Source organism: Lissotriton vulgaris, chromosome 2_1 (assembly GCF_964263255.1).
Source record: "Lissotriton vulgaris chromosome 2_1, aLisVul1.2, whole genome shotgun sequence".
NCBI classification, from domain to species: domain Eukaryota; kingdom Metazoa; phylum Chordata; class Amphibia; order Caudata; family Salamandridae; genus Lissotriton; species Lissotriton vulgaris.
Window position 1 is genome coordinate 1,652,844,084 of NC_141687.1, and position 72,089 is coordinate 1,652,916,172.

Sequence of the window (72,089 nt, forward strand, 5' to 3'; positions counted from 1 at the left end):
TATTTGGATATGTGACTGTAGTCCGTGGAGTGGGGAATTGCACATTCCTGTAAACATATAATGTCCCCTTTTTGTACTTTGCAGAGCTCAAACACTGACGCTCTTTTCACTTGTGAGCCCATTCCTCGGGCATTCCATGATATGATGTTAAACATTATATTTGCAATGGTGATTACTTTGCACGATATACGATACATGTTAAACCTGAACATTTTCAAAGCTCAATGGCGACCAGATGCTGTCACATATTTGCTGATTGCTTTCACTATTTTGTGTCTCTTGCCCGCCAATTTCTTCTGCTCCCCCCAAGTATGGGGACTGTAGAAAAAGGTCTTTGTGGGGGGTTACTCCTACCTCTTGTGAGAATAAGCTTTATCCTAGGTCTTCTGAGTCTGAGAGGTCCCCTAGTACACTATACCTGGACCCTGAGCAGTTCTCTCTTGGTAGAGTTTTCTTCCTATTTTCTTTCTGTTCTGTTGCGGCCGGACCACTTGGGTCCGCCGTTTGTTTTTTAATTTTGATTTTATTTCTTTTTTTAACCATCTGCATTTGGCCCTCAGTGGTTTTTGTTTCCTCTTCTGAGGAGGTCTGTTCTTCTCTTTCCCTTTTTTCCTGTGCCCTGTCCTTGGCTTCTTTGATGATGTTATATATATCTGTAGGGATAAGAGTACAATCTGAATCTATTTCCCTGTCTTCCACTTGTGAGTCTATGTCTGACATCCCTTTAACTTTCTTTTCACTTTCCACTATTTCTGTCACTTGAGTCTCCTCTACTACCTGTGTACTTTCCTTGGTTTGTTCCTGTTCTGCCTGTGAGGTAGGGGTAGGTTCAACCTGTATTACTTGTTTTTTTATGTTGGGTGTTTCCCCGGTGCCTCCATCACTAACTGTCTTAAAGATTAATGGCGCCAGTACTGCGGCATAAGGTTTACTATCCCCTGGCTGATGTTTGGCAGCTGCAGATGCCGCATATGAGAATCTTTGCTTTGGGCATGCTCTATAAAGGTGCTCTTTGGATCCACATAGGTTACATGATTTGGGGGCATTACATTCGGTGTGTTTGTGGCCTATGTCCCCACAGAACTTGCAACTCTCATTTTTGCATTCTTCTTTAAGGTGGCCAAAACTTAAACAGTTCCTACAATATTGTGGTTGGCTTGGGTAGTTTAAATAGCCTCTGTTTGGGCCCAATGCAAAGGTTTGTGGGAGGTGGGTCACTCCCCCAGCGGGGTTTGGTTTAAGGATCACAAAAAACTTCCTCTTGCCATTTCAGATTCCAAACTTATTTCTCTGTAATATACCTCCCCTCACCTTTGCGCAAAACCGGTTTAAAAAACATTCAATCTCCCATGTAGACACATGAGCATTATACATATGGACAATTACTGGCACCTCCTTTGCTGCTGCCATAGCAGTAATTTTGACCCCCTTGAGGTTCTCATGTGAACACATGAGTGACACTCCCTGTAAAAAAAATTCATATTTCAGCTCTGTAAAAAACGTGATTTCAAAAAAACCTCTATCTTTGTTTTGCTGTACACATTTTAAATCCTTAGCAGTACATTTGAATACTTTTTCAAGTATTTCCTTCACTACATACTCTAGAATCTAGGGCTATAGAGCGAAGATTTTTGCTAAAGGTGTACTTTGACTAATCAGGGTTGACCGAGATGCAGCTGGGATGAGGACGGACTAAAAAGAAGTGGGCTGAGAGATGAAAAGCAAGGACATGTAGGAAAGGAATAGGGCAGCAGAGGCACAGAAGAAAAAATATCAGTGAAAAAGTTGGCGACTGAGAAAAGTAGATGAAGAAACAAAATGGAAACATAATAGGGAGTGACATGTTATATGCAGAGTGGGGAAATGGGGTAAGAGGAGAGAGAGAGAGAGAGAGAGAGAGGGAAAGGGAGAGTGGGAAGAAGTAAGAAATGGAAAGGGCGGGAGCAAAGGGGAGTGCAAAGAGTCACAATGAGAGGAGAGTGACAGGGATGGAGATGAGAGAGAAGTCCACAGAGGAGAAAGCGACAGATGGGAGGGGAACGAGTGGCAATGAGAGGGTGTGACAGAGATGCAGATGAGAGAGGGTGGCGGAGATGGTGAAGGGTGTAAGACACAAAGACACTGAAACACAGAAATGAGTGGGATGCAGAGAAAGGAAGGTGGTCATTTTTTAACAGAAGTAGACACTCGACTTGCTGGGACAAGCACTCAGTATTTCCTCATCCAGCCCAGTGAGTCTCGTGGAAGCTCCCAGAAAGGGGAAGGTGTGACCAGGGGGGTGCTTGTGAGGTGGCACAGGGCGCAGTATGTCTGGCTTCGGGTTTTGTGTTTGTCACTATGTGAGCAAATCGAGTATTTCAACGTCTGCTTGCAACTGCAGAAGCCTCTGTGTACTTTTTTGAGTACAGGTCTTTAAGCCTAAACAAATGTTCTTGAATCTTGCTTTATGTGTGTACTTGATAGTGTTTAAGTGTGTTTGTACTTGTGTTGGGGTGAAGTTGATGGATATAAAGATGTTGTTACAGATCCTGTTATAACACTTTCGCAAGTGCTTTATCAATCTTCCTGCTTCCTCAAATTTGCTTGAAACTCTTTTTTTTTGCCTCAGTGCAATACCACAATCACTTACGCCTCATCACTTTCAAATGTCACCAGCCGCCCCTGATTACAGCATTATTAAAACTGTCCATGTGGTATTCTTGCCTTTTGTGGATTGAATGTGGACTTCATCAACATTTTTACTCTTGCTACAGAATCAACAGCCAATGATGGGTCAAGAGCCAGGTCACTCCAAAAGGCCGAAGACTTACCACTTCCATCAAGAGTGGGAGAACGAATTTTTATTTACACAAATCAAAGACAACTGTGTGTGTTTAATCTGTGGAGCAAAAGTTGCAGTGGGGAAAAAGGGCAATGTTGAGAGGCATTTTACAACAAAGCACATGAATTTTGAGAGGAAGTTCCCTAAGGGAAGCAGCCTGAGGTCACAAAAAGTAAATGAACTGAAATCTGCATTGCAGACACAGCAATCTTTTTTCACAAAGCCAACGAAGAAAGCCACTGCAGCAACTGAAGCATCCTTGGTAGTTACTCATCACTTGATCAAGCACAAAGCAACATTTTCAGATGGAGCAATTATGAAGGAAGCAATGCTTCTAATGGCCCACTCTTTATTCAAAGACTTTAAATTTAGCCCTGAAGTTATGTCTGGCATTTCAGATGTGCAGTTGGGGGCAAACACTATGGTACGAAGGGTATCTGCATTATCGGGCAACGTGACAGAGCAGTTGGAGCGGGATTTAAAGACATGTAAATATTTTTCTCTGCAATGTGATGAATCTGTTGATGCAAGCGATATTGCACAGTTGGCTATCTTTGTTAGAATGGTTTTTGAAGATTTCACGTATAAAGAAGAATTTTTAACTCTGTTGCCTCTGAAAACCACAACCAGAGGATCTGACATCCACAATGAGGTGAAAAAGTATTTTGCGAAACAAAATGTTCCATTGAAAAAGTTAGTGGCGATAACAACTGATGGTGCACCCGCAATGATAGGGCGTCATTCTGGCTTCATTGCCAATTGTAAAGCAGATCCAGATTTCCCTCCGTTATTAAACTACCATTGCATTATACATCAACAGGCAATATGTGCAAAGGTAATGGGGTTTGATCATGTGATGACTCCTGTTGTTAAAATTATTAATTCAATTCGTGCAAAGGCCAAGCAGCACCGAACCTTCAAATTGTTCCTTGAAGAACTTTCAGCTGAGTATGGTGACCTTTTACTGCACACTCAGATCCGATGGCTTAGCAGAGGAAGAATACTGCGAAGATTCCTTTCCCTATTGCCAGAAGTCAAAGCTTTCATGGAGTCTAGAAATGAAGATACCACACAGCTGTCAAACACTGAATGGTTGCTCGATTTAGCTTTTTTGACAGATGTCACAGAGAAATTAAATTTATTGAACTACGAGTTGCAAGGCAAAAACAAGACAATAGCCAACATGATTAGTTCTGTGAAAACATTCAAAACAAAACTTAATCTTTTCATACAGCATGTACAGAAAAGAAAGTTTCAGCACTTTCCCTCAGTGCTCCAAATCCTGTCAGAAAACAACATTGAGGCTGGGATCCTTGACATACAAAAATACAGTAACCTCCTCGTGAGGCTTAATCAAGAGTTCAGTGACCGGTTTAGTGATTTTGAGCAACTGGAGCCCTGTGTGATGTTCACTTCAAACCCCTTCATGGAAGTGGATCTTAGTGACATTTCAGAGAAAATTAGTGTTCTTCTGAACCTTGACTCTGACACCATGGAAATGGAGATGGTCTCACTTCAAAATGACATTGAATTGAAATCAAGGCAATCTGACATTAATTTCTGGAGTCTTGTGGATGCAGAAAAGTTTAAGAACATCCACACAGCTGCATTGAAACTTTTTTCCCTGTTTGGCTCTACCTATCTTTGTGAATCTGCATTTTCCGATATGAACTTCATAAAATCTAAGTTTCGCACACGTCTGACTGATGAACATTTAAATGACTCCATAAGAGTTGCCCTCTCAAACTACACCCCAGATTACAAGGCATTACTGGACACCATGCAGTGTCAAGTCTCTCACTGAAATTATTTGTATGTAGTCGTAATCAATACTTGTTCAGTCGCACTTCCTGGGGAAATGACAAATCTGTTTAATTATTAAAACCAAGATTAAAGTCGCTGCAGAGAAGAATCTTCAGCCTCCTGCAAAGCTTTTTTAGTATTTGAACAAGAACAATGCAATGTGTACTGCAGGCCTGTATTACAAACACAATAAAACTTAGCTGGAGAGAAGAATCTTGAGCACGTTTCCAAATGATTATTTGCAGCATAAAAACGAATCAGTTCCACATTGAAGTTAAGATCGCTTTCCATGTATGTTTGTTAATTGAGCCGCATTACAATGATTATTTCAATGACCACTATTACTGGAAGGTCTTAATTTTGGACCTTAATTTTGGACCTGGTAATTGAAATGACTTGAAGCGTCACAAATCCAAAGTCATTCCTTTTGGTGTTCTAGGCCTGTCTTGGGTATTTTGTTCAAACCACAGTATTAAAGGCAATGAAACGAGGCGTGGGGGGGTCTCGCGGAAAAATGCACAAGTTGATTCGGGTTCGGTAGCTCACGACTATGTTCACTGGTCAGAAGTAGCTCTCACTACACAAAAGGTTGGAGACCCCTGCTCTAGATCCTTAATACCTCTGTACTCTTCCTCTATTTCGATTTTAATGGCCAGCTCCCCATACTGGAGCGTTTGTTTTGCCATCTTATCTGTGCACTTTCTCCCTGTGCTTAGGGCAACATTTTGGCTCTGTGATCTTAGGCCCTCTGTGGCCGAGCCCCGTTATTGCCCACACACAAGTTTACACCAAGTTCAAAGTCAGAGTCCAAAAGTCTCTCGTTTTCCCAGGGATGCAGTGCCCTTCTGTCTGCCACTCGCTTTAAGTCAGAAGTGAGCCGAGGGGCGCTCTGTGTGGAATGTGGGGCGTGGGCCTGATTAGATGAAGAATCCCAAGTGGGAACCCAGGCTAGCTTGACTCCAGTGGTGTGGAGGCTCTGGGACCCACGTCTGAGCTACCCCAGTACACTCAGGGAGAAAATTACAAAAAACAATTTGATGGACAGAATGTAGATCAATGTCTTACATTCACCCCAGTACAAGGATCTGGGCCTAAATCCATCGTTTTTTGCACTCCACACCACCCTGGGTTAGATAATGGCTTTATGCAAATCAGCTCTGACCCTGTGCCCCATGGGAACAGTCCAGTCCGAACTACACAGCCATATCTTTCCCAGACCGGAATCAAGCATCCCTGGGATGCTTGATTCCGGTCTGGGAAAGATATGGGAAAGATATGGCTGTGTAGTTCGGACTGGACTGTTCCCATGGGGCACAGGGTCAGAGCTGATTTGCATAAAGCCATTATCTAACCCAGGGTGGTGTGGAGTGCAAAAAACGATGGATTTAGGCCCAGATCCTTGTACTGGGGTGAATGTAAGACATTGATCTACATTCTGTCCATCAAATTGTTTTTTGTAATTTTCTCCCTGAGTGTACTGGGGTAGCTCAGACGTGGGTCCCAGAGCCTCCACACCACTGGAGTCAAGCTAGCCGGGCTGATGAGAGGTGTTACCTCGAAACCGGTCCGGTCCTCGGATGCTTGATTCCGGTCTGGGAAAGATATGGCTGTGTAGTTCGGACTGGACTGTTCCCATGGGGCACAGGGTCAGAGCTGATTTGCATAAAGCCATTATCTAACCCAGGGTGGTGTGGAGTGCAAAAAACGATGGATTTAGGCCCAGATCCTTGTACTGGGGTGAATGTAAGATATTGATCTACATTCTGTCCATCAAATTGTTTTTTGTAATTTTCTCCCTGAGTGTACTGGGGTAGCTCAGACGTGGGTCCCAGAGCCTCCACACCACTGGAGTCAAGCTAGCCGGGCTGATGAGAGGTGTTACCTCGAAACCGGTCCGGTCCTCAGAAGCTTGATTCCGGTCTGGGAAAGATATGGCTGTGTAGTTCGGACTGGACTGTTCCCATGGGGCACAGGGTCAGAGCTGATTTGCATAAAGCCATTATCAAACCCAGGGTGGTGTTGAGTGCAAAAAACGATGGATTTAGGCCCAGATCCTTGTACTGGGGTGAATGTAAGACATTGATCTACATTCTGTCCATCAAATTGTTTTTTGTAATTTTCTCCCTGAGTGTACTGGGGTAGCTCAGACGTGGGTCCCAGAGCCTCCACACCACTGGAGTCAAGCTAGCCGGGCTGATGAGAGGTGTTACCTCGAAACCGGTCCGGTCCTCGGATGCTTGATTCCGGTCTGGGAAAGATGTGGCTGTGTAGTTCGGACTGGACTGTTCCCATGGGGCACAGGGTCAGAGCTGATTTGCATAAAGCCATTATCTAACCCAGGGTGGTGTGGAGTGCAAAAAACGATGGATTTAGGCCCAGATCCTTGTACTGGGGTGAATGTAAGACATTGATCTACATTCTGTCCATCAAATTGTTTTTTGTAATTTTCTCCCTGAGTGTACTGGGGTAGCTCAGACGTGGGTCCCAGAGCCTCCACACCATTGGAGTCAAGCTAGCCGGGCTGATGAGAGGTGTTACCTCGAAACCGGTCCGGTTCTCGGATGCTTGATTCCGGTCTGGGAAAGATATGGCTGTGTAGTTCGGACTGGACTGTTCCCATGGGGCACAGGGTAAGAGCTGATTTGCATAAAGCCATTATCTAACCCAGGGTGGTGTGGAGTGCAAAAAACGATGGTTTTAGGCCCAGATCCTTGTACTGGGGTGAATGTAAGACATTGATCTACATTCTGTCTGTCGTGTTCATGCTGTTGGCTGGGCGGCACACCAAAACACTGGACACAGGTTAGTCGGGCATCTCCTTTATTTTCATATTGTACAGCGTCCAGTCAGCACGTCCTTACTCGTCCCTGTCCTAGTCATTGTCTGTCCCCTTTCCTGTGTCGTCACCGGATCTGGTGTCCGGTGGCCTGGTCACTCTGTCTGAGGACCCACAGGGTCCTAACGCCCTACTGTCCGTCGCCCACACTGTCGGAACACGACATCTCCCCCCTTGTTGCAAACAAATGTTCGTGACACATTTACCATAGTCCTCATTCACAGTCATATTGATGGAGGTGAACGAAACGAGAGAGAGAGAGAGAGAGAGAGAGAGAGAGAGAGAGAGAGAGAGAGAGAGAGAGAGAGAGAGAGAGAGAGAGAGAGAGAGAGAGAGAGAGAGAGAGAGAGAGAGAGAGAGAGAGAGAGTGAACTTGTCACTCTACATCTCTTCAATGAGTCTCTGTTATTTACTGAATGTCCTTCGTGATCTAGTGTCTCCATCGCTTCCTTGTCCTCTATCTTTCTCCTTCTATGTGGCTGCAGTTGCCGCTGCCATTTCTTCTTCATCCGCCTTTAGCTCCTTGAAACGCTATCTTTTCCTTGTTGTTTGTTGTCGGTCGGAAACAGCCATTATCATCGATCCTTTCACTTTCGTCACCGCCAGTGAATCTTTGGAGAACCTGTTGTCTGAATATCGATATTGTTTCTTTCTGCCTCACCACCTCTGGTCCTGGCCGTGCAGTGTCTCTTGCCTTGATCTTCCTTGGTGGCGCCTGTCCGCTCTGCTCATTGTTTGTCTTTGTCCTTTCCTGCTGTTTCTCCTGCGCCAAAGTCCTCTCACGTTGCTCCTTTTTACCCATTTTATTTCCTTTGTCTTTGTGTCTTTCCTTTTGTTTTCTTTTCTTCTATGTTCTCCTTTTCTCTTTTCTGTTTCTTTGGTGATCTTTGTCCCTCTTTTCTTTGTTAATTCTCTTTTCTGTCCTTTCCTCTATTTGGCCTTATCTCTGGCTTTTCCTTTATTTATTTATTTATTTATTTTTTGTCCCTTTTTTTTCTTTTCTTATTCGGCCTCTTCTGGGCTTTCCTAGTCTTCTTCTTCTTTATTTCCTTGTTTTCTTATATTTGCATCCTTCCTGCAACTTATTCTTATTTTTATGTCCGTCCTTTTGTTTTCTTTTCTTTTGTCTTTATTCTTCCTTCTTTTCTTCTTCTTTTCTGCTTTCCTTTTGTCCTTTCTCTTTATCCTCTTTTCTCTTTTATCTCTATTTTCCTCTTCTCTTTCTTCCTTTCTCTTTTCTCTTTTCTCTCTATTTTCTTCTTATCTCTATCTTCTCTCTTCTTTTCTTCTTCTTTTCTCTTTATTTTCTTCTTATCTCTTTATCTTCTTTCTGCCTCTTTATTTTCTTCTTTTCCCTTTATCTTCTTTCTTCTTTTCTCTATATTTTCTCTTTATCTTCTTTCTTCTTTTCTCTATATTTTCTCTTTATCTTCTTTCTTCCTCTTTATTTTCTTCTTTACTCTTTATCTTCTTTCTTCTTTTCTACTTTTTCTTTATGTCCTTTCCTTTCTGTGTTATTTCTCTTTTCTGTCTTTTATTTAGCCTTCTCTGGTTTATTTATTTAGCCTTCTTTCTTTATCTGTTCGTTTCTCTTTTATTTCCTCTTTTCTCTTTTCTTCTTTTGTTCTCTTGCTTTATCTTCCTTTCTCTTTTGTCTCTTTTTGCCTTTTTTCCTTTGTGCTCTTTTGTCCCTTTTTCTTCCTTTGTTTTAATTTATTTGTCCTCTTCTGGGCTATCTTTGTCCTTTTCCTTTTGTTCTCTTCTTTTTCCTTGTGCAATTTATTTGTCTCTTTATTTTACTTCTTTGTTTTCTCCTCTTCTTTATATCTCTTTTCTTTTCTTATATATGCCTCTTTCTGGCACTTATTTCTTCTTTCTTTTCACTTTCTTTGTATTCTTGCCTTTTGTATTCTCTTTTGGTGCCCTTTGTTTTTGTCTGTTCTTTGTTTCATCCACTTTTTCCTTTATTTCCTTTATTTCTTCGATCTTTGCGCTGTGCCTGACTCTATAAAATGGCCGCCGACGTTTCCTTTAACTTCATTGGCTCCTGCGCCTGTTCTTAAGATGGCCGCCGGCGTTCTCGCGAGACTTCGCGTCTAATCAATGCGATGCCTGACTCCAAGATGGCCGCCGTCTTTTTCTTCACGGTGATTGGTTCGCGCGCCTGACTTCAAAATGGCCGCCGAGACTCTCGCGAGAGCTCGCGCCAATTTCCTTTCACTTCGCGCTTTCTACACGGCGCTTACCGGAGCCAGCAGTCTTCTTCTCCTCATCAGTCGGGGTGAGCTCCCGCTTTGCTGCATTTCTTCAGGGCACTTTTTCTTCTTTTCTGCACGACGCGATCCAGGGTGGGCTCCTGAATTAAGATCGCCCATTTTCTTCATCCGATGGGCACACGTCCGGTTCACTCCCTTCGTCGCCAGTTGTCGTGTTCATGCTGTTGGCTGGGCGGCACACCAAAACACTGGACACAGGTTAGTCGGGCATCTCCTTTATTTTCATATTGTACAGCGTCCAGTCAGCACGTCCTTACTCGTCCCTGTCCTAGTCATTGTCTGTCCCCTTTCCTGTGTCGTCACCGGATCTGGTGTCCGGTGGCCTGGTCACTCTGTCTGAGGACCCACAGGGTCCTAACGCCCTACTGTCCGTCGCCCACACTGTCGGAACACGACACTGTCCATCAAATTGTTTTTTGTAATTTTCTCCCTGAGTGTACTGGGGTAGCTCAGACGTGGGTCCCAGAGCCTCCACACCACTGGAGTCAAGCTAGCCGGGCTGATGAGAGGTGTTACCTCGAAACCGGTCCGGTCCTCGGATGCTTGATTCCGGTCTGGGAAAGATATGGCTGTGTAGTTCGGACTGGACTGTTCCCATGGGGCACAGGGTCAGAGCTGATTTGCATGAAGCCATTATCTAACCCAGGGTGGTGTGGAGTGCAAAAAACGATGGATTTAGGCCCAGATCCTTGTACTGGGGTGAATGTAAGACATTGATCTACATTCTGTCCATCAAATTGTTTTTTGTAATTTTCTCCCTGAGTGTACTGGGGTAGCTCAGACGTGGGTCCCAGAGCCTCCACACCACTGGAGTCAAGCTAGCCGGGCTGATGAGAGGTGTTACCTTGAAACCGGTCCGCTCCTCGGATGCTTGATTCCGGTCTGGGAAAGATATGGCTGTGTAGTTCGGACTGGACTGTTCCCATGGGGCACAGGGTCAGAGCTGATTTGCATAAAGCCATTATCTAACCCAGGGTGGTGTGGAGTGCAAAAAACGATGGATTTAGGCCCAGATCCTTGTACTGGGGTGAATGTAAGACATTGATCTACATTCTGTCCATCAAATTGTTTTTTGTAATTTTCTCCCTGAGTGTACTGGGGTAGCTCAGACGTGGGTCCCAGAGCCTCCACACCACTGGAGTCAAGCTAGCCGGGCTGATGAGAGGTGTTACCTCGAAACCGGTCCGGTCCTCGGATGCTTGATTCCGGTCTGGGAAAGATATGGCTGTGTAGTTCGGACTGGACTGTTCCCATGGGGCACAGGGTCAGAGCTGATTTGCATAAAGCCATTATCTAACCCAGGGTGGTGTGGAGTGCAAAAAACGATGGATTTAGGCCCGGATCTTTGTACTGGTGTAAATCTAAGACATTGATCTACATTTTGTCCATCAAATTGTTTTTTGTAATTTTCTCCCTGAGTGTACTGGGGTAGCTCAGACGTGGGTCCCAGAGCCTCCACACCACTGGAGTCAAGCTAGCCGGGCTGATGAGAGGTGTTACCTCGAAACCGGTCCGGTCCTCGGATGCTTGATTCCGGTCTGGGAAAGATATGGCTGTGTAGTTCGGACTGGACTGTTCCCATGGGGCACAGGGTCAGAGCTGATTTGCATAAAGCCATTATCTAACCCAGGGTGGTGTGGAGTGCAAAAAACGATGGATTTAGGCCCGGATCCTTGTACTGGGGTGAATGTAAGACATTGATCTACATTCTGTCCATCAAATTGTTTTTTGTAATTTTCTCCCTGAGTGTACTGGGGTAGCTCAGACGTGGGTCCCAGAGCCTCCACACCACTGGAGTCAAGCTAGCCGGGCTGATGAGAGGTGTTACCTCGAAACAGGTCCGGTCCTCGGATGCTTGATTCCGGTCTGGGAAAGATATGGCTGTGTAGTTCGGACTGGACTGTTCCCATGGGGCACAGGGTCAGAGCTGATTTGCATAAAGCCATTATCTAACCCAGGGTGGTGTGGAGTGCAAAAAACGATGGATTTAGGCCCAGATCCTTGTACTGGGGTGAATGTAAGACATTGATCTACATTCTGTCCATCAAATTGTTTTTTGTAATTTTCTCCCTGAGTGTACTGGGGTAGCTCAGACGTGGGTCCCAGAGCCTCCACACCACTGGAGTCAAGCTAGCCGGGCTGATGAGAGGTGTTACCTCGAAACCGGTCCGGTCCTCGGATGCTTGATTCCGGTCTGGGAAAGATATGGCTGTGTAGTTCGGACTGGACTGTTTCCATGGGGCACAGGGTCAGAGCTGATTTGCATAAAGCCATTATCTAACCCAGGGTGGTGTGGAGTGCAAAAAACGATGGATTTAGGCCCAGATCCTTGTACTGGGGTGAATGTAAGACATTGATCTACATTCTGTCCATCAAATTGTTTTTTGTAATTTTCTCCCTGAGTGTACTCGGGTAGCTCAGACGTGGGTCCCAGAGCCTCCACACCACTGGAGTCAAGCTAGCCGGGCTGATGAGAGGTGTTACCTCGAAACCGGTCCGGTCCTCGGATGCTTGATTCCGGTCTGGGAAAGATATGGCTGTGTAGTTCGGACTGGACTGTTCCCATGGGGCACAGGGTCAGAGCTGATTTGCATAAAGCCATTATCTAACCCAGGGTGGTGTGGAGTGCAAAAAACAATGGATTTAGGCCCAGATCCTTGTACTGGGGTGAATGTAAGACATTGATCTACATTCTGTCCATCAAATTGTTTTTTGTAAGTTTCTCCCTGAGTGTACTGGGGTAGCTCAGACGTGGGTCCCAGAGCCTCCACACCACTGGAGTCAAGCTAGCGGGGCTGATGAGAGGTGTTACCTCGAAACCGGTCCGGTCCTCGGATGCTTGATTCCGGTCTGGGAAAGATATGGCTGTGTAGTTCGGACTGGACTGTTCCCATGGGGCACAGGGTCAGAGCTGATTTGCATAAAGCCATTATCTAACCCAGGGTGGTGTGGAGTGCAAAAAATGATGGATTTAGGCCCAGATCCTTGTACTGGGGTGAATGTAAGACATTGATCTACATTCTGTCCATCAAATTGTTTTTTGTAATTTTCTCCCTGAGTGTACTGGGGTAGCTCAGACGTGGGTCCCAGAGCCTCCACACCACTGGAGTCAAGCTAGCCGGGCTGATGAGAGGTGTTACCTCGAAACCGGTCCGGTCCTCGGATGCTTGATTCCGGTCTGGGAAAGATATGGCTGTGTAGTTCGGACTGGACTGTTCCCATGGGGCACAGGGTCAGAGCTGATTTGCATGAAGCCATTATCTAACCCAGGGTGGTGTGGAGTGCAAAAAACGATGGATTTAGGCCCAGATCCTTGTACTGGGGTGAATGTAAGACATTGATCTACATTCTGTCCATCAAATTGTTTTTTGTAATTTTCTCCCTGAGTGTACTGGGGTAGCTCAGACGTGGGTCCCAGAGCCTCCACACCACTGGAGTCAAGCTAGCCGGGCTGATGAGAGGTGTTACCTTGAAACCGGTCCGCTCCTCGGATGCTTGATTCCGGTCTGGGAAAGATATGGCTGTGTAGTTCGGACTGGACTGTTCCCATGGGGCACAGGGTCAGAGCTGATTTGCATAAAGCCATTATCTAACCCAGGGTGGTGTGGAGTGCAAAAAACGATGGATTTAGGCCCAGATCCTTGTACTGGGGTGAATGTAAGACATTGATCTACATTCTGTCCATCAAATTGTTTTTTGTAATTTTCTCCCTGAGTGTACTGGGGTAGCTCAGACGTGGGTCCCAGAGCCTCCACACCACTGGAGTCAAGCTAGCCGGGCTGATGAGAGGTGTTACCTCGAAACCGGTCCGGTCCTCGGATGCTTGATTCCGGTCTGGGAAAGATATGGCTGTGTAGTTCGGACTGGACTGTTCCCATGGGGCACAGGGTCAGAGCTGATTTGCATAAAGCCATTATCTAACCCAGGGTGGTGTGGAGTGCAAAAAACGATGGATTTAGGCCCGGATCTTTGTACTGGTGTAAATCTAAGACATTGATCTACATTCTGTCCATCAAATTGTTTTTTGTAATTTTCTCCCTGAGTGTACTGGGGTAGCTCAGACGTGGGTCCCAGAGCCTCCACACCACTGGAGTCAAGCTAGCCGGGCTGATGAGAGGTGTTACCTCGAAACCGGTCCGGTCTTCGGATGCTTGATTCCGGTCTGGGAAAGATATGGCTGTGTAGTTCGGACTGGACTGTTCCCATGGGGCACAGGGTCAGAGCTGATTTGCATAAAGCCATTATCTAACCCAGGGTGGTGTGGAGTGCAAAAAACGATGGATTTAGGCCCGGATCCTTGTACTGGGGTGAATGTAAGACATTGATCTACATTCTGTCCATCAAATTGTTTTTTGTAATTTTCTCCCTGAGTGTACTGGGGTAGCTCAGACGTGGGTCCCAGAGCCTCCACACCACTGGAGTCAAGCTAGCCGGGCTGATGAGAGGTGTTACCTCGAAACCGGTCCGGTCCTCGGATGCTTGATTCCGGTCTGGGAAAGATATGGCTGTGTAGTTCGGACTGGACTGTTCCCATGGGGCACAGGGTCAGAGCTGATTTGCATAAAGCCATTATCTAACCCAGGGTGGTGTGGAGTGCAAAAAACGATGGATTTAGGCCCAGATCCTTGTACTGGGGTGAATGTAAGACATTGATCTACATTCTGTCCATCAAATTGTTTTTTGTAATTTTCTCCCTGAGTGTACTGGGGTAGCTCAGACGTGGGTCCCAGAGCCTCCACACCACTGGAGTCAAGCTAGCCGGGCTGATGAGAGGTGTTACCTCGAAACCGGTCCGGTCCTCGGATGCTTGATTCCGGTCTGGGAAAGATATGGCTGTGTAGTTCGGACTGGACTGTTTCCATGGGGCACAGGGTCAGAGCTGATTTGCATAAAGCCATTATCTAACCCAGGGTGGTGTGGAGTGCAAAAAACGATGGATTTAGGCCCAGATCCTTGTACTGGGGTGAATGTAAGACATTGATCTACATTCTGTCCATCAAATTGTTTTTTGTAATTTTCTCCCTGAGTGTACTCGGGTAGCTCAGACGTGGGTCCCAGAGCCTCCACACCACTGGAGTCAAGCTAGCCGGGCTGATGAGAGGTGTTACCTCGAAACCGGTCCGGTCCTCGGATGCTTGATTCCGGTCTGGGAAAGATATGGCTGTGTAGTTCGGACTGGACTGTTCCCATAGGGCACAGGGTCAGAGCTGATTTGCATAAAGCCATTATCTAACCCAGGGTGGTGTGGAGTGCAAAAAACAATGGATTTAGGCCCAGATCCTTGTACTGGGGTGAATGTAAGACATTGATCTACATTCTGTCCATCAAATTGTTTTTTGTAATTTTCTCCCTGAGTGTACTGGGGTAGCTCAGACGTGGGTCCCAGAGCCTCCACACCACTGGAGTCAAGCTAGCGGGGCTGATGAGAGGTGTTACCTCGAAACCGGTCCGGTCCTCGGATGCTTGATTCCGGTCTGGGAAAGATATGGCTGTGTAGTTCGGACTGGACTGTTCCCATGGGGCACAGGGTCAGAGCTGATTTGCATAAAGCCATTATCTAACCCAGGGTGGTGTGGAGTGCAAAAAACGATGGATTTAGGCCCAGATCCTTGTACTGGGGTGAATGTAAGACATTGATCTACATTCTGTCCATCAAATTGTTTTTTGTAATTTTCTCCCTGAGTGTACTGGGGTAGCTCAGACGTGGGTCCCAGAGCCTCCACACCACTGGAGTCAAGCTAGCCGGGCTGATGAGAGGTGTTACCTCGAAACCGGTCCGGTCCTCGGATGCTTGATTCCGGTCTGGGAAAGATATGGCTGTGTAGTTCGGACTGGACTGTTCCCATGGGGCACAGGGTCAGAGCTGATTTGCATAAAGCCATTATCTAACCCAGGGTGGTGTTGAGTGCAAAAAACGATGGATTTAGGCCCAGATCCTTGTACTGGGGTGAATGTAAGACATTGATCTACATTCTGTCCATCAAATTGTTTTTTGTAATTTTCTCCCTGAGTGTACTGGGGTAGCTCAGACGTGGGTCCCAGAGCCTCCACACCACTGGAGTCAAGCTAGCCGGGCTGATGAGAGGTGTTACCTCGAAACCGGTCCGGTCCTCGGATGCTTGATTCCGGTCTGGGAAAGATATGGCTGTGTAGTTCGGACTGGACTGTTCCCATGGGGCACAGGGTCAGAGCTGATTTGCATAAAGCCATTATCTAACCCAGGGTGGTGTGGAGTGCAAAAAACGATGGATTTAGGCCCAGATCCTTGTACTGGGGTGAATGTAAGACATTGATCTACATTCTGTCCATCAAATTGTTTTTTGTAATTTTCTCCCTGAGTGTACTGGGGTAGCTCAGACGTGGGTCCCAGAGCCTCCACACCACTGGAGTCAAGCTAGCCGGGCTGATGAGAGGTGTTACCTCGAAACCGGTCCGGTTCTCGGATGCTTGATTCCGGTCTGGGAAAGAGAGCTGATTTGCATAAAGCCATTATCTAACCCAGGGTGGTGTGGAGTGCAAAAAACGATGGATTTAGGCCCAGATCCTTGTACTGGGGTGAATGTAAGACATTGATCTACATTCTGGCCATCAAATTGTTTTTTGTAATTTTCTCCCTGAGTGTACTGGGGTAGCTCAGACGTGGGTCCCAGAGCCTCCACACCACTGGAGTCAAGCTAGCCGGGCTGATGAGAGGTGTTACCTCGAAACCGGTCCGGTCCTCGGATGCTTGATTCCGGTCTGGGAAAGATATGGCTGTGTAGTTCGGACTGGACTGTTCCCATGGGGCACAGGGTCAGAGCTGATTTGCATAAAGCCATTATCTAACCCAGGGTGGTGTGGAGTGCAAAAAACGATGGATTTAGGCCCAGATCCTTGTACTGGGGTGAATGTAAGACATTGATCTACATTCTGTCCATCAAATTGTTTTTTGTAATTTTCTCCCTGAGTGTACTGGGGTAGCTCAGACGTGGGTCCCAGAGCCTCCACACCACTGGAGTCAAGCTAGCCGGGCTGATGAGAGGTGTTACCTCGAAACCGGTCCAGTCCTCGGATGCTTGATTCCGGTCTGGGAAAGATATGGCTGTGTAGTTCGGACTGGACTGTTCCCATGGGGCACAGGGTCAGAGCTGATTTGCATTAAGCCATTATCTAACCCAGGGTGGTGTGGAGTGCAAAAAACGATGGATTTAGGCCCAGATCTTTGTACTGGTGTGAATGTAAGACATTGATCTACATTCTGTCCATCAAATTGTTTTTTGTAATTTTCTCCCTGAGTGTACTGGGGTAGCTCAGACGTGGGTCCCAGAGCCTCCACACCACTGGAGTCAAGCTAGCCGGGCTGATGAGAGGTGTTACCTCAAAACCGGTCCAGTCCTCGGATGCTTGATTCCGGTCTGGGAAAGATATGGCTGTGTAGTTCGGACTGGACTGTTCCCATGGGGCACAGGGTCAGAGCTGATTTGCATAAAGCCATTATCTAACCCAGGGTAGTGTGGAGTGCAAAAAACGATGGATTTAGGCCCGGATCCTTGTACTGGGGTGAATGTAAGACATTGATCTACATTCTGTCCATCAAATTGTTTTTTGTAATTTTCTCCCTGAGTGTACTGGGGTAGCTCAGACGTGGGTCCCAGAGCCTCCACACCACTGGAGTCAAGCTAGCCGGGCTGATGAGAGGTGTTACCTCGAAACCGGTCCGGTCCTCGGATGCTTGATTCCGGTCTGGGAAAGATATGGCTGTGTAGTTCGGACTGGACTGTTCCCATGGGGCACAGGGTCAGAGCTGATTTGCATAAAGCCATTATCTAACCCAGGGTGGTGTGGAGTGCAAAAAACGATGGATTTAAGCCCAGATCCTTGTACTAGGGTGAATGTAAGACATTGATCTACATTCTGTCCATCAAATTGTTTTTTGTAATTTTCTCCCTGAGTGTACTGGGGTAGCTCAGACGTGGGTCCCAGAGCCTCCACACCACTGGAGTCAAGCTAGCCGGGCTGATGAGAGGTGTTACCTCGAAACCGGTCCGGTCCTCGGATGCTTGATTCCGGTCTGGGAAAGATATGGCTGTGTAGTTCGGACTGGACTGTTCCCATGGGGCACAGGGTCAGAGCTGATTTGCATAAAGCCATTATCTAACCCAGGGTGGTGTGGAGTGCAAAAAACGATGGATTTAGGCCCAGATCCTTGTACTGGGGTGAATGTAAGACATTGATCTACATTCTGTCCATCAAATTGTTTTTTGTAATTTTCTCCCTGAGTGTACTGGGGTAGCTCAGACGTGGGTCCCAGAGCCTCCACACCACTGGAGTCAAGCTAGCCGGGCTGATGAGAGGTGTTACCTCGAAACCGGTCCGGTCCTCGGATGCTTGATTCCGGTCTGGGAAAGATATGGCTGTGTAGTTCGGACTGGACTGTTCCCATGGGGCACAGGGTCAGCGCAGATTTTCATAAAGCCATTATCTAACCCAGGGTGGTGTGGAGTGCAAGAAACGATGGATTTAGGCCCAGATCCTTGTACTGGGGTGAATGTAAGACATTGATCTACATTCTGTCCATCAAATTGTTTTTTGTAATTTTCTCCCCGTTGATGGCTTATGTGCATGACTGGCCCAGGTTCCCACAGTAAGTTGTGCTGTTGTGTCTGGTGGGTGGGCATGTTGTTTGGCATGTTGTATGTGATTTTGTCACATGTGCATTCCCAGTGTTTTGATTTGCATGATTGTGGAGTTGAGGTGTGTGGTGTGTTCATTTGATACTTGCCAAAGAGCAGAGCATTGCCGTAGGCACCATCTTAGTAGCACTAGTTGATGATGGACTGTCGGAAGATGTAGGATTCCTGCACACTGCCTTGGTGTTTGGCGTCGACGTTGGTGGATATTTCCTGGGGTCTACTGTTGCCTACACATTGATGGAATACATGTGCTTCCTGTTGTGGTTATTGTGTGCAGTGTTGCCAGGGGGCACAAGTGGGACATATCTGCAGTCAATTGCCTCCAACACGTGCCTTGCTTGGTCTCCAGCTGTTCCTGCGCAGTGTGGGATAAGTATAGATAGTGGGGTACCAAGGTGATGATGTCATCCACGACTGTTGTGAGGAATTTGGAGTGGGCTGGCTGTGAGACTCCTCCCTCTCTGGCAGTTGTTAGTTGTACCAGAGGCAAACACGTGCAGCATGGCCAGCTGCTTTGTCTGAGATGCGATGTTGGTTGTCCGCTGTGTTGGTACCGTCAGCCTGTGGGCAATGGTGGTCAGGATGCGGAGGATGGTTGTCCCTTTGAGCCTGTAGGGGGCGATGTCATTCTCTGGTGCTGGGTCTGTGAGGTTGGTCCATTTTCAGGGGGTCGCTGTCTTTGTCTGCACTGCTCTGTGTTGGTCTGGTGGGGGGTCCAGGGGGATAGGAGGGTCCTGGGGGTGGTGGCAGTGGGTGTTGTGGCCCTCTTGGGTGTCCGGCTTGCATGATCAGCAGCTCCATGGCATCAGTTGCCCTTCAGGTATAGATGTGGGCTGGGCTCCCTTTTCTGGTGCAGGCTGTAATTCGACTTTACACCACGTCATGGTAGGTCTTAATTTCCTGCTGCTAACGTGCCTTATTGCCCATTTTGGGTTCTGAACGCGGATCTGGCTGGTCATTGAGAAAGTTGCGGAGTTGTATTGTCGCAGCTTTTTTCACGGGAATGCCTACTCTGCTTCTTAATAGCGATAGTTGCCAGGGTCATCTGTGACAATGTTTTTTTGTGGCTGCTATCACAGGTAAACTTGTAATATGGGCTGTTAGCACCAGCTAGTGAATGGGGCGATACATTTATCACCACTTTGGCTGTAATAAAGTCCCAATAACTCGGCAATAGCTCCTTGAGAATATGTCCCATTGTGTATGAGAGATAGTGAGGCTCATGAGGAGTACTTTTGGCAAGGACTGGAAGACCTAAAGAATGAAGAGAGGACTACTGTCCATAAAGAAATGGAACAGGAGGAATACAAGAACTTTTCAATGACAGGACCAGAGGAAAGGAGTTTCTAGTGTAGTTGCCAAGATTTACTGTGTGAAAGGGAAAAGTAATGAGATACGTGATGTTAGATTCTAAAATGTTCTTTTGTGGGTTTCATTAGGGGAATCACACTTCTACTTTGGTCAAATTCTCTTTAGACTCAGAGGGGTACAGACCTCTTTGCTTTTTCTCTGTTGTGTGGTTTCATGCTATGCCGTACTACTTATTTCGAAGAACTTCGGGATCCTTATTGTGCCCTAAGCAAATCAGAGTGCACACTGAAGCTACTCTCTGAAGGTGGGGTGGATCTTGCAACAATAGCTGTTTGTCCTACTAACATGGAAAAATACAAACAGAAGCCCTTAAATAATGGGATCGGAGTAGAAGCACTGAGAGATACATGTGCAAGTGTCACCATGGTGACTGAAAAACAGATATCTCTAGGACAGTGTCTGGCTGAACAGACATATCCAGTCACCAATACTGATAATGCTACTAAGGTTCATTCCATAGCTATGGTGTCCTTAGAGTGGGGAGGACTTACTGGTCTGAAACAGGTGGTGTTCTCTTCCGCAATTCCAGTTGAATGTTTGCTAGTAAGTGATCTGGAGTCCTCAGCTTGGGCTGGGGTCGAGCTTAGGTCCCATGCAACCATGCTGGGACCTCCTGAATAGGAGTGCATACAAACCTGCGCACAGTGCAAGGCCCAGAGTGAAAAAGAGCCACTGGGTCCTAAAAAGATGGACCAACCATCCAAGAGAAAGGGTAGGAAGTCTGGTCCATACCAGGAACACGGCAACCCGCCTGGCAACCCGCAGGACTTCAACGTTACGGACTCCCCACACCGGGGTTACCAAACACACAGGAGTTTACTCACTTCCCCAACATTCGACTATCAACCTGCGGGACTACTCGATAGACACTGACCTACCGGCTTACTACATCTTTGTTGAGGGCAAACCAGGCTCTGACATTGTTTTCACATCCACACTGAATTAGACGACCAAGAACTCATACCCGAGTTCCTCCATTCCGAGACGTGGCTCCATACCACGGACCACCACACTCAACCTGGCCTTGAGCCCAGCCGGGTCGGAAGTGTCACCGGCTAAGCAACTGTACATTCTGCATTTTCAACCCTACAGCCCTGAGGAGTCGCAGAAATTACTTTCTGATGCAACGAAACACATGTCGGCTGGCTACAAAGACAATTAAATGAAGATTCTTTATTTCCAAAGAAATTGTGGTTCTTTCTCACAGCTGTGATTTGGATGCTGAAGTGTCCGCCAGGATACAAATCTTGCTATACTTTTATGTTGTGTGCAGTGGGCATTTTGCTGTTCAGCTACAAGCTCATGTCCTTTCTCCTCAGGGGGAAGACTTGCCAGCCCCAGAGGAAAATGAGCCCCAGGATCTTGGGCTTCACGCCTATGCACAGGGGAACCCCCTAGGTAAGAGCTGTGCCAAGGTCAGAGGACCTGCCCTACTCTTGAACGCATGTGACACCAATCTGTTGCACAGGAAAAGGGAGATATCAGTGGCTCCCACAGGATCTATTGGGCGAAAGGGCTCCTTTACACTGAGGCCAGAGACGCCAAACCTGGTGCCACCAGGAGAGTGATAGTGCCTCAGCAGTTCATAGAGATTATCCTCATATTGGCACATGATATCCATCTAGCTGGGCATCTTGGCTAGAGTAAGATTTGGAGTAGACTAATCAAGCACTTCTACTGGCCAAACATGTCCCAGAAGGTGAAGGAGTTTTGCAACTCCTGTGCCACCTGTCAAACCAGTGGCAAAGCAGATGGCAGCCCAAAGGCCCTCTTAATTTCACTTTCAGTAGCTGGGGTACCCTTTGAAAGAGGAGGGATTTGCATTCTTGGTCTCCTTGACCCTCCAACTGCATCAGGCTACAGTTTTTATGCTGGTAATAGTGGAACATGCTATTGGGTACTCTGAATCAATTCCTCTTAGGACTACACACTGCTCCTGCAGTGGCTAGGGCCCTCATTTATATCATTACCAGAGTGGGTTTACCTAAGGAGGTGGTGTCAGACACAGGTTCAAACACCAAGTTTGGTTACTTGAAACACACGGGGCCTGAATGTGGGGTGACTTATAAGGTCAATACCTCATATCAGCCACACAGCAATGGACTTGTTGAGAGATTCAGCAAGACCTTCAGAGGCATGATCATGGCACTCCCTGAAAAACTCAGAAGGAGATGGGATGTCCCTTTGCCATGCCTGCTTTTTGCTTTCGGAGAAGTGCCACAGAAGGGAGTAGGTTTTTTCCCCTTTGAACTTCTGTTTTGCTATGCTGTAAGGAGACCACTCTGCTTGGTTAAGGAAGGCTGGGAGAAACCTCTGCAAAAGCCTAAACAGGAAATTGTGGACTACGTGCTAGGCCTACATTCCAAGATTGCAGAGTACATGGGTAAGGCAACTAAAAACCTAGGGGCAGATTTATGATAACTGGTGCATCCCCAGGGATGCGCCAGTTATTTTGCGCCGCTCCTCCGCCACCCATGGTGCGCCACATTTACAATGCGGCGCACCATGGGGCAAAAACGGCACAGATGCGTGACGCATCTGTTCGGTAAAGGTGGCGCATTGCTGGAGTTGCGTCACAAGCGCGACGCAGCTCCAGCAAGGCTCGGGGGTGCCCCATCTTTACAATGCTGCGCCAAGACCTACGCCTGCTTCAAGCAGGCGCAGGGTTTTGGCGCAGCATTGGCCTGAAAGTGACTGAGTGAAATCTTATAGATTTCACTCAGCCACTTTTGCGAGGCGCACCTGCCCCGGAACGCCCACCCTGCGCCGGAACGCCCACAAGTGGCGCAGGGCTTTACAACGTGACGCATCTGCTTAGATGCGTCACGTTGTAAATGGGTCGTAGGGATGCGACACGTTTACGCCGCAGTTGCGTGACGCAAACCTGGCGCATTCCCAACATAAATCTGCCCCATAGAGACCAGCCAAGAGCTTCAAAAACTCTGGTATGACCAAAAGGTTGAAATGGTGGAGTTCCAACCCAGGCAGAAGGTATGGGTATTGGAGCCTGTGGAACCTGGGACCTTCCAGGACCAGTGGAATGGTCCCTAACCTATCCTTTAAAGGAAAAGTGAGGTGAGATCACCTATCTGGTAGACTTTGGAATTAAAAGGAACCCCAAAAGGGTCATCCATGTTAATCGCCTGAAACTTTCCATGAAAGGTCTGAAGTGACTATGCTGATGTTCACTAATGAGGATCAGAAATAAGAGAGTGAACCTCTCCCTGACCTCCTGTATAGCAGCCCAAAAGATGGGTCAGTGGATGGAGTTGTCTACTCAGACACCCTCTCTGCCCAAGAGCAGTATGCTGGGCTCTTCTCCTTAATGCAAATACAAGGAGATGATGGACAGAGTGCTTAAACTTTTCAGACACTCACCCCCAGTCATAGATCTGGGTTGAATCGATCCTCGTTCTTTAGCTCAATTTACCACCCCAGAGTGCACCCAGCCCTGTGCAAATCAGCCTTGACCATGTACCTCATGGGAACAATCCAGCTCGAACTGCCAGGCCAGGTCCTGGACCGGAAACAAGCATCATGGGACCAGTTTCAGGGTAACACCCCTCATCAGCCGGGTTAGCTTGAAACCAGTGGCAAAGGGAGCAAGAGACACACGTCTTGGCATACCTTGCCAACTTAGGGTGAACAAAGCAAACACAAGGAAAGGATGGATGGAGTACTGAAACTTTTCAGACACTCATCCCCAGTCATAGATCTGGGTTGAATCCATCATCGTTCTTTGGCTCACTTCATCACCCCAGATTGGACCTAGTCATATGCAAATCAGTCCCTCGGAATAGTTCAGCCCGAACTGCCAGGCCAGACCCTCACTGGACCAGAAACAAGCATCCTAGAACCGGTTTCACCCCTCATCAGCCAGGCTTGCTTGATTTCTATTACAGGACCGGAGGCTTCGTATTATGCTTTCTCTTTCATTTATTGCTACACACAGCAGCCAATGAAATCTTAGTATTGTAAATAAACTACATTTCCCATGATGCAAATGTAACATCACATCCTGTCAGACCCCATAAGAGCCACTCACAACCGGATATCCTCCTCTTTCCTTGCTGCTCACGCAGCCAGTTAAGTGAAAATTACTTATTGGCGTTTTGTATGCACCTGATTAACATAATTTGGCTTGCGCCGCTTTGTTCATGTAAATGCGACTATCGCATTATATGCCGCTCGCTTTGTCTATGCTGTGTTCAGGGCTTTGTTTTCGTAATGTCTGTGCATTATTAATTGGTACTGTTTCAGCGCCGAAGTCGCGCTTGTAGCCGGCGCGTTTCCGCCTCCGCTACCATCGCCTAGCGCTCTGGGGTCTCCGCTCGCTCTGCGAGCTGCCTGAGCTTCCCATGTCATCGGGACAAATAGCGCTGTGCCTGGCCGTGTCTCCGTCCCTTTTTCCCCAGCCCCGCCGGGCAATTAACTGCACCGCACCGCCGACGGCGGTGTTTTCATTACTATCTGTATGCACTGTGACCCCCCTCATAGGCCGATCGCGCTTGGAGCCGGTCACTCTCGTTTTTATATAGTTTTGACATGGGTAGCCCAATTAGGCTGGTTTTTGGTAGCATTGGGCTACACACGTCGCTACTGCCCCGTTTTTCATAGGAATTAGTTCATTCTAGGGAAGTTTTTGTCCCCTAAGCAGTGCCTTACGCCTGGCTGGCAGAAATGTAATGACCTGGGCCTGGAGGGTGCACACCTTCTAAAAATCTACTGCTTTTGACTCCACTACGCCCTGAAGGGCTGTAAGAACTGGGATTCAGCTACTGCTGAGGAGCTAGGTGCCTGAACATTTTGTGATGTGGGGTTGGCTCCCCCCTTTACTCCTCTGGCTGAGAATCTCCATGAGCAAGTATATTTACAAGTTTGGTGCTAACATAGAGGATTGGGTGTACCATGAAGAGGATGATGCTTTATATGAAGAGGATGTGGAAAATCCTTCTGTTGAAGATAATATTGTTGAGGTCCTGGACGCTTCGGTTCAGGAGTCGGTCAACAAGGCCCTAGAGAAGGCAGTCCCTGGGAAGGTCCAACAAGCAATGGCTACTGCGCTGAAGCCCATAACGAAGCAGTTGGAGAGGTTTGCAAAACGTCATGTTTTCAATGCTTCTGCAGGATCTCATAAGGACGCTGCTGCTTCAGAGCCTCACTCTGCTCCCTGGCCCCATTCTTCTGCACTGCCCTCTTTGTCTGACGCTGGCAAGTCCAAAGTCCCAGACACGGACACAGATACCACTACCACAGACACCCCTGATGAGTCCCCCCCAGGAAAAGAGCTAAGAAAACAAAGAATGTGGAAGCTCCTCAACAGCTTTCCACTCCCTTTAATTTTAACCCTGCAGATATAGTCCACCCTCGTTCGTCAGATTGGCTCCCGGCACCCGAGTTAGCCGCGTACCTGCATGACAATCTTCGGAAAAGTTTCGATAAAGAGGTACAGAATAGACTCTGGTCTGAGTGTCCCCACCCTGGCCTTGCAGACAAGGTTGCGGAAACTCCTGACATAGACTCTAGCCTTCTGACCTTTTTGAAAAAATTTGCCAAGGACCCGAAGAAGGGTATTGACAGGGCTTGGCGTGAGTGCCAAGACAAGCTCCTGGATGTGGTGGGGCCCCTGGCCAAGATCTTGGAGATGGCCTTGGAGGCCCAAGAATCTGGCACTGCAATTGACTCTCATGTCCTGGCAGGGTGGACACAGAGGGCCATTTGCCTTCTAGGTAACGCCAACTGCGCCATATCCACAGAACGGTGCAAATCGCTTCTTATGTGGATGGATTCTAACCTCACGGAGTTAGCGGGAGCAGAACCAGGTCCACTAGCGGACGGCAACCTATTTGGGGAACGTTTTGTAAAGGATGTGGCAAAGTATATAGGTACCTTTACCACTCTGGACAAGGCACAATCCGGTATCAAGAGATTGTTCCATGCCGGTGTTTTCAATAGGGCTGGACAAGGCCGGGGACGCCCGTTTGGACCTCACTTCACACAAGGTCCCCAGAGAGGTGACTTCGGTAGAGGCAGAGGTGATTGGGACTGCACTCATGGGGGTACCTTCTACCCTACCAGGCAGCGTTCCAATAAAAGACGTTTCAACAGGGAACGTAACGTGGAGACTTTCAAGCCCAGAATCTTCAGGTGAGTGCTCCGGACTCATTTCCACTTCCCTTGGGGGGTTGTACTCAGTTTTTCTTACACAATTGGGTTAAACTATCGCAGGGTGCTTGGATATTGCATACGGTTCAGGGTTTTCAGCTAGATTTCTTTCAGGTTCCTAGTCAGGACAGGCAGCCCAGGTAGCTGTCTTTTTCAAAAACCTAATGTGCTTTTGTAGATTCAGAAATTGAAGAATTGCTGCGGAAACACGTGATAGCGTGTTGTAACGAGGGCCCTCGCGGTTTCTGCAGCAATATTTTTCTGGTCCAGAAGAAAGGCAGAGGTTACAGGTTGGTACACAATTTAAAAGAATTCAATCATTACATGACCTACAAGCATTTCAAGATGGAGGGTATCCATCTGTTGGCGGATCTCCTGAAAGAAGGGGATTGGATGGTCTGGCTGGACCTGAAGGACGCCTATCTATCCATTCCGATTTGTCCTCCACATCGCCGGTTCCTACAGTTTCAATGGCGGAACCGATGGTATGGATGGTCCTTCCTTTCAGACTTTCTTCAGCACCATGGTGCTTAACCAAGGTGTTAAAGCCAGTGATAGCTTACCTCAGTAAACAAGGGGTGCGCATGATAGAGTATTTAGACGACATACTGATCATGGCGCAATCGCCGACGGTGGCGGCTCAGCACTTACGCATGACCATTGCTATGTTGCAAAACTTGGGGTTTGTGGTCAACAAAGCCAACTCAGTACTCTATCCCTCCCAGACGATAGACTTCCTCGGCTTCGTCATAAATTCCCACACGGCTCAGTTGAGCCTTCCCTGTGCCAAACTTCTGGATGTCAAGAAGTAATTGTGTTCCCTGCTATGCAAGCAGACGGTCTCCTTGAGAGTAATTGCCAGGATAGTGGGCCTGTTGGCATCTTCCATACAAGGGATATTTCCAGGCCACCTTCACTATCGAGCTCTTCAAAGGTTGAAAATTCAACACCTGCAGAAGGGTCTCTCATAAACAGACCTGGTCCCTCTTTTCATTGGAGGTCTGGGAGGAAATTCAGTGGTGGCAAGCCGGCGTTGACGCATGGAATGGCGGGGCCATCTTCGGCTCCCTTCCAGAGGTCATCATAGAGTCCGACGCCAGCCGCTGGGGTTGGGAGGCTCGCTGCGGAAATATTTCCACAGGAGGGCGATGGTTCCTTCGCGAATTAGATCTCCAAATCAACTGTCTAGAACTTCTCGCAGGATCGTCCGCTATCTCACAAGAAAGTCTTGTGTTGCATACTTCTACAGATGGACAATATATCGGCAGTTTGCTACATCAACAAACTGGGAGGCACGAGGTCCTCCATGTTAGTAGAGATAGCGAAGGACTTTTGGCACTATTGCCTAACTCACCAGATATATGTCATAGCTGAATATATTCTGGACCAATCGAATGTGGTAGCGGACTGGAATTCCAGACATCTCAAGGACTACAGCGATTGGCAACCCCAACCACAGGTGGTATGCTGGCTGCAGGCGATCTGAGGCACATGTCAGATTGACCTGTTTGCATCCAGGTTGAATCATCAAATGACCAAATTCTTGAGCTGGAGACCGGATCCGTTATCCTTGGCGATGGACGCCTTCACTCAGGACTGGTCTCAGTCTCTGAATTATGCTTTCCCCCGTTCATATAGATTCCCCGGGTGTGCATGCACATATCGAGGCAGACGGCGGAAGTGATCCTAATGACTCCCCTGTGGAAGGTGCAGCCTTGGTTCCCGAGTCTCTGGGAGTTGAGCTGCGACTACCCCAGGAGAATTCCGGAGTCCCCAACCATGCTCCAGGGCCCTCATGGAGAGACGCACCCGATGGTGATGTCGGGCCGGTATTCCTGATGGCCTGGAGACTTTCCGGCAACGTTGGCAAATGCCTGGATTTTCGGAACATGCTTCGGCCTTTATCAACCAAGCTTGGGCTCCTTCATCCAGAAAGAGATACACTTCAGCCTGGAAGGGCTGGGTTTGTTGGTGCATGGAACAACACATGGATCCCGTGGGGGCAGCTTTACGCTGCATTGTAAATTTTCTTTCCCAAAAAGCGTTGGAGGGCTTAGCATACTGTTCCGCTATTTTGGCGGGTCATTCCCAGATTCAGGGCAAACTGTTAGGAATGCATCCTTTGCTATGTAAGCTATCAAAGGGTATTTGAGTAGAGAATCCACCCAAACCCAAGTATATTTCATTATGGGACGTCTCTTTGGTTCTTTCCTTATTCAATCAGTGGCCACAGAATGACATGTTAACCAGAAAACAACTTCCATCTAAGTTAGCCATTCTCTTATGTCTCGCGGCTTGTAGACGGTCATCTGACGTCAAGGCTTTGGACATTACAGGTAGAGTATTTACTCCTGAGGGAGTCTCCTTTAACATTACTTCCAGAAATAAGACAATGTCTCGGAGTATGGATTATCATGCCTTTCCTAGTAATGCTAAACTCTGTGTTGTGCAATGTCTTAAGGCCTATGAGTGCAATTAGTGAATTCTTTACAGAAACCGTATAAACCGTATAAACCGTATAAACCGGTCACTGCGGCTACCATAGCCAGATGGATGAAATCTGTTATGCAAGAGGCGGGTATTGATAGCCAAGTGTTTGGGGCGTATTCTGTTTGTGGCGCCATGGCCTCTAAGAGTTTTATGTTGGGTTCTACTGTTCAAGACATTATGCATTCTGCTGATTGGTCTTCCGAATCTACTTTTAAACAGTTTCATTACAAACTGGTGGGTGATATTTCCTTTGTGGTATTTCATAAGCGGTAAACTAGCATAATACGAAGCCTCCAGTCCTGTAATAGAAAAAAAAATTAGCTAGCTATCGCGCCAAGAATTTTTAATTCTATTAAAGATACGGAGGCGAGGATTATCCCACCCGGTTATATTACAGTATTGTAATGTTTACCCACCCGTGTATTTATAGTCTGTTTAGCCAGAAATTACGGGTTTTCTGTCTCTCATTCTTCCAGGGACTAGGAAGAAGATGGACTAAATATGCTTCCTGTTAAGAAAATGTTCTTTCCAGTTGGATTGTTCTTCCACGTTGGAGGATGCTTTTATTATAGACTTGAGTTATGTTCATGGACTGTTACTGTTCGAGGCAAAGAAAGAGGAGGATATCCGGTCGTGAGTGGCTCTTATGGGGTCTGACAGGATGGGATGTTACATTTGCATCATGGGAAATGTAGTTTAATTACACAATACTAAGATTTAATTGGCTGCTGTGTATCAATTAATGAAAGAGAAAGCATAATCCTCGCCTCAGTGTCCTTAATAGAATTGAAAATTCTTGGTGCGATAGCTAGCTAATTTTTTATCCAGTGCCAAAGTGAGCAAGGGACCTACGTCTGGTCAGAAATTAAACCAACAACAACGGGGCTATGAACTCCAGCTGAGAAGCATAGACTCCCAGTTGGGAGTGCTTAAAAAAATATAATAAGCTTTTCTGGGGTCATGGAGTTAATGGCCTAGGAAATTAGCTTTTTTTTAAATGTTGCTGGAGAGCTGCTGCACTCTCTGTAGGCCCTCACAACATAAAAAACAATGTTATGGAGTCCTTGCTTCTCCTAGGGGCACCACCAGAAAGAAAGTATGTAGATCTACTAAGCACTAGAGCATTATGTAACGATCCTTACTTGGAACAGGGAATAATAATGGCTCTGGCCGCTCATTTATTACTCACTTTTTTCTTTTCTAATTTGTTGTAGGTGTCCCAGCCCCTAGAGCCCCACTGGCCTCTCTGCCAGCACTCATCGTGCATTCCGTGGGTACCAGCATAGTTCCGACCCTGAGAGCAGTTTTCTTTGGCCCTCACCAGGTGGGAACAATTCATATTTGCCTGCCCGCAAGAGCACTTGCAGGGAAACATATGCTCTTTGGGGGTGGTGTCCCAGGGACACTGCAATGAAATTGGCACTGGGGGATAGCATCACAGGGACTATAAAACGGGTCACGAGTGAGGTCACTCTACTCCCTCCCATTCATTTGAAGGATGGATCCAAGGGATGGCGTCCCCTGGGCCTCTTAGAAGCTCAGCAAGGAACACTATGTACTCCCTCTCCTTCAATTAAAAGATAGCCCCAGGGGAGGGAGTCCTCAGGGCCTTGGAGAGGCTCAGAGAGGGGGGAAATTGTGCCCTCCCCATTTTTTTAAAGATGGCTCCAGAGATTGGGCCCCCAGTTCTCAGAGAGGCTTGGTGAAAGGGGCTGTGTGACCCTTCCTTTAATTTAATATGACCACAGAGGATGGGGTCCTTGGGGCCTCAGGGAGGTTCGGGAGGAGGGCTGCATGCCCCCTCCCCATTATAAGCAAATGCACCACCCTGGGGCCCTAACCAACCCCGGGGGTTATTTAATTTTTTTCCTGTGTGTTCCCACACATTTGTGGTGAAATTTCAAATACATATATGATTTTAGCCCCAGGGAGAGGGACTCCCCCACCAGTATGTTTATATCCAGGACAATGGGCTGAGCAGTGAGTCCTAAGATGGCTGTCGCCACATCGTTGTTGATGTAGTGGAAGCCAATCAGATCCTATCTCAAGATCTGCCGTCCAGCACAGGGCGAAATATACAAAGTTTGAGAAATAATTTCTCAATAAGTATTCAATCAATTTCAGCCAAATCACAAAAAGAATGCTTTCTGGACCAAGATGTAGCTTTCTGCCAAATTTGGTGTAAACCCGTTCAACTGTTTGGGCTGTAGTTGTTTCTACATTTTCTATGGAAAAATTATTAGGACCCCTCTGTTTTTTTAAACCCTGCTTCAGTAATCACCTCGAAACTTTCCGTGGAGGAGCTGATGTGGATGAAACTAAGCTAAAGTTATAAGCAAACGATAAAATACATTTTCAATTTAAACTTGTGTGATCCTAACTAAAACTATCACCCAGTGGCAGTCACCACTTGGATAGCTTAAGTTAGGACCATGTTTCCCTAAGAAATGCATGCTTTGGTTTGCTAAGAACATTGGTGTCATTTGACAAAAAAGCATTGCATGGTAAAGGCTGTGTGGCAAAGGCTTTCCCCTTACCAGCTTCCCATGTGAAGAGTTAAACTCTACTGTCCCTTCGTTATACTCTATGGATGATTTTTTCAAAAGGAAATCAGTTTGTCTTTTTCTTGGGGGTCACCATACCTTGGTACATTCATACACTGCTGAACTAGGGCGTGGGAGTGAGGTCAAGATTGAGCTAAATACTTAGAGGTCAAGGTCTGAGGTGGGATTAGGCTTTATCAGAGATGACAACATTATTTGTTTAGAAAAATTAGTTTGTTTATATATCAAATATTCACTAAAAGGCATATAGATATTGCATGTATATGCAATATCTACTGTCCTGATGATGGTCTGATGGACTGACGCCACAGAGACCGAAATGTCCACTTAAATATCTAATTCTGAGATATTTGTTGATCCTCAGTGACTATTATTTTCACCAGGAAATATGTGAGTATTGATTTCATTGGAATAAATGTTCTTCATGATTTGTTGGATTAATTTGTTTTTGCCTCTTTTCATGATTCTTTGCTGATTTAATTTTGAACTCTATACTCCTTTTAATGAATATTTGATGTATAAACAAACTCATTTTTCCAAACAAATAAGATACTCCCGTGTTTTGTGGTCCGGAATTGAATTCATTAATGTTGTCGTAGGACACTTGGGCGGGTGTTCTTATGAGACTCACCTTTAAAAACATTTTTGAGAACAGTCACTCATTTGAACTTTCCTGAAACAAAATCCCTTGTAGGCGCTTTTTACTCAAAATAGTTTCCTGGCATTGTGGCGGGTGGTGCTGAGTGCACCGCCCACCACAATGTTAGGAATGCAGGATGCGCCCGCCACTGTGGCGGGAGCATCCTAATGGCACCCATGGGATCCCCGCCCTTATGGCAGGCGGTCGCTTTTTACAACCGGATGGCCATCCTAATGTGCCCCTAAGTATGAGTTACTATCTATATGAATAAATAAAGTGGTGTTTGTATAAGTGTGTAGCTTAGTAAATGTAAGTATGATCAATTGTTTGCATAAGTAAGTAGGATGACTGCATAAGTGAATAGGATGTGTGCAGGTGTGTAATGTTGATGTAGGTGTATATGTATATTTGATAATGTTCTATTGATCTATGTTAGCATGTATGAGTGAATCTATAGGTAAGTGTTTAGATGTGTGCGTAGATGTAGGAATCACTAAGTGGGTTTTTAGAAACTTGTATTGGTGTGTCAATTGTTTCAAATATGGTACTCCATATTTTATAATGAGTGTTGAAAGGTTATACTAGTGTATAATGAGATGTATCACATTGTCATGTGGATGATGTCATCAGTGATGTCATTTGAGATGTCATCAGTGATGTCATCAGTAATGTCACTGACCATGTCATGAATGATGTAATATGTGACATCATCAGCAGTGGTTTGCGGGTGCGTGTTATACTTAGTACAACTAACTATAACGGAGGAATTTCAATGGTTTCGTACAAGTGAAATGTCCAGCTAACTATAACACCCCTAAAACCTTTGCCGCTTTCAGTGAATTTCTAAGGTTTTTAAAATGCTAATTCCTAACTATAACATGCCTCAAACCTTTGTTTTTTTCAGTGAATTTCAAAGGTTTTGTAAATGACAATATTTAAATGTATTAATTGTTATATTTATTTTTTTGATACTGATTTACTACATTTTGTAAACTATTTAATTTTAGATATTTTATTTTTTAAATTGCATTATAATTACATTATACATTACATTACAAAATACACTTTCTCAGAATGAATTACTTTAGTTTAAATAATTTGCTAATAGGCAATAGACTTTTAAGTACTGTAGTTACAGTTGTTGCAATGGGCAACACAATTTCAAACACAATGCAACATTGAGCTCAATGTGAATTTCTAGTTAAATGCAATTAGGTACTTTATGGATTACTTTTCTAACCACTGGACTGGATCCTAGATTCATTCCTGTGACATCTCATGTAAACAGTTGAGTAAAAGCGTTTTGGTGACAGTAGTGATTTTTAAGGAATATTATTGTATTTTAAAAATTGACACTTAGAAACTTTTTCACTTAGAATCACCAATGGTATACTAAGGGAGGAAATTCACGTAGGCACGTAGCAGGTAAGTAGTGTTATCGTTACTTTTTCTTATTCAGTGGTGGATCCTGGATCCAGCACTGGTGCATCTCCTGTAAACAGTTGAAAGAATGTGTTTAACAATTTTTAAGGAATATTTGTAGTTTGTGAAAATAGACACTTCGAAACTTTTCTGGTGAAAACCAGACAATGGAATCCTATGGAAGGAAATACAAGTTACTGGTAAGTATGGTTAGAATTACTTTTCAGGGTCAGTGCTGGTCTTAAAGATGCAGCACTGGGTTCTTTTCTGATAACAGTTGAGTAAATCGGAATTCGTTGTTCGGATGATTTTAGGTGAATATTTTAAAGTTCCAAAACTCAAAGGAATTTCCAAGTGAACCCAATCAATGTTAACTTATGGAAGGAAATTCAATTTACTGGTAAGTATGGTTAGAATTACTTTTCAGGATCAGTACTGGGCTCAAAGATGCAGCACTGAGATCTCTCCTGATAACAGGTGAGTAAATCGGAATTCGTAGTTCAGCTGATTTTAGAGGAATATTTCTAAGTTTCAAAAATCAACACTTGGAAACCTTTTCAGCAAAAAGCAGGCAATGATATCCTATGTAAAGAAATTCAAGTTACTGGTAAGTACGGTTAGAATTACTTTTCAGGATCAGTACTGGGCTCAAAGATGCAGCACTGAGGTCTCTCCTGATAACTGATGAGTAAATCGAAATTCGTAGTTCGGCTGACTTTAGAGGAATATTTTAAAGTTCCAAAACTGCACACAGAATTTCCAAGTGAAACCTGTCAATGTTAGCCAATGGAAGGAAATTCAATTAGCAGGTAAGTAGTGTTATCATTACTTTTTCTTACTCAGAGGTGGATCCTGGATCCAGCACTGGTGCATCTCCTGTGAACAGTTACAAGAATGCGTTTCAGTCATACAGACGATTTTTAAGGAATATTTGTAGTTTGCTAAAATAGACACTTCAAAACTTTTCTTGTGAAAACCAGACAATGGATTCCTATGAAAGGAAATACAAGTTACTGGTAAGTACGGTTAGAATTACTTTTCAGGGTCAGTGCTGGGCTAAAAGATGCAGCACTGGGTTCTCTCCTCATAACAGGTGAGTAAATTGGAATTCGTAGTTCAGCTGATTTTAGAGTAATATTTTAAAGTTCCAAAACTCCACACTTACAAGAATTTCCGAGTGAAACCAGTCAATGTTAGCCTATGGAAGGAAATTTGAATTACTGGTAAGTACGGTTAGAATTACTTTTCCGGATCAGTACTGGGCTCAAAGATGCAGCACTGAGGTCTCTCCTGATAACAGGTGTGTAAATCAGAATTCATAGTTAGGCTGATTTTACTTTGGTCTAGTATATATAGAGCCACTTTCTTACACCATCCCCTCCATTCACCACTGTGCAAACACGCCCTGTGGCGCGTTTTAAGTTGGGTGATTAAGTCCCATTGAATCCTGGGGGTCCCTAGGGTCAAACTAGCCACTAGGTACCTCCAATAAGCGCCACAGAGCTGCGTTGCAGAGAGGTGTAAAAAGGGGCTTAGCCTCTAAACACCTGTCTGAAACGCAGATCCATTGCGCATACTGGGGATACCTGTTGGGCTATTTGGCCCTCATGGACCCTCAGTATTAAACGAGAATTAATTCCCCAACTTAAAACATGCCACAGGGTGTGTTTATACAGTGGTGAAGGAAGGGGGCGTGGCCTGAGGTGATATGTCTGCAAACACGCTCTGCGGCACATTTTAAGTTAGAGAATTAATTCCTCCTCAATCTTGTGGGTCCGTGGGAGCAAACTAGCCCACCAGGTACCTCCAATATGTGCCAGGGGGCTGCATTGCACAGAGGTGTTCAGAGGACATGCCTCTTTTTACAACACTCTGCAACGTAGCGCTGTGACGCTTACTGGAGGTACCTGGTTGGCTAGTTGGCCCCTAGGGGCCCATAGGATTGAGGAGGAATTAATTCTCTAATTTAAATAATGCCACAGAGTGTTCACATTGGCTGTGAACGGTTGAAACTAGGAAGTGTTGGCAGTCATTTTGTGACTCAGTTGAAAGGAGTAGGGGGAAAAAAGAGGAAAATTGTATAAGAGGGTATAGTAGGAACACTGTGGAGTTACTTTAAGCAGTCTGTAAGGTGCAGAGGCAGGGAGTTTGAATGTAGCGTTGGCCGTGGAAATCACGTCCTCAGAACAACGGTGCGTGGTATTGCGGCAAGGTTACTTAGGCTCTGGAAAGCCCGTTGGGAAAACAATGCGCCGCATTGCGACAAGCAGCTTGTAGGGTGCACACACAGGTAGTGTGAATGTTTCGTAGGCCATGGAAATCGGGTCCGCAAAACAACGATGCGCAGTATTGCGACAATGTTCAGTAGGCTGTGGAAATCATATGGGGAAAACAACAATGCGCCCTATTGTGGCCTTCCTTTAATATAATGCGGAGTAATGTTTACTTATAATGCGGTGTTCCCTTTTGTCACGGATAGTGTCACTTTGTTAGAGGAAATTTAATATTATGTGGGAGGGCATGTTCTCTCCCTGTGCGCGAACCAAAATTAATGTTTAATTGGCTGAGGTGTTCCAACAACAAGCTTAATGTTCATTAGCTGTCAACCATTGAAAGTAGAAGTGTTGCCAGCCATTCCCTTCCCCCTCCGTGAAGTATCAGGGACATCTCATTGGGCAACGTGTTCCAAACAGGACCTTCCCAAGCTTAATGTTCATTGGCTGTGAAGCATTAAAAGTAGAATTGATAGCAGCCATTCCCTCCCCTTCTGCAGAACACCATGGGCAATTTATTGACTAAAGTATTCTGAGTACAAGTTTGCTCCTTATTGGGTGGGAATGGTTCACTGTTGTCAGCCATTTTGCAACACTCTTTAAAGGAGTATGGGAAACAAAGTAGTAGAGGGGAGGGTAGGAACACTATTAACTCTGTACAGTGGGCACAAGTTGGTAGACAGGGACTGTGAAGATAAAAATAGTTTTTTATATGTTTTCAGGGCCTTTTATATAATTTGCGTGGGGCCTACACATCATGTTGGGAAAATAACAGTGTGTTGCGTCTTCTTCTTATGAAGTCAGCGGGTAGGATACTTCACAGGAGCAGTATTTATTTATAATGTGGTGGTTACTTTTTTGATGGGAAGTGCTACATCTTTGGAGAAAATTTTATGATATGGAGGAGGGGGTTGAAAAAGAAAGCGCGCTGTTGCGGTCTTCATTTAAATAAGGTTCTGAGTAACCTACTTCTTGGTAGCAATGTTCACTTATAATGTATAGTTATAGTGCGGTGTTTACTTCTGTTGCGGGTAGTGCTATATCCTTGCAACAAAATATAAGGCTTGGTTGCGCTGCAGAAAAATTAAGTCTAGGTTTGAAACACTTTTTATTAACCAATCACAAATATACTTTCTTAGAAAAGAGTAGCTGTACATATAAGAGGGGTGACAAATAAAAACACAATTCATAAAATATCCCTTAAGCGTGGCCACACCATCCTTTTTTTTTGTCACCCATGGTTTGTAAAAGTGTTGCCCCATATTTTTGTTAATATAAGAGGGCATCAGTTACTTTTAGATAAAGAAGTGCTACAAGAAACAATCCGGCACTACATCATCTCAGGTCACAACAACAATAACAAGTAAAAAACAATTAAACATAAATGACGTCATATTACCTAGAAATGTACGCTTCATCAAAACATTAAATAAAGCACTATGTACACAGTTTTTTTTAGGGACTAAATATAGCAGTGTCACAAACTATGTGGTAGTAAGTAATCAATGGAAATAACTGTATTAAATGTTTGTACTATCTTGTAGCTATAGATCTCTAACCCCTCTGAAGCACTATAAGTTCACAGTATTAAAATATACACGGTGACTTTATAGTATTCCACTAAAAAACTAAATTTTTACAATCTCTATTCTGTAGCAGTCTGGAAAGTTTTGTCGTAGTGCTTAGAGGTCGCTCACTGCTCTGCTAACAGATCACGTACTCCGTTATGGATATATAAAAAAGTAGTAACATATACAATACTATTCCTATGTATTCTAAATGAAGAATGAGAATGGGAACCACAACAAAGAAAAAGAGAAATACGAAAATATCAATTAAGAAATGTAGGGTTTACCAAATGCATTCAGTAAAAAAGTATCTATATAAATATTTCTTTTTTAAACTGCAATTTCGAAAAATATTCTCATTGTAAAAATAACTGATCAAGTAAGTTATAAAGGTCAGTACGCTGTATTTCAGATGGTTTACTCCTGCGGCCACAAATCTCCAATTCCTCTTGTGTGAAAATATGACACAACACTCCACTACAATTTAGAGAGTTTCATTGATGCCACACAAAAAAGTAATTCCTCTTGTGTGAAAATATGACACAACACTCCACTACAATTTAGAGAGTTTCATTGATGCCACACAAAAAAGTAAGCATGGGCGGAAAATCTGTTCCGCTCGCGGATTTTGCGGATTTTCTGTAAATTCGGAATCCGCGAGATTCGCGAATTTCCCGCAAAATCCGCGAGCGGATCGGATTGGGTCAAAAGTTCAAGCTGACTTTTTGTAACTATTTTAGAATGGCGCCCGCAAGCTGCCAGAGCCTCTAAAATAGTTACAAAAAGTCAGCTTCAACAGGAAGCACTAATAGATAAAGTAAAGCAGGTGCTAGAGTTGAATCTCAAATTCAGTTACACAATTATTAATCACCCCAAACTTGGGGTGATTAATGATGACTGTGTAACTTAATTTGATCTTCACCTCAAGCACCTGCTATACTTTATCTATTAGTGCTTCCTGTTGAAGCTGACTTATGGCTGAGGGCAGAAGGGCACAAAGTGGGACAGAGGGCATGAGTTAGGCAGAGGGCAGAAGGGCACAGAAACTAGTGGGGCAGAGGGCAAAAGGGCACAAACAAGAGTGGGGCAGAGGGCAGAAAGGCACAAAAACAAGTGGTACAGAGGGCAGCAGGGCATAAAAAACGAGAGGGTGGCAGTGATGAACCAGGCAAAAAAAAAAACGCGAACACGCAAAGCGCCCCGCGAATATGCAAAGTTCCCCGCGAACACCCGCGAACACGCAAAAATAAAAAATCCACAAATACACGCGAATTTGCGAATTTTGCGGATTGCGAATTTGCAAATCAGCAAATTCGCGGATTGCGAATTCGCAAAATTCGCCCATGCTTACAAAAAAGGAAAAGGAAAATAAAGGCATAAACACAAAACAAGATCATTAACAAAATATTTTTCAGCAGTGAATATTTTCAAAGCTTTTTTTTCCAGAACTTCAAAATGTTTCGTCTTCACGCCGACAGAGCATAAACTCCTCTCAGATCATAATGACTGTGAATCTTATAATATAAATATTCACAGTATATGATCAAAGGGGGGAAACAGAGTAAGAAGGAGAAGCTGTTCTTGTTACATATGAATCTTTAGTCTTTGCGGCGACGGGTCACCAACACCTCTGAAGTTCACTATACTCTGATTATTACAATGTACATGGTCACAGTATATAACCTCAAAGGAGCCAGAAAAGGAACAGTGTTTCCTCAATTCTGGGAGTTTCTCAATACAAGCCGCTGACATTACATATAAATGGCTACTCAGTGTTTGGGGCTGTTGCTGACCTGACTGGGCGCTTCTTCTCCTGGAACTTCGTTGGATTTTGCTCTCCTGTTCCCCCGGTCGCGGCACCCGCTCCTCGGCTGCTGCTGGACCCCGGACCCGCCCACACCGCCTACACCGCTGCGGGACTGCGAGGCGATCTTCCACACCTGCAGCCTCTTCCCGCAGCGGCAACGCCCCCCCGCCTGGCTCCCGAATAAACTTTCGCAGCACCCGCTGCGCGGGTGCTACTCAGTGTTTGGGGCTGTTGCTGACCTGACTGGGCACTTCTTCTCCTGGAACTTCGTTGGATTTTGCCCTCCTGTTCCCCGGTCGCGGCACCCGCTCCTCGGCTGCTGCTGGACCCCGGACCCGCCCACACCGCCTACACCGCTGCGGGACTGCGAGGCGATCTTCCACACCTGCAGCCTCTTCCCGCAGCGGCAACGCCCCCTCGACTGGGAGGATAAAACCAGTCTATCCGTCTCGCGCAGCGGGACGTGCGCGGGACGGAGCTCGGGGCGAAGACCGGGCAAAAAGCGGGCCGTTTGAGGCTGTTCGAGCCCGGTGGAGACTGGACTGGGCTACTCCCCTTGGCCTCAACTTTGTCACTATAAATTCACCTGTTTGAGGCACTTGCAGAACATAAGGTGTTATGTCCACGCGTGAGTATAGAAGTAGGGCAGCCAAAGGGAAGTTGCAAAACGGGACACTCGATGATTTTATTACCAGGACTAATACCGCCATAGACATGGAGATTAATAAAATGCAGCATAGGGTCTCCATTGAACTTGACGCAGCTAGAAGGCTATCCCAGGAGCTGGCTATGGCCAAAAAATCCTCTTTAGGCCATTTTGCTCTTGCTAAAACACCTGAACGATTAGCGGGTCCAGCTCCTATTCTGACGCAGGCAGTTGTCCATCAGCCAGCAGCCTCATCCCTCCCAGCTCCAGCATCGATGGTGGGTTCTCCCCGTTCATCCCCCCCATCCTTAGTCCATCATTGGGTGGGGTGGCTAGGGTTGAGGGGGCCCCTCCGGAGACGGTACCCACTGTTAAGGGTAAGGTAGTGTGCGGGAGGATCTCCCTTACCCCTCAAAAGGGCGCCATCCACAAACGAAAGCGTAATAACACATCTGCCTATTCAAGGAAAAAGGCCAAGGTTGCAAAGGCTCAGTTCTTTACGGGGACAAAGCTTAATGACAAGGGGGAGGGTTGTTTCCCTCCCCAGTTACCCTCTCATGCACCCCCTCATGTATCCCACGCATCCCTTTCTATGGGAAATAATTGCCCCTCTGCATTAGAACCTAGTCTAGCAAAATCGGTGGGGGAATATGATAACCTTGTAATAGAAAGTGAGAATGGTGGGGTACCACTCTGTACGATAGAAGGGAAGGATGTGGAATTTTTAACGATTGTTTGGGAAACATTAAAAAAACTCTTAACCCCCTTGGAATTTAGACTGTCACGAATAGAAAACCTGCTGCTTGAGACAGAAAAAAGCATTCTAACTTTAGCAACCCTGAGCATACCCGAAAATAAACCGACTAGCTCACTAGTCGCTACTCATACTCCATCAGTACCTGCTGTCATTCCACCAGCAGTTCCTGTGATTAAACCCATTCCGAAACCTCGGCATAAGGTCATTGCAAGCACTTCCGTTAACATAGTAGCGGAGGGTGGAAATCAGTTGCCAGCTCATCCTGCACCAGCCCCGAAAGCCACGGCAGTCCCGAGGGCCAAAGATCATAACACTTATAACTCCACTCCACAGAGAGCAAAATTTAATAAAAATCATTATAGGGGCTATGTTGATCTCCCCCCAGATGTAAGACCTTATGTAGTTGTGTTAACGGGGGTGCCGGAAATTCCATATCAACAGCAGGAAGACTTTGGGTCATTAAAAAACAAGGTAATCCATTGGCTTAATGTAAATAGGCCGTTACCCAATCACCTGAGAAGTAAAATTCTTATGGTACGACGGGTCCCTTGGATAGGTACCTCGCACAAATCTATCACAGGTGATTGCCTTATTGTTTCCTTTGAAGACCCCAATACTGCACACCACATTCACTCATGGAATAATTATGGAGGAAACTCGCCCATAACACCTAGACCCCTAACCTATTTTTATCTCCCGCGCTCATACCCTAATACTGGGGGAAACTGGAACTGGATTCCGGTGAGAAACTGTGCACAGGGTGGGTCATCCAACTACTGACAAGATACACATGGCGGGTGGAATGGGGCACCCACTTATAATAGATTTGGGTGCCTTGAGGATGTGGATTGACTTTCCCATAGGGATTCTGACACACCGTCCTCAGCTGACTCATACTGTTCTTTGTCTTGCCCTTCATCCTGCTCTGTCTCTCCACCATCGCAATGTTTCCCTGAAAACTGTAAACTATTTATAAGTGAGACCATGCACACAGAGGGGGATGTTGTTGAATATCGTGCTGGTGGTACATTCCCTGAGCCTATAAATGATAAAATTACCCACCTAGCTCTAGCTGGTCAAACCACTAAGGGTAACCCCCTTCTTAGGGAGCCATATGTAACATGCTCGCTGCCAACAGAGGGATTGCCCTGAACTAAGTCACTTTTACTCGAACTAGCCACTTGAGGTGAGAGATCTGCAACCAACAGTCACCCTGCGCTGCCGTCATTGCCCATAGGGGGGGAGCTTCCTAGGCGACTCGTGGAAGCCGCGGGGAGGGAACAGCTGGTTTTGCCCGTGGCTAATGCCCCTAATATTGTTTTAGTTCCCTCTACCGTTGATTGTGCGCTGGGTGCTGAGGGAGTTGGTGGCGTAGGCCTAAAGTTGCTTAGCTGGAACATAGCTGGCCTTGCACGGAATATAGACCTACCCGATTGGAACACATTTGTTGAATCCTTCGGGCTGTGTCTTTTTCAAGAAACTTGGACCGTGGAACCACATTATAAGGTGGGCTTTACCACCTATTTTGTCCCTGCCATCCCAGCACCCGGAGGGAAAGGCCGTACTTCTGGCGGCCTTTTAATTTGGGCAAGTATTTCGCTAGGTCTCTCTTTTAGGTCGATAGTTAATAAATCTCCAGACTTACAGAGAATCACAGTCAGAGGGCCACGTGGGGGGAGGAGGCTTGAAATCTTTAACATTTATGTTAGAGGTTCGAGGGGCGGGTCTTCCACACTTTCTCTTACGGGCATAGAGGAGGGCCTTAGTTCCTGTGCATCGGACTCCCTAGTTATATTAGCTGGCGATTTTAATTGCACTTTTGAACCTCTTGCTAGGGAGGATATACTGGGCACTGGGGAGGATGACGCCAGAAGAGGTATTCCTTCCCTCTCACTGGCCCCCATCAGAAGCTGGTCCCAAACTGCTATCGATCTTAATGCCCTCTGCCTGGAACATGGCCTTAGGGCCACTAATGGTAGATCGGTTTCAGACCCGGCAGGTGCTCATACGTATAATAGAGTAGGACACTGCTCACGTATTGATTTTATCCTATTGAATTATAGCCTTTGGCCCCACTTAATAGATATGGAGGTCCTCCAGACTTCTGTTAGTGACCATAATCCTCTATCTTTGTCACTGTCCACTTTATGGGCGGATTCCTCCTTAGCCCAAAGCCTCCATGCTAGGAAAACAACGCACGAAGTAATCCCTACTAATTGTGGTAGACGACTAAAATGGAATACCTTTGCGGCTAATGAATATAAGATCCAGAGTGCCAAGTTAATTATGTCTAATACCGCCTTAGGGTTAGTCGTCCTTGAAGCCGCCCACCCTGAGGTCTCCAAGTTGTTCTCCGAAACAACTAAAGCACTAGGCGATCTGTTTGTGGTTCACCCCTCAGGTGCGAGGAATAATCCTTATGGTAATCACATGTGCAACATGGGTTGGTTTTCCCAGGCCTGTAGTGTTGCCAAAAGGGAGCTGGTAAGGGCGGTGAAAGCCAAGGATGGTCCCCAGATCAGCTCCGCTAGGCACACTTATCGAAAGACTCTAGCAAAGGCGAAGGCCGAGCACGAGAACCGGTTTTGGCAAGATCTACTGGTGGCTAGCTCGAGGAAAGATTCTAAGGGCTTTTGGGACCTAATAAGAATGAGGGACAAACCTACGGACTCCCTCATAACATGTAATATAACGGAGGACGTATGGTTTGACCATTTCTCAAAGCTCTACTCAGTGGCCGTGGATCCGGGGTCTATTGAGGTGGTACAGTACTCCCCGAGTATCACCGAGACCAGTGATGAACATTTATTCACGCATAAGGAAGTAGAAGGGGCGATCAAGTGCTTGGTCCCCAACAAGGCAGCGGGCCCGATGGCCTTCCGGGGGATTTGCTTTGTGTTAATTTGGGTGAATGAGGGAAGCTTATTGCCTCCGTGCTGAACGGTGGCTTGACTGGGTTGAATCTACCAGATTCATGGAGGGGTGCAGAGGTTGTACCAATTTTTAAGAGAGGGAGTCGGGATGACCCTTCTAATTATCGTCCCATAAGCCTCCTGGATTCCACACAAAAGGTGGCAGGCAAAGTGGTCCTAGGCAGGCTCTTACAGTGGGTTGAAGAGAACAATATTTTGTCAGACTTCCAAGCCGGAATTAGATCTGGTATGGGAACGATTGAGCAAGCACTCAGGTTGTTGATGTTGTTCTGGAAAGTGGTTGTACTGGGCAAAGGCAGTTTATACCTTGCGTTCATAGATCTAAGGACTGCCTTTGACCTGGTCCCACGCAACGACCTCTGGAGCGCTCTCCATGCATTAGGTATCCCCCCATACTTGCTGGATATGCTGATAAGATTTCACACAAATAACTTTGCACAGATTAGGTGGGGCAAACAGGGCCAGAGAACAGCACGAATACCCGTAAGTAGGGGTGTCCGCCAGGGCTGTGTGCTAGCTCCCACTCTATTTTCATTATACGTCAATGGAGTGGTTGAGCATCTACTACAACAACCAGCAGATGCACCATCCCCGGCGGTTTAAGAAAATCCCTACACTCCTATTTGCCGATGACACCCTCCTCATCTCCAAGTCACCAGCGGGCTTGCAGTGTCTCTTAAACAATTTTAAAATCTTTTGCGATGCAAGGGGATTAGTAATCAATATGGGAAGACGAAGTTTCTGGTCCTAAACCCCCCCCAAAAAAAAATCAGTTAACCCACCTATCCTCGACTCAGTCCAACTCGAGAGGGTCAAAGAGTTTGATTATCTTGGCATCCGTCTCTGCGACTCTCTGAGTTGGAAATCCCATCACCATAAAATGCTGCTGACACATAAGAGGGTGACGGGGGCTCTCTTAAAGGAACATCGGGGCTCCTCTCTTAACCCCTTCAGTGCTCATGACGAGCCCAGGCTCGTCATGCAGCACGGCGCTCGTGTGCTCATGACGAGCCTGGGCTCGTCATGAGCCGTGGAACGCTCACACGCGGGGCTAATTTCCCCGCTGTGCTGAGCGTTCCATTGCGCGGGCAGGTTCATGACGAGCCCAGGATCGTCATGAGCACATGAGCACCGTGCTGCATGACGAGCCTGGGCTCGTCATGAGCACAGCGGCGCCGTGCGCGGCCCCCCTCCCCCCCGCACCGCGGGGAAATTAGCCCCGCAGTGAAGGGGTTAAACCCATTGCACCGGTTCTTGATATTTATATAGCACGAGCCGTCAGTGCAGCTCTCTATGGGGCCGAATTATGGGGGGTGCAAAACGTGGATCACCTAACTCGTTCTGAAAATAAATTCCACAAAGATCTAATGGCCCTCCCTTGTAGTACCCCAACCCTACCTCTTCTTATTGACATGGGCACACGTCCTATCAGTGACCAGGCAAAGCTGCGCCCACTTCTCTTATGGGCTCGTATCTGGAGAGTTCCTGAACTCTCCAGCTACGCAGAGGGGCTGAAAGAGATCCTCCTTATGCCTGGCTGGGCTAAGATCCAGTGGCTAAGGGAAGTTAAGCGCCTCCTAATAGATATGGGCCTTGAGGATGCCTGGTTCACTCGATCGTCCCCGCCCAAGTCAACCTTGAAACAACTATATTGGGCATGGGTGATTGAGGGCAGAAAAAGTGATGTTAAATTGTGTAGGGCTTCGGCTGAATTTCTCCAGGTAAAGGAGGTGCACTTTCGTGAGCCTTATTTGGATTGTATTCGAACCCCGTGGGACAGGGCATTCTACTTCAAATTTAGGGTAGGGGTCCTCCCTCTAGGAAGTATGACTGCTAGCTGGAGGGTCCCGATGCAGACAACCCCTCTTTGTCCCTGCTGTGTGGAGAGGTTAGAGTCAGTCCCGCATTTATTGTTTGAGTGCCTGGCTTACGCAGCCCCTCGTAAAAGATGGCTGAAGCCACTGTGCAGAGAACTCAAAACTAGATCCCACAAGGAGGCCCTAAGAATTTTGCAAACTGACCCCCGGCCATTGTTTGCTACTGGCATGGCTAAATTCTTAGGCTGGGCCTGGTGCATTAGACTGAATAGACTTTCCCATCTTGTCTGAGAGCATCCTAGGCCATAAAGTTTTAGAACTCTTGTAAATTGTTTTTATCAATGATGCTTCTACTGCTTCTATGTAAATGTCTTGCTTTTTATGATATGAATTATATATCGAAATAAAGCTATTTTACTACTACTACATATAAATGGCAAAAAAACAAATAACACTTTTTTCGTAATACAAATCTTTAAATATTCACAAATAGCTACGTATTATAAATATCTACTATGCCATAATCAAACAACTTACAACTCGGTAATATGTTTTGTTGTCGTAAAAGAAGAATCCGATGCTAGAAAAGCTAACCTGCATCACAGAATGGACACGCTTATTTAACTCACAAAAACAAAACTAATTGAGCAGCGGGTGTGGTTTATATACTTTTTGGTTATTGAGTAGTCTATGGAAGGAAGATGCGGCTCCGTCCATTTAGATGTCATGTTTTACAGTTAACATGTTGTCCCGTGTTTACTGTTTTACTTGTGCACGTGTTGGGAAAAGTTACAAAATGTGAAGCTGTAAAGGTTTCACTTTCGATCCTCATAAGTATAAGTTCCTTAATATGTACATATGTTGGAGAGCCTAAAAACTGTTACCCGGCAAACCGTAATTCTAAATAAAAGATATCAAAAAAATATTGGTCAGAATAGAAGAAAAAAAAGTATCACTATGGTTTTAAATTTAAAAAAACAGCATTTGTAAAGCGTACAGGTACCCCTGGAAAGGTGTGCCGGCACTCGGGCGTTGGGAAGATTAAGCAAGGTGTTGCCCACAGTGATATAGTGGTGGGCTAACGTGCCGCTGGAGCCGGGAATCAAACTGTGAACGTTGTTGTTGGAAGTCAGGTAGCATAGCTGCTGCGTCACACTTTTTCCACACTTATATGTTATATGCACATGACGTAACATATTACATTATTTATGGCATGGTCAGTGACATCACTGATGACATTTCAAATGACATCACTGATGATATCATCCACATGAAAATCTGATGCACCTCCTCACGGTCTAATATAAACTTTGAAACACCCACTGTAAAATACAGACTACCATTTTCGAAACCATCAAGACACCAATACAGTTACTACATATGCACTCACTGATTCCTAGGTCTACACACACATCCACACATTCACCCGTACAATCACTTATACATGCAGTCACTCATCAATACAAAACTGTCATATGCACTCATACCTCTATTCAGACACTCACACACCCCCACTCATCCATGGAGTTACTCACACACCTAGTCAGTCATGTAAAGAATCAATCACACCCTGATTTACTCACTTATACAGTTATACACACACCACCTCACTAATTCATACAGGTAGTAATGCTTACTTACTCTCTCATATAATCACTGATACAAGTACACACTCATCCATACAGCCACTCTCACATTCACTCACTCTCACATATAGTTATTTATTTACACCATCACTCACATATACTGCCTTTTACATATGTAGTTACTCACATGTACCACTGAGACATCCATTCACTTACCAACACACCCATACACACACTCACCTCCAAATAGGGCTGTTTCCACATGAACTCTTTAACCCATATACCCAGTGAATCAACTACTCACTCATCTATGCACAGAGTCACACACCTCCAACCCACCCACACATACACTCAGGCACCCATACAAATACTCAGGCAAACAATCATTAACCCATATAGACACTAATGTAGCTACTGACCAACCCATGTAGCAGCTTACAGAACAACAGACAGACTGACACAGACATTCACACAGTTTAGTCACTAACCCATGCATTCAGTAAGACACATTTAATCAGTCACTTATACAATCAGTCACACACCTCCTAAATCCTCCACCCAGACACTTATACACCCGCTCATTCTTCAATACATCTTGCCATTATATATAAAACTTACTTAAACTTTACAGAAACACACAGTCACTGGAAGATGTCATTAGTGATGTAATAGGTGATGTAATTTGAGATGTCATCAGTGATGTCATCAGTGATGTCATCAGTAATGTCACTGACCATGCCATGAATGATGTAATAGGTGACGTCATGAGCAGTGCATTGCGGGGGTGCAAGTTATAGTTAGATGAACTAACTATAGCAGTGGAATTTCTATGGTTTTGTATGAGTGAAATGTCCAGGTAACTATAACGTCCCTGAAACCTATGTTTTTTTCAGTGAATATATATATATATATATATATATATATATATATATCTGAGTCGGCGACTAAGGGCCTGTTTGTCTGTGTGAGTGGCTGTATAAATAGGTGTTTGAGTAGCTGTATGCATCAATGAGTGGCTTTCTCAATGACAGTATTGGTGAGTGAGTGGGTGTGTCAGTGGCTGTATGGATGAGTGAGTGGCTGTATGGGTGGGTTAGTGGGAATGTAAGTGACTATATGGGTGAGTGAGTGGGTGTCTGAATGGCTGTATTAGTGAGTGACTGGCTGCGTAAGTGGCTGTATGGGTGAGTGTGTGGTTGTATGGATAACTGAGTGGTTGTATGAGTAGCTGTATGAGTGAGTGGTTGTATGAGTGGCTATATAAATGAGTTGGTGGGTGTGTGGTTCTATAGATGAGTGAGTGGTTGTTTGAGTGATTATAGGGGTCTGTGAATGGTCTGTGAGGGGTTGTGTGGTCATGTGAGTGGGTGTATAAAAGGATGTATACACGTGTGAGTGAGTATGTGAGTGGTTCTGTGGATGATTTATCAGTGATGTAATTTGAGATGTCATCAGTGATATCACTGACCATCTCATGAGTGATGTAATATGTAATATGTGAGGTAATAAGCAGTGCATTGGTAGGGTGTAAGTTATAGTTACCTCAGCTAACTATAACTTTTGATTTTCACTGGTTTGGTACGAGTGAAATCTAAGCCTAGCTATGATGTCTCCAAACCTTTGGTTATTTTTAGTGAATTTCTAAGTTTAAGAAAAAATCTATTTCCTAACTATAGTCTTCCTGTAACCTTTGTTTTTTAAGGGATTTGGAAGGTTTTTCAAATTTTATTTCCTAACTGTAACACATAACCTTTAAGAGTGAGTGTGTGAGTGAGTGCATGAGTGTCTCAGTGAGTCTGTGACTGGGAGCAGGAGTGTCTAAGTGGGCCTGCAAGTGGGTGCATGAGTGTCACAGTGGGTCTGTGGCTGGGTGCATGAGTCTCTGAGAGGGTCTTGAGTGAGTCAATTTCTTTCTCAGTGGGTCTGTGAGTGAGTGCATGAGTCTATGAGTAGGTCTGTGAGTGGGTGCATGAGTCTCTGAGTGGGTCTCTGAGTGAGTACGTGAGTATAGTTAAGTGGGCCTGTGAGTAGGTGCATGAGCATCTGAGAGGGTCTGTGAGTGGGAACATGAGTCTTTGAGTGGGTTTATGAGTGGGTGTATGAGTGTCTTATTGGGTCTGTGAGTGGGTGCGGTAATCTCTGAGTGAGTGTGTGAGTGTCTGAGAGGTCTCTGCTTTGCCCTCTTCTGCTCTATTTTGCCTTTACTGCTTGTTTTTCAGCCCTCTATTCTGCCTTTCCTGCTGGCTATTCTACCCTCCGTTTGGTGCTGTTCTGTTTTGCCTTTCCTGGTCATTTTTCTGCCCTCTATTTTGCCTTCCCTGCTTCTATTTCTGCCCTTTGTTTTGCCTTTTCTCCTCATTTTTCTGTCCTCCGATTTGCCTGTTCTACTTGATTTTCTGCTCTCTGTTTAGTCACTTGTGTAATTGGAAGGGGGCATGCCTCCCTGGGTCTATTTTGCCTCAGGGACCCCATCACTCGGGGCCAGGCCAAAACTTATGGGGGAAGGGGGGTTGCACAGCCCCCCTACTGGGGCTGATTTTGGCCCTCGGACCCCATCCCCTAGGCCCGACCATGTCTTCTGGTTGCCCTGGAGCTCACCCAGGTCACACAGTTTGTAGCCTGGGGACCGTGGGTGGAGCCCCAAGGCCCCTGCGGTCCCACCTGGCTCCCCACCTCCTGTGGGAGCCAGCATTGCTGCTGCATGCAGAGAGTTGCTGGAAAAGCATGTGCCTCTGTGCAGGAACAATTGTTTTGTCTGCATGCAGGGAAAGAGATGAAACCACCGCTTCCAGCGGGTGGGAGCTCCTTTACAACTCCTGCCCGCTGGAAGCAGACTGTTTGCTTTTGCTTGGCTGGAGCTTTCTGCTACCACCAAGCAAAAACAAAGACCTATGTCCCAGGGGTGGGCACCCCAGATCATAGCAGGAACTGGCCTAGGGGTTGGGCGTCTCCAGAGCCACAATTGGCTCAAGAAGAGGGTTTGGGCCCCCTCCTTTCTTGTTTTGGGCCCAAGGGATGGTGGTCCCCAGAGCTGGGGGGTCTGAGCAACCACCAAAATAAATGTAATAAAAGCCCTGGGGAGGTGGTGGTCCCCACAGTTCGGGGGCGTGTCTGTACACCATCCCATTTATTTTATTTATAGCAACAGGGGTGGTGGTCCCCAGGACCCAGAGAGACCTGCATGCCTGTATTAAATTTAACAAAAGCCCCAAGGAGGTAGTGGTTTTGGGGCTCGGGGGAGTCCATGCGCCCCCCTATTCATTTTATTTGTAGCCCTGAAGAGGTGGTGGCTGCCAGGGGGGTCCGCGTGGCACCACCACTTTTATATTAACTTGAGCCCCAGGGAGGTGGTGGTCTCCGGGGCATAAAAAGGCTGACGGAGAGGGGCCACATGAGTCTTTGTCCTTTATTTTAATAAAGGAGGCATGCCACAGATACCTGGGCCACCCGATGCCTTAACTAAAAACAACCAAGCAAGATGGTGCTTTTTGGGGGGGTTGCAGTCAATTTGTGAATTTTCAAAGCACTTCTTTGCCCTGGTGGGGTCCCTCTGGGACCACACAACAAGAGCTAGAGGGTTAGGGTGTTCGTACCCTAACCCCTTTCCTTTTTTTTGTATTGGCAGCCAATAAGAACTCACCAGATTTCTGCACAAGCTTATCATTATTCACACATTTTTCGAGGTCAAAGATATATAAATTTGTATTTTGTTAAATTTCTCAACAACTAATGAATGGATTTTCAGTAAATAACCAAAAGCATAATCTCCATAGCAAAATCTACATATCTGTTAAATTCTGTGTCATTTCTTCCAGCAGTTCAGGCTGTAGTTGTGTTCAAAGCTGCAACAGGTTTTAACATGGGAAACACACTTTTTTTGACCCCCTCTCTTTTTCAATGCCCCTTCTTGATGGACTGCCTGGAAACTTACATGCACAGCAAGACCCACCCTGACACTTTATGATAACATTCTGTGGAGATTCATCGCCAGTAGGTAGTTATAGTTAGGACCCCATATCTTTTCAAAAAGCGTTTTTTCTTTTGCCAATATCTTTGGTACCGTTTGACGAATCTTCACGAAATTTTCAAAACTTATTTTTATTCAAGTCAGCTCCTGTCTTGAACGTTTCGGGGAGATTCGTCAAGCGGATGCCGAAAAAAAAGTGGGGTCCCAAAACATGTTTTCCCCATGTTAATTTCCATAGGAACTTTGAAACAGATTACAGCCCGAATTGCTGAACTGAATTACACCAAATTTAGCAAAAATGTAGCCCTTGGTTCAGAAAGCGACCCTTTTTTTAATGGTGTAAATCTGTTCAGTAGTTCCTGAGAAATTAAACAAAGAAAGATATCGATATCTGAGCACCAAGGAGGAGTTGTGACTCCTCCCGATCATGAGCTGACTTCTGATTGGCTGCCAAAACTCCAAACCAGGACGTGTTGGCAGCCATCTTGTGACTCGGTTACTGAGTCACAAGAAATCAGTAGAAAAAAAGGTGAAAAACAAGAAAAGGGGGCAGGGTAGAAACACCCTGACCCCCTAGGCCTGCTCAGGGGGTTCCACAGGGACCCCCAGGCCCCAAAAAAGCATTTAAAAAAAAGAAATAGGCAGAATTCGCATGGGGTGCACGAATCCTGCTGAGAAAATTAAAAAACAAAGCGCGGTCTCCGAGATTCCTTATCTGTAAAGCCCCTGGGTGGGCCAGGTCCCAGGGGCAATGCCAAAATACATAGCAGGGGTTGCAGGGGCCCCTAGAGCCCTGGACGCCACCACCTCCTCGGGGCTACACTAATTATTTCCAGGGGGCTGCAGCCACGGGGAACGCCACCTCCCTGTGGCTTGTCGATAAGATGCCGGGGCCCCCAGTCGCCCCAAGCCCCGGGGACCACCACCTCCCCAGGTCTTGACGTAAATAGGCACAGGGCATGCGGCCCCCCACTTCCCCGGGGCTGCCACCTCCCCGGAGCCTAAATAATTTTTTTATACAAATATGGATGGGGTGGCGCTTCACAGAGCCCCCCAAGTCCCGGGGACGCCACCTCCTTGGGCTTTCTTCAATTATTTGCTGGGGCCTCGTGGACCCCCTCAAGCCCTGGGTACCACCACCTCCCTGGGGCTTTGTTAAATGCTGGGAGGGGGGCCATGCGGCCCCCCTCCAAGAACCCTCCTTGGCCCCGGGGACCGCCACCCCCCTGGGCCGGCTCCTGCAATGTCCCAGGGTGCCCACCCCAGGACATTGTTGTTTGCTATGGCAGTGCGGGAGCACATCTTCCGCACTGTCATAGCAAATTTTGCTTTGCTTCGTAGAAGCGTGAGCAGGAAACCTGCTCTTGCTTCAACAAAGCAAAGCAAGATTGCTTTTGAGCAAGGGGAGCTGCATGTTAACAGCTCCCCTTGCTTAAAAGAAATTCCGGCTCCCGAAGGAGTCAGGAAGCCGGCAGGACCATGGGGGCATTGAGGCACCCCCCACGGTCCCCAACTTGAGGGCGGGCCCCGGGGGGATGGGGTCCCCGTGACCAGAATTGGACCAGGAGGGAGCCATTCAGCCCCATTCCAATTTAATAATTTTTAAAAAAACAGCAGCCGGCCCCAGGGGATGGGGTCCCCGGGGCCAATAGTGGCCTAGGGAAGGGGGGGGGGGCAGGCGGCCTCCCTTCCAAATAAATACATTTTAAAAAGGAGGCCATGCCCGAGGGATGGAGTACCTGGCCGAAATTGTTCTTGGGAGGGGGGGGGGGGCAAGCAGGCCCCTTTCCCATTTTTATTTTAAATTTAAAAAATGGGGTCAGGCCCTGGGGGATGGCGTCTGAGGCCACGCTCCTTTGTACACCACTCTGCAAACGCGCCTCTTTGCGCACTGCTGGTGGGGCGATGAGGCCCTCTTGTGTCCCGAGGACCACAGGACACAAGTGGACTTCATCCCCCAAGCAGCAGTGTGCCAGGAGCTGTGTTTGCAGAGTGGTGTAAAAAGGGGGCATGGCCTCAGACCACTCTCAGAAATCCAGGTGTGTGGCACTTCCTGGAGGTTCCTGGTGAGCTAGTTGTCCCCCAGGGACCCCCAGGAATGAATGGGGCTTAATACCTCAACTTAGAACACACCAGGAGGTGCGTTTGCAGAGTGGTGGGAAAGGGGGTGTGGCCTTCGTCCACCTATCAGCAATCCTACTGTGTGGGGCTTTCTGGATGGTAAGAGAAAGGCTAGTTGACCCCCGCAAAAACAACAGATGATAGACAGAATGTAAAGCAATGTCATACATTCACCCCAGTACAGAGATCTGGGCCTAAATCCATCGTTTTTTGCTCACCATGCCATTCCAGTTTGAGCCCAGCCATATGCAAATCAGTCTTGACCCTTTGCCTCATGGGAACAGTCCAGCCCGAACTGCCAGGCCATGTCCTCCCTGGACTGGAAACATGCATCCTAGGACCGGTTTCGGGGTTTCACCCCTCTTCAGTCAGGATAGCTTGATTCCAGCGACATGAAGAGCACAGGACCCACGTCTGGGCATACCCGTCCCACTCGGGGTGACATTTATTTATTTATATATTAAACTTGTAGAGCGCGGCAGTTACACAAAAAGGGTTTCCCGGCGCTGGACGGACAAGTGCAGGAAACAGCTTATTTATACCGATAGACAGAGCTACTGGTGAAATAGACAGGCCTTAAGGGATCTGCGTAAGCGTGTGTAGATGGTTTCTTTGTGGATGTCGGGGGGGGGGGGGGCAGAGTTCCATAGCAATGGACCGAGGTATGAAAAAGATCTCCCACCCATCCTGGACAGTTTTACTCTGGGTACAGTGACATTTCCATGAGTTGTAGACCGTAGATGGCGAGTGGGAGTATAGGGATGGACAAGGGATTGTACGTACTGTGGAGCCGTGCCCATTTTGATTTTAAACATATAGCTCAGAGTTTTGAATTTGATACGACTGTCAACCCTGAGTCAATGTAGGTCACGAAAGTAGCCGAAGATGGGAATGGCTTTGGGAATCCTACACAGTAGTCTTGCGGCAGAGTTCTGTGCCAGCTGCAGTCATCTAATCACTGCCTTGTTTGAGCCCAGATAGAGGATATTACCATAATACAGCCGAGATGTTGTAAGGGCATGGACCACTGATCTCTGGGTTTCGCCTGGCAACATCCAGATTCTTCTCCTAAGCCATTTTAAGATGGTGAAACAGACGGCTGACACCTTGACTGCCTGTTGGTGCATAGTTAGGGAATCGTCGATAGTAACTCCCAGATTGCGGACGTGTCTGGAGGGCAGCAGGAGGGCTCCCATCTCGGCAGGCCAGTGTGACGGGTCCCACAGGTCTTTCTTTTTACCAAGAATCAGGACTTTAGTCTTTTTGCCATTCAATTTAGGAAGGTTGCAGTTCATCCATTTAGCAATTTTCCCTAAGCCTGACTGAAGGAGAGATGTTGAGCCGGGGTCAGTGCTTGAAAGAGAAAAGGTGATCTGGGAGTCATCGGCGTAAGTAAATAGGGTCAGGCCGGCTTGTTCGGCAATGTGTGCTAGAGGCCTGACGTATAAATTAAAAAGCAGAGGACTAAGAATAGATCCTTGGGGTACCCCATAAGGTGAAGAGTGAAAATTAGAATTGGCCGTGGCAGAAAAGATTTGAAAGGTGCGGTTGGCTAGAAAAGAGATCTAGTTCAATGCTGGGCCATAAATGCCTAGCAAGCTTAGTGTGTTGATGAGTATGGCATGGGAGATTGTGTCGAACGCTGTGCTGAGGTCAAGCAGTATAAGCGCAGCTGTGTCTCCTCTATCAAAGTGGTGTCGCACCTTCTCCGTGACCGCCAGCAGTGTGGTTTCAGTGGAAAATCCTGTTCTTAAGCCGGATTGAGATGGGTGAAGGATTTTATTAGATTCGATGAATTGGGAGAGATGGGAATGAATATGTCTCTCAAGAATTTTGGAGAAGGCTGGCCGAAGAGAAATTGGACAGTAGTTGGAGAGAATACTCGGGTCGGCTGTGGGCTTTTTCAGGAGAGGGATCACAATGGCGTGCTTCCAATGTGCAGGGACTGTGGATTCGAGCAGGGAGGCGTTTAGAGCTTTTTGAATAATGGACACGGAGGGCGATGGTTCATGAGTTTTTTTGTGAGTAGGAGGGGGACAAGAGTTTATAGCATCTGAAAGCCAGTTATCTACATTTCCTGACAGCAATTTAACGCTAGAACCGGATGAGGGTGGATTGGCGCATAGGAGCTTGTTTAAAGCGTTCACATCCAATTTTTTCCAATCTCTTTTGGGACTTTTAAGAGACGAGGGGGAAAGGGTAGGGGCGGCAGGGGGAGCAAAACTGAATTTAGATAAAAGTGGTCAGACCAGTCCAAGGGCACTGCAGGGGCACAATAGATGTGCGGAAGGCTCGAAAATATAGGGTCAAGAAGATGGCCAGCTATGTGAGTAGGGCCCATGTTTAAGAGGTTAATGTTCATGGCAGCTAGGTCAGAAATGAAATTGTTGCATGTAGAGTTACGGGGGTCATCTAGATGGAGATTTAGATCACCCAGGACAGAGAAATATTTGGAGTTCATAAGAAAAGGGGTTACTTGGTTGGGAAAGGATGAAGCCCAGGGGGAGGAGGGTCCTGGCGGGCGGTACACCAAAAGGCCAGAGAATGTGAAATTCGAATTTAGGGATAGTTTAAATAGGGCAGCTTCACAGTTTGTAAAGTCTAAGGGATCAAATTTACATTGGAGATGATTTTTAAAAATAATGGCTATACCACCCCCCGTTTTATTGGCTCTGTCCTTCCTGACAATAGCGTAGTTGAAGTGTAAAGCTGCAGCAAAGTCTGGACCAGCACTCTCATGGAGCCAAGTCTCCGTAAGGAACAGGGTGTATGGTTGTTCGTCTGAAAGAAGGTCAAAAATATCCCTTCTGTGCTTGGGTAGTGAGCGGCAGTGAAGACTGAGGAAGATGAACTCTTTAGTGGACTGGGTTGACAAAAAGGGGTTAGGTCTGGTCAGTGGCGGGAAAGGGAGATGAGGTAGTGAGGTGACGGGGGGAAATTGCAGTGGGGGCATACTATAATGGTTGCACTGTCAGTTTGGAGCCAAGTGCAATTTTGCTCAGTTGGGGGGCGAAGAGCTAGAAGTTTGTTGGAAGAAAAAACAATCCATTTAGAGTGTTTTTGAGCAGGGGTTTCACTCCTCTCCAGCCAGGATAGCTTGATTCCATTGGCATGGAGAGCACGGCACCCACGTCTGGGCATACCCGTCCCACTCGGGGTGACAAATGCAAAACAACAGTTGATGGACAGAATGTAGAGCAATGTCACACATTCACCCCAGTACAGAGATCTGGACCTAAATCCATCGTTTTTTTACTCACCATGCCATTCCAGTTTGAACCCAGCCATATGCAAATCAGTCTTGACCCTGTGCCTCATGGGAACAGTCCAGCCCAAACTGCCAAACGAGGTCCTGCTTGGACTGGAAACAAGCATCCTAGGACCGGTTTTGGGGTTTCACCCCTCTTCAGCCAGGATAGCTTGATTCCAGTGGCATGGAGAGCACAGGACCTACGTCTGGGCATACCCATCCCACTTTGGGTGACAAATGCAAAAACAACAGTTGATGGACAGAATGTAGAACAATTTCATACATTCACCCCAGTACAGAAATCGGGGCCTAAATCCATCGTTTTTTTGATCACCATGCCATTCCAGTTTGAACCTAGCCATATGCAAATCAGTCTTGACCCTGTGCCTCATGGGAACAGTCCTGCCCGAACTGCCAAGCCAGGTCCTCCCTGGACTGGGAACAAGCATCCTAGGACCTGTTTTGGGGTTTCACCCCTCTTCAGCCAGGATAGCTTGATTCCAGTGGCATGGAGAACACGGGAGAACATGGGCAAGAAATTGTCCAAAACTTTATTTGTCTGGCGTGCAAGGATCCACCTGGATCCTCATGGATTTGGGTGGATCTCCAGATTCAGATCCCAATTAAAGAAAACAAATTCACCCACTCACAGCCCCACATTCACACACCCACATACATACCCATGCAACCACTCAGATACCCACACAACCACTCTCACACCCACTGACAGACCATAACCTCTCACACAGCCACTCTCACATCCAGTTACACAGCCACACAACTACTCAAACGCATACAGCCACTCACACACCCACTTACACACCCACAACTCCACTTACACACACATGTAGCCACTCACACACCCACAGGGTCACTCACACAGCCACTCACACACTCATATACAGGCAGTGATACACTTATGGAAACTAAATTGAAATAGCATATGTTTGTATTTAATGTGCTGTTGTTTTAGTATGAGTGCAATATAACCAGCAGACCCCTTAATTTTATGAGGATTCGGGAACAAATGTGCAGATCCCTAAAATGAATTAAAAAAAGGAAACACGTGGTGCATTGCATTTATAAAAAGACTACATAAGTTACGTTACCTTCATTTAGATTTTTTTGTTTTAAAATATTTAATAAGAATGAATGTGAAAATAGAATGTATTCATAATCTTTTGAAATGTTAAAACAAAATATTGAAATTCCTTAAAAAACAAAGGTTACAGGGACACTTTAGTTAGGAAATAGAATTTAAAAAAACATTAGAAATTCACCGAAAAAGCCAAAGGTTACAGGGATGTTAGAGTTAGGTTCAGATTTTATTCACACAAAACCATTGAAATTCAGCAGTTATAGTTATCTTAATCAACTATAACTTGTGCACTAAAGTAACTACAACTCAAGCCCTAAAGTAACTTCAAATCACGCCCTCGCCATGCTCTGCTAATTACCCCACACACTACATCCCTCATGACATCGTTTATGACATCATTGATAATGTCACTGCAACATTTACATTTAAAATATTGATGAGAAAACTGTGCATGGCGGGGCACGAGATATAGTTACCTTAGGGCATGAGTTATAGTTATTTGACATAAATATTATGAAAACTGCTGAATTTGTACGATTAAGTGTGAGTAAAATCTGAGTGTGTGGGTTATAATAAGCCGCCCATCGGGATAAAAACACCATCCTTTTAAAAGTTAGCTGCTCTAAAGACCTTACTGCCGGGCAAACAAATAATTTTCCACTTGCTAACTGAAAGACTGGAAGACAATTCATACTTTGTTTTCTCGAGAAAATTGGTAACGAGAGGGCGATCCCCTTGATTTCGAAAAGCTCGGTACCTCGCAATTTTGTTTTAAACACTGCAGCAAGGACTGATGATGTATCTGTATGTCCTAGAGGTATATAGTTGTTTATCAATAATCTGACCTGGAGGAAGCTAAAGAAGAGCAATCTGCTCTGCATGCAACATCTAGCTTGGACCGCTTCCCAGTTAATGCACCTACCTCCTATTATAAAATGATTCATCTCTTTGAAGCATTTTGATTCCCAAAGTTTAATTTGACTCTTCCGAATGTAGAGGCCCAAACTTCTGGCCTCAGTTAAACTCAGATATCCAAATCCTCGGCCTTTTGAGAATAACATTTCTGAAGTCTGTTGGAGAATGCTAGAAGTGTCTTATATCATACTTTTTTGGGAGATTTTAATGTTTTTAAAAAGACCGGCAGCTGAGTTCCGGCTTCATGAACCATTTTATTAAGAAAAAAACTATTGAAAGATCCCCTATTATCAAGCAGCCGCACTTCTATATCCATGAATGCAGCTTCGTAATAGGTACGAATATGGGGGAGTGCCAATCCACCCCAACTAGTATCCAGTTGAAGTATTGATAATTTTAACCTTGACGCTTTTTTATTCCAAATAAATTTGCAAAATAATTTTTCCAATTCACTAAAGAAAACTGCGTTTATTTTAATTGGAATATTTGAGAACAATAAAAAAATAAATAAGGGTAGTATTGACATCTTTATTAAAGCAACACGCACCACCAGAGTAAGAGGGAGAAGTATCCACTTTCCCAATAGATCTTCAATTTTCCTCAATGTTACTTGATAGTTTAACCTGAATAAATCCGCATAATGGTTGGAAAGATATGTTCCCAAATACTGAAATGGCTCAGTAGAATATGCTTGTAGTCTTAAGTTGTCCGGGAGAAAATTACAGCAGGCATTAAACACCAATACTTCAGTTTTCTTATTAATTATCTTATATCCTCCAATCACCTCGAACTCAGCAAATGTCTCCAAAATCCTATCAATATTTTGTTTTTCCGGTTTAAGATAGAGTATAACGTCATCTGTAAATAATTTTATTTTTTACTTCTCCTCTATTGGAGTTTTTACATCTAAATTATCTTGAATTCTTACTGCCAGAGGATCTATAAAGAAAGTAAATAACACTGGCGACACGGGGCACCCTTGCTGAGTCCCACGTTTAATATCTATCATCCCTGCAGATTTTGAATTTATCCTGATCTGAGTTTGGGCTCCTTGATATAAATTCTGGAGCATAGAAATTATTTGCATCGGGAAACCAAATGTTTCAAGGCCATCAAATAATGCATCCCAATTCACAAGGTATAATGCCTTCTCAGCATCAACCATCACTATTATTGCAGAGGTTTAGTGGATATTAAAGTAATCTGTTGCTTGAGTTAAATAGGCGGTAATTGATGACATTGACTGGCCTGATATAAAGCCGGATTAATCTGTGTGCATTGCATATTGTGCAGCGGGGGTGAATCGGTCGGCCCATATTTTCCTCAGTAATTTATAATCTAAATTTTAAAGGCTGATTGGCCTATAGGAGCCAACCTCCCTAGGATCCTTGCCTTTCTTAACAAAATTGACTATCGAAGACTCTTTAAAGGCCACTGGAACGTCCCCCCCTGCTTTAACATGACTGAATAGATCAAGCAAAAATGGTAGTAAATCTTCTGAGAAAGCCTTATAAAATTCAGTCGGAAAGACGTCGTTTCCACAGGCCTTTCCTCCAGGCATTGAAATCAAAGCTGTAGACAATTCTTGTGCAGAAATTACGGCCATTAAAGCCTCTTTCTGTCCAACAGAAAGCTGAGGGAGAGGTAGATCATCAAAAAAGCCTTGAATCGCTTGTTTAGCTACCTGATAGTTATTTGAATAAAGATCTTTATAATGATTGACAAACATTTTTGGGATATCCTCTTTTTCAGAGACTATTATCTGTGTCCCTGGCATTAACACTCCATCTATTATCGCCGCTTCTTGCTTGACTCTAGTAGACCATGCCAAAAGTCTTCCTACCATTTGGCTTTCTTCATAAACTTTCTGCTGGTATGCTCTTGAACTGCTAATTTCTTCCATTATAAAAAACTCACTCAATTCCTGCTTAGCCTTGGCTAAATCCTCTCGGGTACGATATCCCCCTCCCCCAGAAGAACTGCTCTTCACCAAGGCCACATTGACTGCTTCTTGAAGATCTTTAACTCAATTTTTACGCTCTCTGACTTGTTCTGCCATAAAAGCAATCATTTGACTTCGCACTGCTGCTTTAAAGGCCCCCAAACTGAAAAAACCCTTGCTGTGCCCCTATTAATCTTGAAAAACTCCCTAATCTATTCTCGTGTAATTATTATCCACTGTTGGTTGGTTAGGAGTAGTCTATCCATCTGCCACCTGGATTTTCCTCTCTCCCCCAATATTATGTCAATTTAAAGTTTCACTAGAGAATGGTCGGAGAAGGAGTTAGCCAAAATCTCAGTGTTCAAGCATTTCAAAGAGGGTGACACCAGAAAAAAATCGATCCGTGAAGCGGACGTAAATTGACTAGAATAATAAGCGAATTGTTTAGTCATTCCATGGGCCCTTCGCCAGGGATCAACAAGTTGATAATCCTGCTTTATAATATCTATCAGCTTTTTGGTCCCAGGCTTCATCTGCTTTTTTAATTTATTTGAAGTGTCTAGTTGTAGATCTTGTATAAAGTTAAAGTCCCCCCTAAAATAATTGGGCCAACTGCTGTTCTAACTTTATCATTAATCCTCTTAAGAGCCGCAAACTCATCTACCACTGGTGCATAATAATTCACAAAATTCAGCATAGTGCTGTCTACCTTTTCAGCAATCCAAATCCATCTACCATATGGATCCCTTTGAATTTGGACAATGTCCCAGTTTATTCCTCGTCCAAAATAAATTGCAACCCCCCTTACTGCAGCCTGTGCCGAGGCAATTTAGGCTTTAGAGAAAGCTTTAGGGATAAACAAATCAGGCTGGTTAATTTTAAGGTGAGTTTCCTGTAGAAACAAAATTTGGGGTGAGAATGTTGCCAACCATCTCATCAACCTACCATATTTGCGTTTGTTCAAGATGCCATTTACATTGACCAATATAATGCAGAGGTTAATATTCATTGTTTAAAAAGAGAAACCCCAACAATCATAACATAAATACTCTTCATGGCAAACAGCTGAGTCCCTTTACTTATCCTTCGAAATTTTCTGCAGTAGTTCCTGTGCTTCATCAAGACTTGTAAACTTGGACCTTGCCATGAACCAAAACCCAAAGTTTCGACTGTTGGGCAATGGCTGCTTGGGCTCCCTGCACTTTAAACAAATAAAGGAGTTTAACAAACTCTTTCCGACGGCGTCCTGCCGCTGCACACATATCCGAAAATATACGGCAATTGGGGACCTCTCGAGATGAAAATAGTTTTTTCTGTATTGCTCTGGTTAGAATCCTTCAGGCGATAATTCAAGAAATTTACTAGGATAGTTCTAGGCAGTTTAGAATTAGGGAAAGGTTGTGCTGGGACTCTATGAGCATGAGTAATTGTAGATCCCCTGAAAATTCTGGAAGGACAATCTATTTTATAAATGACTCAACACATTGTACTGGTTGAGACCCTTTGCACCCCTCTGGCACCCCAACCAGCTGCAGATTTGACCGCCGTGATTGATTTTCTATCCCTTCGAGCTTAGTTTCAAGCAAGTTCTTTTGCTTTTTATCGGCTTGGACCTGCTGCTGAATTAAAGTCATCTGGTCTTCCAGCTGGGAGATTCTGGATTTAGCCTCCTGCAACCTGGAAGGAAAAGTCCCCACTTTTTCTTCAATTTTAAATAAGCGAGCATGTAATACTGCGATTTCTTTTACCTGTGTAACCTTCATTTCCCTGACTTCATACAGGATCAGATTGAGCATGCTTTTTGTATCGCACTGAGAAGTGGGACCGATCTCAATAGTAGATTCTGTTAGTGTAGGAGCCTCAGCGCCATACGATAATAAAGAAATCACAGGCGGTGAATCCATCAATAATTGAGGAAGCAGAGGAGGTTCCATAGCAAGCGTTCCAGAGCAAAGCTCTACTTTAACCTGGGCAATATGGGCAATATGAACATTGTTGATGCTAGGACCATCCTGTTCAGAAGCCTGTTTGAGAGCCTAAAGCGGCAGAGTGGGTGGAGACTGACAAAGAGATTGAGATGCCTTGGGTTTTTGAAACATCAAATATTCTTTAACTTTGCCCGGGGGTAGACTAGAAGAATTGTTTTGACTATTCTCCTGATTATCAGCTAAGGGGTTATTATCTTGGCTCTCACCTGGCATAACTGGGCCTACCAGTTTACTTCCTGCTTTGGTTCCTTCCAAAGTCATGTTAGTTAATCCCTGGGATGCAATGCTCGGCATTCCTGGACTGCTACCCCCCTTGGCCCTCGTCTCCCTGGACCAGGACTTCATTCTCAAAGTCTAAAGGATTAGCTCTAGGAGTAGAGCCACCCCGAGCTTTTTGGGCATGCTCCCGCTCAGCCTTTGCAGCAGTAGACAGTAATTTCATCTGAGTAGTGCAGTTTTTAGATTTAAGAGGCATGTTTGAATCTGGCTGGGGCGATGGGCTGGGAAGTTTTGTGTGTCTTCCCATTAGGCTGGATATTCAGAGTCAAAACGCCAAACAGTTTATAGAAACAAAGAGCACTCTTCTCAGCTTCTCACCTTAGTCAGCTTTATTGCGCCTGTCGCCGTCACTGATGTTATCAGGGAGAACAGTCCCCTCTTTTATTGCCTCTTTAGCCCGTCTTGATCTTCTCCCTCCAGGACCCCTTCCTGCAGGAGTGGATCCTGGGGACGAGACCGGCGTCTCAGCACAAGTTCAGTAACCCGAACAGCAAAGACCAAAAAAAATAAGGCTTCACTCCCCCGGTGCTGCTCGAGCCCTTTTAAAATCCAGCGCTTTCGACAATGAGAGCATTTGACAATCAGCAGGGCAGCAATTAGCTCAGAGCGGGCAAAAGCGGAGGGGCCGTAGATCAGAAGAGGGGTCAGAAAAGGCAGCGCGTGCACTTTCTCCTTCCAGCCCCGTCAAGAAGACAGTATTCACTACCTACAGCCGTTATCGCCAAATCTTTTCATCTCGCAGAGTCCTCCTGGAGCCTCATGCCATTCACCGCCATCAACAGTCGTGTGATCAACGGTCTGACCTTCCAGGTACAGGGTGGGGCGACAATCATGCTCACCATTTCTGCTGAAGGGAAACTCACATGAGGGCATTAAACTCTTAAAATAAATCCACCAGATTAATTGCTAGAGGCCTAGAATTAAAATACCATTAGTGGTGCAGAGCCTCGAGTGTTTGCACCCCTTTATGCATGCACAAGGTATACATATACAGCATGAGAGATTAACAACTGGCTGTTGCACTAAATAAAGTAAAAAATAGACAGGTGTACGGAGGGTTGTCAGAGAGGTGGTTGGTGCTAACCACATTGAACCTCTGTAGGGCAAGCCCTTTCTGAGACATAAACTATAATAAACAAGGCAACAGGGAAGTCAATGGATACTGGTGCAGACTTCTCAAGCGGCGTCTTTAGAATGACACAAAAAAGAGAACCTGCCTTAGTGAGCAGTGAATGCAAGGTGATGCCACAAGCACCACTCTTGAAATAAGGCTACAATTCTTTCTGCATCAGTGAGGCACCTTTATTTTAGACATGTGTATGTGTATCCAAGTTAAGAAAACATTTGAAAAAACAGTACCAGCAACAGAGCAACCCACACCACAGGTCCTAGAAGAATCAAAAGATCTCTTCCAGACAGGAGCTAGACTACTCATTCCAATACCAACAGGCAGGGCACGGAGTATATTCAGGAAATATGTCTTCCCAAAGAAAGATGGCACTAAAGGAGCGGCTGAAAAGGCATTAAAATGATAACCTCAAAATGTTCCACCCCATTCCAACATGAAGGCAACTTCATGTCCACAGACCATCCAAAAGGCACATCATGTTTACTTGAAAGAATATAAAATATAGATATATTAGAAAATCATATATCGTCTGTGCAAATACATTAAAGAAACGGATATAGTGCAGACTGTGAACACTGTTTGTGACATATATAAAGGTGCCTCATAAGTAACACAAGTGCTAACACAATGGACAATGAAAGAAATTCAACAAAATAAACATATATAAAGGAATTCATTATTGCGTCCAACTACAATAGAAAACCCTAACGAGACATGTGATATACATCCTGTCATGAGCTTGTCTAATTGGGCGTGGTACGCTTATTCATATCACGTCGACGTTTTGATCCCCAGAGAACGAGTCAGGACTGGGTACAGCCTGTATTGTAAGGAAATTGTATACTTAAGGGGCTGATTCCGATCTCACTCGGAAGGGCTCTGAACGTGAGCCGGCTGGAAAAGTGTGAGCCGTACGCGTGTTTTCCGCCCGACTCGTACAGCTGTACGATTAAGCAAGTACAATGCGAGAAACGCAAATTTGCCGACCAAATCGTTTCCGGGTCCAAACCGCTCCGTATGCCTCGTCCATAAGCACATTGTTCCGTGCAATGGAGGAGATTTCCGACCGAGCCAGTACGATGCACACTTCGGACAGACGGATCGAGCCAAAGTTTCCGGCTCGCAAAACGTCCGGAAAGCTGCCTTCGGGGGTCCGCGTTGGACGCCCCCATCACCCGTAGCCTTATGACTCAGACACAGGGGGAGACCTAAGGGTCTCCCCAACACAGGCATGTACGGTGCAGATGGCACCGTCGCGTACCCACTGTAGGGGATACCCTTGTGCGAGACATACCCATTCAGTCAATGGGAGCCCATGTACATGTCGTACGACCGGCTCCCATTGACTTCTATAGGAGTCTGACCGAACCGAGTCCGGCAGCATGTGACCACATTGTACTCGCTCGGTCAAACTGCAGGAGTCTGGCTCGGTCTGAAAACACTCCGATCCAGCTTGGTTGGAGAGCTTTCCGACCCAGATTGTAATCAGCCCCTTAGTGTCAGTGTGTTTAGATAAGCTAAAAATGTCATGCAAAGTGAGCAAAGCGAAGTCACCTGCTATGCATGTTTCTCAAAAAGAAGGAAACCACATGTAATATCCTCTTACTGGGTTATGAAATAACAAGCGCTTCCATGAATGCGCAAGGTGGAGCGTCAAACACAGTGGCCCATGGTGAGTGCGAAAAGTGGAACTGTTGATTACTGGTAAAACATAATTAACTGTGCCGATGGACAATTCAAGTACGCTTCTATTGTGGGTCATGAAGGAGTCACCATTATTTTGGCATCCAAGTTCCAGGAGCGCAAGTGCTTCCTAGGTTCCTTGAGTGGAGTCAAAGGAGGATTCAAAATTATTTAATTGAATCTATCAGGATATGTTAAAAAGACTTGTTAGCAAGACTTCCAGTGTAATGGCGGCATCGTGGCTTGGAAGCTAACCAGCCTGATGCTAACATGTTAAAATCAAGCTTACCGTGCTCCGAAATCAGCTGAGCTTGGTAAGAACTCAGGGTAGAACAGAGTTGGTTCTGAGCCCTGTTGTGTGACCAACTCTGTTCTATTTATGGGTAGAACAGGGTTGGTCACACAACAGGGGACAGAACAGAGGCTGGAACAGGGGCAGAGGAAGAGGACGGAAGTCAGTGAGATTCTACCCCCAAGTCACGCATGGAGAGATTCAAACCAGAAGACAGACATAAAGATGGTAAGCTCACTTATATTAGGAGTACCGATATCTGCGAACCCTAGTTCAAACCAACGTGTTAGTTAGTGTTTTGAATGAGCAGACAGAAGACTTGAGTGATCCCAATATTAATATATCCAAACACCATCTATCTCCCACAGAGAAGTCAGTTCTCGCTAAAGGTTTAAGCTTTCTACCTACTGCACCCACAAATTGTTTCAATACAAAGATAGAATCACATCATTTCTTCAGAAAGGTACGCTTGTGCCACTATTTGTACAAAATCCCTATCCCCAAACTTGACAATAGGTTCTCTGCTACACCTTTACCAACCCTGTCAGCCTTTACACCCTCTGCACATCTAGTTAACATCAGAATTTGGCATTTGAACAAGTGATCCTGAGGGACTTTATGCAATTGTTTGAAACAAAGAAATATATCAAAGATAATGTCACAAGAGATGATCAACTAAGCCTAGAATCCCTAAAAATAAATAATAATGTTATCATCAAAATAAATACTAATGTTATCATTAAGCCAGCAGACAAAGGGGGAGCCATTGTAATCCAGGATACTGCAAACTGTGTAACAGAAATTATGACATAGTTACAGGTGACTGACAACTGCAAAAAGATTCAGGGCGATCCGGCGAAGGAGGTATCCAAGCTCATACATCAGCTGACCACCAGATGTCTTGAAGAGGGATATCTTAGTGAACTCGAATTTGGCTACCTGCATAAGAAAAAACCCATAGGGCCCGATTCACAGAATGAATTTAAGACTAAATGTTATGTTAAATGTTATGTTAAAACTTGGTAGAGCGCAAAACAGCTGCCCCAGCAAAGGGGCGTCCCGGCGCTAAAGAACCACAGAATCTTCGCAAAAAACAGAAAACCAGGAGTCAGAAACCTAAAGGGGAGGAAATAGATGGGTTTTAACAGCTCTCCGGAAAGCAGACAGATTTTCCATTGAGCAGATGTTCACCGGCAGATTGTTCCAAAGTTCGGCTCCTAGTACTCTAAAGGAGCGCCCACCTGTGCGAGCTAACTTTGTGAGGGGAACTGTCAGTAAATGTTGGCCAAGAGAGCACAGATTGCTCTGTGGCACGTAAGGTGTAAGGAGAGGGCGGAGAAGTTTTGGGCGTCCAGTTTTGAGAATTTTAAAGATCATAACGAGAGCTTTAAACTGGATACGGGACTCAATCGGCAGCCAATGCAGCTTTCGTATTGTGGCTCTAGCCGAGCACCTACGGGGAAGTCCGACCAAGGTTCTTGCCGCGGTGTTCTGTACGCGCTGCAGGCGCGCAATCTCAGCTTTGTTGGCGCCCAGGAGTAAGACGTTAGCATAGTCTAGGCGGGACAGAATTGTGGCTTGTATAATCGTTTGATGAACCTTGGAATCAAAGAAGCCGAGTATGGGATTAAGGCTCCTCATCAAGCCCACACAAGTGGCCGCTACTCTTTTTGTGTGGGTCTGGAAATTGAGTGATGAGTCCATCCAAACGCCCATGTTTTTGACCAGGGATTTGGGGGGAGGAATGGTGCCTAGCGACAGAGGCCACCAGTGTTGATTCCAGTAGCTGGTATTCTTTCCAAGAAGCAGTACCTCCGTCTTGCCTGCGTTGAGCTGCAGGCAATTATCCGTCATCCATTGGGCTACAGCAGCCAGCCCATCTCTGAACCTCGCTGCAGAGATAGAGGGACCCTCGGTAAGAGTGATTGCTAGCTGCGTGTCATCAGGGTATGACACCAGCGAGAGGTCCCATTCTCTAGCTACAGCCGCAAGCGTCTGTACATATAGGTTAAAAAGGGATGGGCTGAGTGCGGAGCCCTGAGGTACTCCCTGTCCGATGGGGTGGGACTGGGAGAGGAATGGAGGGGCTGACACCTGAAAAGGCCTGTCCTCCAAAAAGGAGCGGAACCAGTCCAATGCACGGTCCGAGATACCTGCCATGTTCAGACGATACAGTAGAATGTTATGTGATACCGTGTCAAAGGCTGCGCTGAGATCTAATAGGATCAGCGCAGCACTTTGGCCGGCATCAAGTGTCGTCCGAAGATGTTCTGACGTGGCTAGGAGGGCAGACTCAGTGCTATGGCCTGGCCTAAACCCGTTTTGGGATGGATCTAAGATGTTATTTAGATCCATGTGCTTGGACAGGATGATGTTAACGTGAGCCTCTGCGAGTTTGGAAATCCATGGAAGCAACAAAATGGGTCTATAGTTCTCCGGTTTGGAGGGATCGAGGGTCGGTTTTTTAATGATGGGAGAGACCCATGCTTGCTTCCAAACAGTCGGGACAGTGGCCGAGGAGAAGGACAAATTTAATATAGATGCTAGAGAGGGTAAAAAGAAATCCAGGGATTCTAAGAAGTGGGCCGGTCTCATGGGGTCTGCTGGGGAACCAGATTTGACCTTCCTGCAAAGTACAGCTAGGTCTTCATGAGAGATTTCAGGTATAAGCTCCATCCTGGTGCATTTATTAATGGGAGGAGGGGAGCTGAGAGCTATAGCAGAGTGGCGAGGAAAGGATTTGTAGTTGTTTTGTACTTTGTTCACAATGAAGAGAGCAAGATCCTCACATTGCTGTGCTGACATAGCATTGGAGGAAGGGGATCTATTTTTCTGCAGCACATCTACAAGTTTAAACACAACTTTGGAGGGGTTGGTACTAGAATTAATTTCTTCCGCATAGAAAGTGGCCCTAGCGGAACAGATAGCTTTGTGATAAAGCTTTTGTTTGAGTCGATAGGCAGATTTGTCTTTGATACTGTATTCTCGTCTCCATGTTCTTTCGGCTGTCTTGCATTCCTTACGCATGGCTTTCAAGGTGTTGTTATACCAAGGGTTAGAGGGAGAGCTGCGTCCTTTAATCCATTTGAGAGGTACAAGGGTATCCAGTCCCTGATTAATCCAATCATAGAAAGCAGCATATGTGGTGTTTATGTTTGTTTGTGCTTCTTGATGGAATTCGCCTAAGGTGGTATGTAGGTCGTTAGCTGAGAGTTTGTGCCATGCTCTTTTGAGATGACGGGTAGGTTCAGCTTTATTAAACACTTCCTTAATCAGTATCGTAAATTTGACTAAGTAGTGATCCGACCAATCCATAGGTTTGGGCGTCTCTATTATAGTCTCCGGGAGGTTGGTAAAAACAGGGTCTAGGATGTGACCAGCGGAGTGGGTGGCGTCCTGGATCAGGGGGCAGAGTTGTAGGGCTGATAGGTCGGCTAGGAGGTTTTTAATAGTGGGATATTGATTCCTATCGAAATGGAGATTCAAGTCTCCCAGTATCGTAAAGTTAGCCGAGCTCACCACCAAGGAGTTCGCTGTTTCGAGGAGAGCTTCTATAAATTTAGATGAGGGACCGGGGGGCCGATAAATGTAGAGGCCAGATAAAGAAAAATGGGGGCCCGCTGTGATCTTAAAGCGAGCGCTTTCACAGTTCGAAATAGATTCTTTAATGAAGGAGCACAGAAATTGCTTTCTATAAATGACAGCAATGCCACCTCCTCTGGTGTCTCTATTTATCGACTTCATATGATAGCTCTCTGGCAGCGCAAGATTGATGATACTGGTCATATCATCATGTAGCCAGGTTTCACAGATAAAAAGGATATCAGGGTTTTCTTCAAGTAGAAGGGTGTTGATCTCTTGATGGTGCTTACATAGTGATCTCACATTGAGTTGTAAAATGGTGAGAGGGGTGAGTTTATACGCAGCTGAGAGGCGCTTTGAAGAGCGGGAGTTGGGCGTGGAGAAGTGGCACGACTTACAGTGTAGGTATGTCTGTCCAACATTTCCCGATATCTTCTCGCAGTTTTTTCCTGGATTTAGAGCGAGAAGGCAGTCTCTATCATAACGATAGACTTCCCGGGTGATTTGACCAGGGGGACAGGCGAGAGGCGATGTCTTGGCGATGACGGGCGCAGATGGGCTTGCCTTAGGCGCGCCCGCTGCGCCCGTCCGCTGCGCGTACGGTGAAAGCACATGTTTATCAAGGGGTAGGAGTGGCGGTGGGCGTGGCCTCAGAGTGGGCGTGGCCTCGCGGCTCACCAGCGATGGCGGCGGGAAATGTTTGTTTGTTTGGGTCCGCTACCAGCCTTCACTCGGCTGTGCGGTATGCTCGAAGGACAAGTCCAGGGGTCCTAAAGAACAAGTGAGTGCTTTAAAATCAGGAAATTAGAGTGACATCAATTTTTAAAATTAACAACTAAGAACTCCCGGCTTCCGCCTCAGGAGGATACGTGCTTCTGAACTGCGGCGCTATTGATCAGCGCTTTTATGCAGGGTGGCGGTGGGTGTGGCCTCGCGGCGGGAAATGTTTGTTTGTTTGGGTCCGCTACCAGCCTTCACTCGGCTGTGCGGTATGCTCGAAGGACAAGTCCAGGGGTCCTAAAGAACAAGTGAGTGCTTTAAAATCAGGAAATTAGAGTGACATCAATTTTTAAAATTAACAACAAAGAACTCCCGGCTTCCGCCTCAGGAGGATACGTGCTTCTGAACTGCGGCGCTATTGATCAGCGCTTTTATGCAGGGTGGCGGTGGGCGTGGCCTCAGAGTGGGCGTGGCCTCGCGGCTCGTCAGCGATGGTGGCGGGAAATGTTTCTTTCGAGGGGTCCGCTACCAGCCTTCACTCGGCTGTGCGGTATGCTCGAAGGACAAGTCCAGGGGTCCTAAAGAACAAGTGAGTGCTTTAAAATCAGGAAATTAGAGTGACATCAATTTTTAAAATTAACAACAAAGAACTCCCGGCTTCCGCCTCAGGAGGATATGTGCTTCTAATCCTAAACTTACTACTATTTTGGTATTCACAGAATGCACTTACTACTTTTGGCATTCATGGAATGAACTTACTACTTTCGGGATTCACAGAATGAACGTACTGCTTTCGGTATTCACAGAATAAACTTACGACTACTAACTTTACGTCCGCCACCGGGCCTGAATTTCCGCTGCCGGGCCGGAATTGACGGCACTTTGGCGGAGTTTACGATTTTGGCCCGCAATTTCCGGAATAGTGCCGTAATTTACGATTACGGGCCGGAAGATACGAATTTTGGCAGTTGGTCATGTTAGACAAGGGTAAACACCTGTTCAAGTCCATACCATCCCCCACCATGGATCAGCTGATACACTGCAGCCAATCCCAGCCCACCAACATGGATAAATGCAGAGCAGACACAAACAAACCTTTTCAGGATGTCACTGAATGTGTTTGTTGCACTGCCCCTTGCCATGCGGCAAAACTACTTGAGGAGGAGGAGGAGAGCTGAGGATTTTCAGACAGAGGATCAACCTATTTGCAATGACCAGCCAAGATGTAAGGGCCAGGTACCGTTTCCCACCAGAAGTCATCTTGGATATGGTCTGTGAGTGGGAGCAGGAACTTGATTCTGTGACCTGCTGCTCACATGCAATACCAGCATATCTCAAGATCCTGTCTGCCCTACATTTCTTTGCCACTGGGTCATTCCAAAGGGTCACTAGAGACCTTGGGCCCAATTCACAGAATGAACTTAAGACTCAATCCTAAATTTACTACTGTTTTGGTATTCACAGATTGCACTTACTACTTTTGGTATTCACAGAATGAACTTACTACTTTTGGCATTCACAGAATGCACTTAGTACTTTTGGTATTCACAGAATGAACTTACTCATTTCGGTATTCACAGAAGTTAGGACTCCTAACTTTAGGACTCCTAAATGCCTTCTGTGAATACCGAAAGTCTTAAAATTAGGATTTTTCTCAATTTAGTAGTACTAAAGTTAGGACTCCTAACTTTAGGACTCCTAAATGACTTCTGTGAATACCGAAAGTCCTAAAATTAGGATTTTTCTCAATTTAGTAGTAGTAAAGTTAGCTTACCTGGACAAGGGCTGGTTGTGCAGGTGGTGGAAGTGACTGTCAAATACCACACAACACCTTGGGTCTAATAAGGGAGGTGACCCTCCTTAATGTCTTGTGTTTCGGTGGAAGTGACTGTCCAGAGGTTGGTGGTGTTTGTGCAGGTGGTAGGGGTGGTGGGAGTGACTGACCAGAGGTTGATGGTGTTTGTACAGGTGGTGGGGTGGTGGGAGTGACTGTCCAGAGGTTGTTGGTGTTTGTGCAGGTGGTGGTGTGGGGGTGGTGGGAGTGACTGTCCAGAGGTTGTTGGTGTTTCTGCAGGTGGTGGGGGTGGTGGGAGTGACTGTCCAGAGGTTGGTGGAGTTTGTGCAGGTGGTGGGGGTGCCTGTTCAAGGTACTGGTGTGTTTGTGTACCTTGGCTGTGGTGCTGTGCAGTTGGTGTTACAGGTGTGTGGATGTGCTGTCCTGCAGGCCGATATGATTGTTCCCCCCCCTGCGTTGGCCGTGAAGGTAGACTTTGGATCACTTTCACCATGCCCTCCATCATCTTTATGGCCAAGGCATGGCGTCTTGAACTCTCTTCCCGTTGGATGGATATCAGGTCAGTCATATTTCTAGACATTTCCTGCCAAGTGCTATCCATCCTATCCAAAGCTTGGCACAACCTTTCCACCCCCTGAGGGAATTGGACCATATCCTGCAGGGATCCTGAAATGACTGACAGTGTAGCCCCTATGGCACGAATGTCCTGCCTCACATCTGCCTGCTGTTGGTAGAAGTCCTGCTCCCACTTGCCACCATCACCACGTACAGGCCCCCTCTGCAGGTGTCTGCCAGGGATGAGATGAGCAGGTCAAACAACAGGGGAGTGGCAGGTGGAAGACTGTGGGCAGGAGAAGGGTGCCCAAGGGATACCTGCACT